A 51,623-nucleotide genomic window follows, 5' to 3' on the forward strand; every position below is an offset into this window, starting at 1 on the left:
AACACACGTCATAGTTTGTGCAGGAAACCAGCTACAACGCTTTCAGCCAATGAAAAATGGAGAAACATATATATAGATTAGAGCATGCTAAGCATGACCTTTATCTACAAGATCAAGAGAGAAAAACAAAATCCAGATCATAGTAAATATGTCTGTAAATGACAAAAAAGGAAAACGGATCCTAAAATAGCCTTTATTAAAGGTTGTTCATAACCTTCTCTGACATTTTAATTACACTGGAAAGATCTCGGTGGGGGAAGGTTTGTATGATTTATTTGTGTTATTTTTCCTTTGGGATTGAGAAGTTATTGAATTAAAGTAAATATAAAAACAAAACTCCTTTTTTATCAGTTTCATGGGGAAGAACAGTCTAATCCATATCTATAAATCTTAATAACCTCCATGTGTCGTGTCTTCCCTACAGCATGCAGACAATACAGCCAAATAAGGAAACTTAACACAAGGGGAGGTTTGCATTATGAAAGGGAAATAAAGTTATATTTTTATCAACATTGTTTTGTTAGAAGACAGGGTTAAATAGCAAAGTTTTAGACCCTGCTAATAATGTTTATCATCCTTGGTAAAAATGGGCAAGACAACATGACACATCATACTCCAAAGAAATACAAACATTCAGGGGAAACAAACTGATTTCATCTCAATGAAGAAATGGTTACAAACCTTTATTTTAGGCTTTAAGATCCTGGGAAACCACAGTTGGAGCCATTTACACAAAATGAAGAACCCAAAAGATTGGTCTTCAAGGAGGTTATGAAATAACCCAGAACATGACCCATCTGCTAACACCAGATTTCATTATCCCCTTCATGATAATGAAGTTTGGTTTTAGCAAATGGGTCCATTGCTAAACAAAAAAACAGAAAACAAAGTTCTCACATTTGCAAAAAATTGGCAAGACAGAAAAATAAAAAAAAGATGAAGTTGGATGTTTTTTTTCTGCTATAAAAGCTGAATTTATCTTATGCTTTTTTGTGCCAGCTAATGTAAAATGATATAATCTGTATTTTATTGTTAGGTTTATGTTTTTGAAAGATCAGATTTTTTTTTTTATGTACCGGTATGTGTGTACCAAAGTGGATAAAAAGTGAAGCCATTACCAATTGGTTGGTGCAACATGTTTAAAGTATCCTTAGCAATGACAGAAAGAACAGGTACATAGCCAAGTCAATAAAAACCTAGCTACTCTGGTTATTATCAATAAAAACACTTATATATAAACACATATATATATAAACTTACTTAAACTAACATATATATAAAACTTAGTGAAAGACTTTTACATCCTCTCTGTAAAAAGGAGCACTACCGCTGGTAATTATCCCTGCTGCAACCAGACTGTGCAATGCGACACTACAACGGCAATAACTTGTGCAATGTATATGCAACTTGTGCAATGTTTCTCTATATTTGACAACCAGTACAATAACTATATATATATATATATATATATATATATATATATATATATATATATATATATATATATATATATATATATATATATATATATATATATATATATATATATATATATATATATATATATATATACATAAAATATAAATATCCATCTCTATAAATACCCATGTAATGTAAAAACAAAAAAAACCTGTCATATGTGGATGTACTGTTTATACTGTATATATCCCATGCATGCAGCTTTTTCTTCCTTTGGCACATTCTTCTTCTCCTTTGACTATTTGAGCTTATGAAATGAGTAAATATCTTCAGTGTGAGATCAATAAAGTCAATCAACCAATCAAAATATATAAAACGTATATTTAAAGTGCTTGGTTTCTCCCATCAGGGACACTGTGGTGTTTTGCAATTATTCTTAATTACTTATAAATATTATTATTAATTATAGCTCAACTAACTCAATATTTTATTTTATTTTTACTATACTTTCATTTTCAGATGGCAAATGTAAAATTTTCAACCAAAGGCTGGAAAAATATGTGTTGTAAAAACTTTGTCTCATAGCTTATGTGCCAATGTGTGTTGGTCTGTCTGATACAATCCATGTAGGGTCTATTGAATTACAAGGTTGTTACATCACAAAATGGGAAAAAGTTGGTTTTATATTTTGCAAGGCTCTGCATCCAGCCACCTCCAACTGCTGCAGGCTGAAGGCAGGGATGTGAAAAGACACTGCAGTTGCTTTGTGCACAACAGCACTTGTTTTAAGATGCGCCGGAATGAGACAAGAGACCAGCTGCTGAGTGTAAGTCCTTGATTACAAAGCCAGTTTAAGTGCTTTCTTTTGACTGACCATTGTCTTTTTCTAAAACGACAAATTGTTCAAGCATCCTCCATGTCAAGTGGCGGGACCCTGTAACCCAGGCAACAGGAACGGCGCTATTTTAAGCAATGGGCTCCATGCCACCCCTTGAGGAGCCATAGCTTCATGGCCACTTTCAGAAGGGCAGCATTTATCTGCGAAGTGTCTGGCTTCTGCCTAAATATTTTTGAGATATGTAATTAGAAAAAATGAAACAATTGGATTATTTAAAACCGCAGGGAAAAAAGTTAAGACCGTGATAATGAGTGGTTGGTCATAAAGTTGAAATACAAATGTTTGTGTCCTTTAGCTTTTAGCAGTGTGTGCTTGCCTAGTCATCAAAAGCTGCAAAAAAGCAAAAGCCCAAGGACTGAAATGCCACAACATGTGAATGGGGATGTGCCCTTTGACGCGTTAGTACCCCAAACAGCACAACACGTTTGAGGACAGTAATGTCAACAATGCTTTAAAAGCAGCAGAATCAACATTTCGCAAAAAAAATGTGTTTATCTATAGACACGGAGAAATAGGAGGGAAAAAATGTATTTCTATTTACATTTTACTCCTCCCTATTCTGAGGTCAGAGAGTAGATTTAACCAGAGAGACCCCTCTGGAGTTGGCAGGAAGTCCATGTGAAGCTCAAGGACTCTTAAATGGAGAATATGAAAGACGAGAGAACGACCTCATCTTCCAACTAATCTCTGTGCCGTTTTAAACGCAAACTATTCAACACCTACTTTTAAGTCTTGTCCATATGCAGATGAGAACACTTCCTTGGTGTTCGTTAGAAAACCCTCATCTTTTTTTGTAAAAAAAAAAAACAGTTAATCACTCCGAGTCACACTTTCATTGAGACTGCTGCAACCAGCTGAGAGAGGTCAGGCTACCCCATCACGCGAACAAACAGACATGTCAACGGCGTCTGTTTACAATGAGCAACAACCTCCCCGAGGGGGCATAAAAGGTACAAAACAAGAGCAGCAAGCCAGGCAGAAATGACAATGCTGCCTAATGGCTGCAATGACTGCTCTGGAGCTGAATGTGTAAAACCGATGAGGACATAGTAGGAAAGGGTGATATTATGCTCTTTTCTGGCTGTAAAAGTACAATAAATATATTTTTCCCACTACAGAAAAAAAAGCTTATGTAGCTTTAATCAGTCAATTTGTTTAGGAGCATTTTGTGCACATTGAAACTGTTAAAAAGCAGGACAAATTAATATTAGGCAAAAAAAAAAAAAGTTTCAGTTAGCCTTTTAAATCCTGTCCCACAGAATGACTTGTGCACCTTAAATATTTTCACATTTATACATGTCATGGCTATGTGATAGAACAACACAGACCAGTGCATATAAGGGAAGTAGATGGAAATGTTTAAAATAAAATAAAAATGTAAATGCAAAGTGCAGGCTGTGGGGATCAACCCAGGTACTTGCAACCTTCTCAGAGCACAAGTGCACTGCTCAGTACTTTTGAACTTCTATTTCAAAAGTTTATAGAAAATGTACATTTCGATTCTAATATTCCAAAACAACATCTATTACCGGTACCTAATTATTAAGTAGACCAAAAATGCACTTTTTCACCTAATAATTTTTAGACTTTGTTTGGCAAAATCCAATCTAATCCAATTTTATTTGTAAGCACTTAAAAAACAGCCACAGCTGACCAAAATGCTGTACAGAATAAAATAAATAAAATAAAACATGAAAAGTACAGGTTAAAAAACACCGGAAACGAGAGAAAAAAACATTTGCACAACCAAAACAGTAAAATTGGGTAAAAGATAAAAACGATAAAAAAATAAAATAAAGCCTACTGTCCTGTTAGATGTTAAAAGCCAAAGACAAAAGGTGGATTTTGACAAGAGATTTAAAAACAATTAGCGAAGAGGCCTGTCTAATGTTCTGAGGCAGGTCATTCCAGAGCTTTAAAGCTGCAAAGGCAAAAGAACTAACAGTCCAATTCTACATGAAATCAACATCCAAAAGTTATGCCTAACAGTGGCTGCATGATTTGTAATTAATAGGAAATCTGGAAAGAGATGATTTGAATGGTGCTTGATAAAAAGGCAATCGAAGGAAAGACAAATAGTATTTGATGAGAGGTCCCAGAAAAGATGAATTACACTGAACTTTACTGAGAAGTTAGGAAAGGGTGTTATTTCTTTTTTTGAGAGCAGTTTTAATGCTGACCTGTGTTTATGACATGTCTTTAAAAGTTCTGTGTGTGTGTTTACTGTACTTACGGGTGCCATCAAAGCGTGTGGCGATGTTGTCCAAAAATGTGTTCTGCGGGGCCAGGAGGCCCTTCATCACAGGCATCTTCACCCAGATGTGGGGCAGCCAGCAGCTGGCTGGACGTCACACCATCCCAGAAGCTTGGCAGGGTGGCTTTCTGTGCTGTGTCTCAGCAGGTGTAGGTGGTGCTGAGGAGGACAATCCAGTGCTGGATGTGGGGATCCATTTCTACAGTTAATGCGAGCAGCTTCGTCCCCGGTGATGTCTTCTAGTGAGACAAAAGTACATCCTGCTATAGACAATAACAGCTTAGTCAAACAATGCAGGTATTCAGGAAGTGAAGGCTGCTCAGGTAAATAAACATAAAGTCCAGGTGATGCTCAGATCCAAAGTCCCTTAGATCAGTCCGTTTCAGTCATGGAGATAAAGTTATCCCTCAAACCTGCAGCCCTTTCTGTTCATTACAGCCCCACAAATGTGTCTCTACTCCTCTATCATCCTTCAGCGCGCGAATCTGTAGGGATGCTGTGGCAGAGTAGTTGCATCTTCTTGAGCTCTCTCCCCCATCCACTCCTGTGCAAAACCAACCAATAAGAAGCAGCCCTGCTCAGTGGGGACCTGTTCTCATCGGATCAGGGAGCGAGACGAGGGAGGGAGGTGGATGGAAGGAGAGGAGGAAGATCCTTTTTTGGGAGCATCTGACAGCACCATTACACCCCACATTGCTACTATCAGTGCATGGCTATTGTGTGGTTGGACTGCAGATCAGGAAAAGATGGATTACCAGTATGTCTGTCAGTGAATGCTATTGTACCTGCTGGACTGCGAGCCATTGTGCTGCTTTGCCCCAGCAGTTCAACTAAAGGAACATCGTCATGATAGTTAAAGAATGTTACTCAGTTAATTTTTTTCTATTTTGTAGTGTGACTGTGAGACAGCAAGTGTACTATCAGGGTCCGGATAAGAGAATTAAAGCATGGGATGTACTGCGCAAAAGGAAGATTTAAAAGTGAACCCTAAAAATGTTTCCATGAGAGCCCAATCCATAAAAACAACACATTACTTTAACACATATAACCAGTAGAATAAATACAATTAAAAAGTCCAATATTTTTTGCTTCAGACAGTTTGGTTTAAAGCTCTCATCAAGGTTTACTTAGCAGCGAAAGATGACCCCCTAAGGATAAGGTCAATTAATTTAATTGTCATTAAATATTAAATTTTGTAAGTGGCATAAGGAAACCTGATAAAGATTATTTTCAATGAAACAGAGCAGTACTGTATAGCAAGATCTTTCAAAAATTATGTCATTACAGTAAACAGGAAAAGAGAAGTAAAAAAAAAAAAGTAAAAAATAGTTTTAAAGCAAATGATGTATGAAAAGAAAACAGAAACATGAAATAAAGCAGACCACACAGGGTTACATTAGGGAAAATTAACAGCTGAGCTCACATTTATACATACCTCTAGCAAATTTAGGTCTTATTTGATCTCACAAAGGGTAATAAAACAATGTTAAATACGTTTCAATTAAAAAAAAAAAAAGGATTGTCTTTTTTCACTGTTAGAAATTACATTTTGGACACTCCTATAAAAAGAAAATATGGGGAAAGTTTTTGACCATTACAATATCAAACGTCTTACGGTTCTTGACCAGATTTTTGCATGTTTAACAATTTCTATTTTTAATTCAATTCAATAATACTCTATTAATCCTAAAATGCAGTTTCAGACCAGCCATTTGAATAACTGGGGGGACGCGATGTTTGAGAATTCAATTATTTGCACAATTTTCTATTAGATGAAAGCAATCATTTGGGCCTAACTTTACATCAGATGTTCAGTCTGACCAGCAAATAGAAGTAATATTCTCATTGCATTTGGTGGTAGATAGCACTAAATATTGCTGCATCCAATCAGCTCAGAAGGCTCTGCGAATGTTCCTCCTTCCCCTTAACACATTTCATTGGACTACTCCTTGATTACTAAATTGCAGAATAAGACCTGAGTGCTTCAAAATATCAAGCTGGCTTGTAAGGTTAAGCCGTTTCAGTTGGATGTATACATTTCATAAATCTTTTTTATTTATCTGTTGAGTTATTCCAATGGAATGCTTTAGAATGATTGTAATTTTTTTCTGATCCATTTTTCAAAAATAATATTATAATATATATAATATTTAATAAAACTGCTAAGAAAACACCGCCAACCAAAAACATGACACAGTGAAAGTAAAAAGCCAGTTTCCAGACTGTTAGGGCATTGATCCATCTTTTAGGGATCCTGTTCGGGACTTGGCAGCAATTGCAGCTTTGTATATGTATATTTAATGATCTCTCATTGTGCTGTCAGCTTGTAGCTCATCCATCTCTCATTGTTTCTAATAAAGTGTCTAATCCATTAAATATGTTCACTATCAGCTCTGAGGTCTTGCATGACTTAGAGCTGCAAAAAAGACTTATTTAATCTGACTTTAATCTTATTTTAACCCTCAAGACCAGCTTGTCTTAAATTGCATTAAACCATTTTGCGATGGACACTTTGGATTAGCTGAAAACTCTTAATATGGTCCTGAGGTGTTGACATCAAAATAAGACCTCACCTGGATGTCACCTTTAATTTAGTTTTGATTTTTTTTTTTAAAAAGCTTTTCAAATAATCAAACATGAGTCAATAAAATAACAAAAATTGGAATAGAATAAAGAATAGAAAATTTGGTGTTTAAAGCAGCACAGGTTAAAGTAGAACTGGCCACACCATGTGCACATTAAAAAAGTGTATAAAAATACCCGACAGGAAAATAAAACAGATAGAATAATGTACTGTACTGTGTTTTTACCATATACATACTCTGTATCTGGAGGATAAAAAAAATCAATTACAGCTGTGGACATTTTTACAGTTATGGATATGGGAAAATCGCAGAAACACCAAAGAGATGCAAAAAATGACAACAGTATGTTATTTAAATGACTGAGATTGTGCAAAAATCTGTATCAATGTAACAACTTACTGAGGTTGTTGGGAACGCTGATGGTTAAAGTCTTACAGCTGCTGGGAGGGAGGATCTGTGATAACGCTCCCTGGTGCATTTATGGTGCAGCAGTCAGTCACTGAAAGAGCTTAAACTAACAATACAATAAACATTCAAATGAAATTATACAAATTGAACCTGAAAGTTGTATTTTATAAACTGTATTAGATAGTAAAACTTTGGCCTTTTTAGTAAACGAAAATTTGAAAAAAAAAAAAAGAATAATTCTATGTTTTATTGACTAACTGAAGCAAACCTACAGTCTGCTTTTCATTGACTAACGAGACTCTTTTCCTCAAAAGACTTCAGCTCCCGGGACATCTTAAGGGAAATACTCTTAAACCATCATTTATCCATTTGATTTCAAACCGAACTGATCAGTTAGCCAGATTTGATTGTAATGAATTTATTTATTTTAGTTTAAGTTTTGTTTGAAGAATTGAAAACTGGTTCTATTACCAAACATTCTGGCTTTTTTTTTTTTTTTTTGTGACTTACTGGTTGTCTCCTCCAAACTTTCATGCCCAAATTAAGTATTAGAACATAAGGTTTGGCCACAAACCCCTTATATATACCAGGAGCACTTGATGTCTGTTAACGTGAAACAGCTTTGATAACATTAAATGCAATTTTTCTGCTTTTTGAGAAAATTTCAATTTCTCTTTATAGAAAGAGATCCTGGAGTAAATGTTAATGTTTTTCTATTGCATTTTGGTTTATGCTATTGTACATACTAATTTGGAAATCGACATTGTGATTATTGATAAGTATAACTCTGTATCTCACACAAATCTCTACAGAAATGTAGATATAATTTTTCTTATTTAAATACAGGATAATCACTGTTGAAACCAGGTTTTATTTTAAAAAGACCAATCTGTAATCTTTTTTTTTTTTTTCCAAAACTGACTGCACTAAGCCAGGATGCAGATTCATTTAGTAAGGCTGCCTTTTTTTCTCTTTTAAACATGCTTTCCCTCCCTCAGCACCAGGCCCATTGAGAAACCAGGCCTGTCATTCTAAGATCTTGGCTGTTTGCACTGAATTAACGAGCAAGTGAGCAGATGCTTGCACACATGCTCAAAAATGTTTCTAAGGCTGTAAATCCTCTAGGAAGCTGAGATGTCAGGCTGAAACACTTTTACATTTCAACTAGACACAAACCAGAATAAGAAACAAAAAAAGTATTTACCACTTATGAATATTAATCTTTTAGGTGTTGGTTAACAGCTCTTAGTGGGAATGAACTGTAAAGCATAAAGTATCCCTGAAGCAAAAATAAACTAAGAACAATGTCAAATCTCTGCTAAAATAGGACACTACTAAAAATATTAGCCCAGTTTATGAATACTTGCAGGAGAAAGTTTTCATGCAACAGCACACCCCAGAAACAGAGAGCTCACTCTGCTTTTAGATGAGTCTTTTATTCACATCAAAATTGATTGAATTGAATGTAAAGGGGATATTTTTTCTATGTGAATTCTTCTCTGGATAAGATATATTTCTAGCAGGACTATGACAGTTTAGATGACAGCATCTAAACCACTGCTAGTTCTTTTTTTCTGGAATTCATCCTACAGGAACCAGAAAAGTCCTTAATGTTTGACTAGTGCCCCCAAGTGGTAGCAAAAAAAGACAGATAAGTGAACAAGGAGCTTCAGTGTGGCACAAACTATATAATCATTTTACACAACTTTATAATATCCATAGCCAGCCTGAGACTTAAGCAGCTGTTTAGGAAAAAGATAATAAAATATGTTAAGTAATTATGACTTTATGAATTAGTAATGCATATTTTGTAAAGTCCCAATTTTACATTATCAGACAAATGGCAACACCAAAATTCATAGGACTAGGCAAGCTGTTTTTATTTTCCATCCTTTCCTCATTGCACAATCATCTTTGCTGCAGAACGCTGTTATAATCCAATCCTAATGTATTAAAGGTATAGTGGAGGATGTTCTTTTTCCAGGTGGATCATCAAAATAAGTGGCCCTCCTAATTGTCAATAATTCTGGTGACCTTTTTACGTAAAGCCTTCCTATGTGTTCGTCCCCTAGTTTCACTTACTGGTGGTGAGTCTGATATAGTGGAAAAAATTGCAAATCTTCTTTTGGAAGTAAGCTTGCATGAGCGATGCAAAGAGCAACTTTTAAACAGAGCGTGAACGAGGAGAAATAGGTTTGTGCACGCTCTCAAACATGTTTAATAGGCGTTCAGGGAGTGGATACAGGGTTGTGCATGCACGATTTTTTTTTTTTTTTCCAGTGTCTTTTCAAACATTCACAAAAAACTTCCACTATACCTTTAAGAAATAACTTTCAGCTGGAAATGTATATTTATTCTAATTGAACAAGATAAAGGTACTCCATCTTCCACTTAGCCAGAAGTCACCTTATCATTGCAAAATTTCTTAAATATCTTCTCTTGGTACAGATTATTCCAACCACTTGAAGTCAATGGGGCTAAAGCAACAAATGTATTTGCTTGTAAACTTGACCTTTGCACATCATGAAGCTTTCCTGAAGGGGTCTATAATAACTGTTAGATGGACAGTGTCCTGTTTAATATTTTTCATGTTATTTAACTACTTTTTATTAGGACTTTATAAGATTTTCCATAACAAAGACACCTTTTTTTTTTTTTACAAAAATAGATTAAAGTGTATAAAGAATATTTCTGCAAAGAATACTTTGCAGAAATATTTTTTTTATTGAGCTCCACCAGCTCCACTCGTTCAGACTGAAACTTTTGTCAGAGTATTGGATTCCCAGTCAGATAGCATGTCTGTTAGAATAATTGATGCAGCATTTACTGCATATTGTTTACCTGTAGCAAAATGAATCAAAGATTTCCTGAAGACAGAAATAAGGCAGTAAAAAAAATCCAATGATCAAATATTGACTCCTTGGAATTCTTTTCCAAAGAATGTTTTTTTTTTAATAAATACATAGTTGTAATTTTGTATTTAAACCATGCCAAATGCACAGTGTATTAATCCTGGGATCAATCCCTGGCCAGTGCATCTATACAGCTTCTTTTTCATGTCTATCTTTAGGAAACTGTTTTTCCCAACAGGAACTGTGCGTATTCTTTCCGCCGCAGCACACGATGCATTTTGAAAGTGTTGGCTGATGTGTTCGTGTAGGCCATCATCTGCTTCCGAAGCTCCTTGAACGCCCCCTCTGACACCAGCTGCACCCGCATTGGGCCAATACTGCCTTTTATCCGAAATGACTTGTAGACAGCAGAGTCCTTCTGGAGACAGATGTCCAGCTAGAGGGAATGAGGAATAACAGAGAACAGATTAAGAGATTTTTCTTTTTTTAAAGAATAAATCACAAAAACCACTGGAATTAGTCTCACCTTATATCTCTGTTCCTCTGTTAGATTCCTCACCCCTTTAAGCTCAATAAACACTTGATAATGAGGGTCTGAGCCTCCTATTGAATCACCTGTAGTGCAACAGTAAATTAATACATAGTTTTAAAACTATTACATGAAAAAATAAAGAATAAAAACCTAGCAGCTTTACCCAAGATGCCACTCTCTGCACAAGAGTAGTCCACCAGCTGAGCTCCGGGCCACTGAGCAACGGCTTTCTTCAACGCCCCGAGGAACAACGCCTCAGAGACTTTCTCACCTCGAACGTTCAGCATCTGACCCCGTCTGACAGCAAGCAGAAGCAAAGAATGAAAATAAAGTGGTCTTTTTATAAACAGGGCATTAAATCAAGGGTTAAGCTTTCAAACCTGTACTGAAACTCCACAATGGGACAATGGTTATGAAATCCAGTGACTTTCACAATATCTCCAATACGATATCTGAAACACAGAAATGATCCGTTAAAACAGATGATTATTTATTGCATTTTAATAGATCATAACATTTCCTGATAAACTCCATGATTAAATTATCCTTATAGTGATTTATTTTCAGTAGAGTGAAACCGTATTTCAATGTGACTTATGCCTAAAAAGCAATAAGAAATCATGATATCTTCTCATTTATTGCAGACAGATAAATTATGACATTTAAAATGTATTATTTACACCAAAAGTTCTCAACCTTCTTTGAGTCAATGCCCTGCTTACGTTGCATGATCCCCATAATCCCCCTGTTACAAAAATACCCTCAAAAAATTATAGCTGTATTTTTCCCTAGAAAACTTTTTTTTTACCGGTGAGCAAATCTGACTATTAAACAGCAAATTAAAAGATTGGTTTTAAGCAATGCCTCCAAAATGTATGTTTTGAGACATATAATAGGTCATGTTTGTACATTACTTAACTAGAGAAACCAGTGACCAACTCTGAAATTTTATTTTAGATGTAACGTGACCCTGAGCCCTTGAGTTGCAACCAAGATTTTTCTGGAAAGAGCTGTGAAATAGAATTTAAGTCTGTGTTTCTACTGATAGAGTTCTATCAGGAATAGAAACGGTTCATATATTTTTATATGAACGTGCCTTTAGCTGACAGATCGACCCACTCAGAGCAGTAATTATACCAAAATTGTTGAAAAAAAATATATATATATATTAGGGATGCACGATTTTGGGATTTTGGCTGATATCAGTTATGCCGATATTTTAAAACTCATGTAGCCGATAACCGATATCGATACCTATGTTAAAGCTGGACAAAAATAAGTAGTCATTGAAAATAGCAGTTTTGTTATCCATTTCTGACACTTTGAAAAATAATATACTCAAATATATTTTCATATGCTGATATCAAATAGATTTTTAAAATCATGGTATCGATCTATTTTACTTTCAAAATCTCGTGAAATTTCATCGTTCTGTTACAAACTCTGGAGATATTTTGCAAATTCTTGAGAGATTTTTTTAGTAAAATAGATCGATACTGCGTCAATATATCAACATATACAAATTTTGTGAATTTTCGGGGGATTTCGTAGCATAATGATGACATATAGCAATATTTCATTAGTAAAAGAGATTGACATGGTGTTTTTAAATGGCAATATATCAGCATATGAAGATATTGTGATATTTTAATGTATCAATATTTTTTCCCTCGTCTTTAGAAGTTTTTAAATCTGTAAAAAATACGTTTTTGAGGAGGAAGAAGAAGTAGTATTTTTTTTTTTTTTAGACTTTAGAAACTCAGAAGCTGATCAAATATCGGGTAAAATATTGGTGGGGTGGCCGATGTCCGATATTCAGTTTTAAGGCCGATACAGGCCGATACCGATAGGGGGCCGATTATATTGTGCATCCCTAATATATATATATATATATATATATACATTTTGCATTTAAGATGATAATCTTTTTTGTCTGTCAATACACTCCATCCAGAAGTTTTAGTTTCACTTGGTTTAATTTCGCTAAAAGTCTTCTTTAAGGAACCTTTGGCTATCTGATTATTAATCGATTAATCGAAAAGATAATAAACAGCAGATTAATTGATTTAGCTAAATAGTCGTTAGCTACAGCCCTACATATAGCATAAAAGTTGTTGTGTCCCCCATTTTTTTGTTTGTTAGTAAAGTAAAATCTAACCTGAAAAGCCCTGAAGCGTTGGTGATAACAAGCTCGTAGCTTTCACCTTCCTTCACCTCCTCCATCAGTAATGTTTGAGGATTCTCCTCATCTAGGCTGTTTTCTGGCAGGAACTCGCAGAACATGGAGCGTGGACAAAGCAGGTAACGTCTGCTCTCCTCCTGAGGCCACAGGTTTACTCCTATCAGACCTGCAGGAGGCCACAGAGAGATGAATGCTGGCCTCACTTTGAACTGCTGTCAGTTGCAATGACGATTGCTAATCAATAAATTGCTATATTATAATAAAACTGTTGGTACCTTCTGTAGCAGCATAGAAGGGGGAATAGAAAGGGACTCCTTTGCAGTAATGCTCCCTCAACATTTCACCATAGATTTGATTGGAGCCTGAATCCACTGCCAGAACCAGGTTAAGGTGAGGCCACAGCCGCAGGGCGATCCCCTCAAAGCCCTCCTGGAAATGAGCCCGAAGCTGACCAGCCCTCTCTGCATCTGCCTTCATGAGACCTTCGAGTCTTGTCCTCACTTTGGGCTCCAGAGACAAGGCGCTGCTGATTGTCCCACGCTCAATATCCTCTACCAGCTCCTGCCAGCGATCCTGTTAGGATGAATGCAATATAAATAAAATCCTGATTATTTTACTAATGGTTATATTTAGATTTATAGCAGTTTAATTAGTTAACAAAAAAGGTTATGTGCCAAAGTGGAGGTTTACCTTAATGTACAGGCAGAGCTAATCTGACTGACTTCTACATCAAAGATAAACTAGCAAACTTTAACATGTCTGAATGTCCAAAACTGTAACAAAAGTGGATGTAACTTCACAAATTGTACAAAGAGCTGTGAAAACCTCTGCAAGACGATGTACAAATAGCCAGTTGAGCCAATGAAGCTCAATATAGATTCTAATAAATATTTAACATGCACCTGAAGGGCGGTGAAAGCATAGAAGACTGTAGAAGCAAAGTTGGACTCCAAGGTTCCCACACTTGGGTCTTTCAGTGCAAACAGAAGATGCAGATATAAAGTGTCCCTCTCACTGGGAACCTGATAGGGCAAAGAATATTTTCATTAAAACAACAAAAAAAGAGGCTTCAGCACCTGTTTTAGCCTGTGATTTTACCTCAAAGGCAGGAGCAGGAGTGGTGTAGAGGTTGAGCATGTGTCGTGAAGAGGCTGGAGTGGAAGAGTTTGGTCCGATGGGAATGCCGGCCTCTGACTGACGAAATGTGGGGGTGTAGAAGAATTTGGTGGTGCGCTGAAGGCTGTCAGACTCAGGGAAAGCCTTCCGCATGGCTTCTAAACAAACAGCCACCCCCTAACACAAAACGACATATTTAAGTTTACATACAAAAGACACAAGATGAGAACAGAGAAAGACGCTGGTTTGAAAAAGCCTGACCTGCAGGAAGAACTCTGTGTTTGTGTCCTTGGTGCTCAACAGCATGGCGCTGGGTCCTGATGTCCCAGATGTCATGGCCAGAATAAGGGGCTTCTCAGCAATAATGACCCTCTCTTCTCCAGCTGCAATGCGTTCAATAAGCTCTCGATAGTGGCTGTACGTGGTGAGGGGGTGACGCGCTCGGAAGCCAGCAGCGTCTAACAAAGGAGCAATAAATCCAAATCACTTGAAAAACAACTAATAAAAAAATATTTCTGTTAAAATCTTTAATCTAAACATTACCAGGTTACTTTATTGACAAATTTGGTGTCAAAAAAGTCAGAAAAGACAATTAAATCAGTGCCTTACACATTTTTGAAACACTCAAACTTTTTCTTTTCAATGCATTTTGTTTTGTTATAATGATAACACATGTAAAAAACAAAAAGGAGAACAATATCAAGTGAAAAAGTATATCGTTTAAATAAGATTAAAAAAAACTCCATTATTAAATCAAACATATATCATCTTTTGTACTTAGATCTACTTAGACAAAATTTATTGTCATTTTGTACATTTTGTATTCTCAATGCTAAAATGTAAAACACCATATTTACCTCTAATTACAGCTACAAGTGTTTTTTTTTTGTTCTTTTCTCATTGGTGTTTGTAGACCAAGGCCAGCTCTGTGATTAGATCTCCTCTGGACTCAGTGCAGGTGGTGGGAAACAAAAAGATCTTAACTAAATTAACATCTCTGCTGGATAATGTTTCCCACCTCATGCATGAAGCTGTGCAGAACTGGAGAGCTCCTTCAGGGACAGACTGCTGCTCCTTAAATGCACCAGGGAGCATTATCACAGATCCTTCCTCCAAGCAGCTGTAAGAATCTATATCCGCCACTGCTCCCAATAACCTCAATAAGTTGTTACATTCATGCTGATTTTTGCACAGTTTCTACCTTAGTCAGTTTAATAACATCCTGCTGTCATTTTGCACATTGCTGATGTTGCTGCTATTTTCAAATATCCATTACTGTAAAAATGTCCATAGCTGGATATTGGTTATTTATTCTCCTGGTGCACAATATTTATATTATAAAAACACTTTACAGTACAGTATTTGATGGTTTATCTTATAAATCTAACTCTTCACTTCACTACTATGTTATTCTTATACATTTTTCTAAAATCTTTTTGCTGCTGTAAACACCAGAATATCCCCATTGTGGGACAATATAGGGATTTTTTTTTCTATTCTAAATCTACCAAGGGTCCGTTTCACTAAGCAGGTTAAACAAACTCAGATTTAAATCTTAAAACTCTGAATTGATCTAGCCTAGCTTTTGAAACTGTGAATTTTCAGTTTCCTAAAGGCTGTTGTGAGTTTGTTCAATCAACTCTGAGTATGTGCACTCAGACTTAAGCAAGTGCGTGACAAGTATGAAAGTTCATAATCAGTGGAGCCCTGATTCGATGAGTCACCATGACAACAGGCAAAAGCGAGTAAAAAGTGAAAAAACCTAATTGGAGAATGTCTTTAAAAGACAGAGCTACAGTTCTAGAGCTGCAAAGGAGAGGAAGATGGTGAAGGAGAAGATTGCTGCTATGGTTCTAATTGAAGTACAGGCCGGTATTTATTTATTTTTTTGCCAGGCCATTTTAACATTTATTAGAAGCACCCTCCTCTCTTTTGTAGATCACTAAAATAAGATTCTTCCTGGTCAAAAATCCCACACCTAGACTGAACTATAATAATAGATTTTCTAAATGACATTTTTGCAGAAAAAGCAAAATTGTACTAGTAAGAATTACCTAGAAAGGTTTACACATTCTAAGGGGTCAGTTTCATATTTATCAGCTTGACTGAATTTATGACATGTGGAAAAAAAAATTTTATCGTCAAAATAATAAAAATAATGACCTGTAATAAAATAAATAAATGCCATTCGAGCTTAATGGCAATCTCTACAGTCACCTCAACAAATGCAAACCCATTCCTATATAACTATAAATAGCTATTTCTAAGGCAAGAAAAACAGAAAGATTTAGACTTTCAGTTCACAGGTGATAATAAATAACACCTATAGTTAATTAATTACATTGATGTCTAGCCTGATAAACCAGACTAAATGTGTAGTCTGGCCCCTATAAATGAGACATTGGAAGATTGTTGATGAGAACATCCTGTTGTTTTTCAAACAATGTCTGTGCCCATTGGCCAACGCTCTGACCAATGAGCGCCACTGACTGTGACGTAGTAAGTGCGACAGGAAGCTGGTGGGGGAGTGTGAACAAACAGCCTGTTGGTAAACCGGCGAATACGTCCTTCTCAAAAAAATGAATGAGGGTAGAGCCTCTTACTGCTCATGTTTCAACGAAAAACCCAAGTTCAATCCTTCCAAAACTGATTCCAAAATGGAGTCAAAAATCCCCATCAGAGCCGGCCGCTGGAGGCGGGCTGCGGTTAGCCCTGGCAGCCGTTAGCCTTGGAGCTCCACTGGTTGCCGCGGCCCTCTCAACTTCGGAAATGTTTTTATTTTTATTTTTTTTTATTATGCATTAATTCTGTAAATGACCATATAATGATGCTTTAAAGTAAAATATTCTCGCCTCAAATGATCCTAAAACTTACTTTTATTGAACAACAGCAACAGAAAAGAGAAGTTTTAACTTTCAATGGAGCGCTCCATTGAAAGCTGTTGCTGCCGCAGTGCGTGCTGCTGTTCAATAGCTATGGCCATCTTCCTTGTTGTGCTTTTTCCAGCATCGCACAGCTTTGTCGTCACGCCCTCAAAACTCCGCCCGCTTTGCATCCAGAAATTCAAAATCTGTGTTGTGATTGGCCCGCCATATTTAGGGCCTGGGGCATTGATTGTGGCTTACAGAAGAGGATTAGGGACACTGAAAAAATAAAAAAAGTTGACTGATTTTTACATTTTATTTCAGTTTAATATGGGAAAAAAGTCAGAATTTTGAGTTTGATCTCAGAATTCTGACTTTTTTTCTCAGAATTCTGACTTTAATCTCAGAATTGTGGATCTTAGTGTAGATGGGCACCATGAAGGAAATGATGTGGGAGAGCTCAGCTTCACTGACAAAGATGTGAGTTGATTGGGAGGAACAGAAATACATTGGTGGAAAATGACGGAATTAGGCAACTTTTACGTGCCCGAGGGGTCCCCGGTGATGCTACTTCATTAATGGAAGAGCAGAAGGTGATTAAAACAAGAGAGTTTATCTCTAAAACAGATATGGCTACAGCTTGATGCTAACATGTTGGTTAGCTGTCAGAAATCAGTCAGAATTCTGAGATTAAATTCCGAATTCTGAAAAAAGTCAGAGTTCTGAGATTAAAATTAGAATTCTGACTTTTTCATCATATTATACTGAAATAAAATTTAAAAATCAGTTAACTTTTTTTATTTTTTTCAGTGGCCCTAGTTTACTAGGCTAATTGCCCTATTACACACTGAACCTTTAAAATTTTTGTCAACATAAAATACTAGAAAATGTCAATATTGTGTCACTCAGGTCCACTTTTAACACAAATTGTCAAGTATTATAATACATTTTGATTTAATTAGCACCCTGTCATGCAGAGGGACTGTTTGCTCAGGGAGATGTTATTATCTTTCTATACCCTATGCTCATCTAACCCAACTTTAAACATAGTCCCTGCCCTGTCAGCTCCCTTTGTCTTTTGATGCTGTTTGTTCAAAAATATTGTAAAGCAACCCTCTAAAGCTTCTAACAGGTGTAATAACACAGAGGGCAACTCTTTTTAGGTGACTAATAAAGACAGCTGGATGCAAAGCATTGTATTTAGGGGTATCTGGAAAGAACCCGATTTATGTCAATCTATCACATAAAATCCCAATAAAATAAATAAACATAGAAGTTTGTACGTGTTGTATAATATAACTGTGGCTTATATGTTTGATTTTGGAAAGGCACTGCATGCACAGCCTTTGCAGCCTCAACCATAACGTTACCAAAAACTACTGGTAAAACATCCAGAAGATCTCTGTTATCCCACTTTTTTGCGTTTACCGTTTATTGAGCGGAAGTCGTACTTTCTTCCATAGAAAGTATCCGCATTTTTACGCAGTCTCTTCAGTAGAGTCTCCTCCTGGACCTCCGTCACCTTCAGCGTATCTGCTTCCAGATTCTTTCGCTGTCGCCTGCCGAGCCAACCCACAGCCTTCACCGCCACATATTGGCTTAACAGACTGCCAAACGTCCGCTTGTCTCCCTTCACCTTGGAGCTAATGTCCCTCCAAAGGAGCGCCATCCCGGCCAGAGAGAGGACGCCGACCGCAGCGGGTAAAGGCGGCGGCATGGCTGTGAAACAAAAACCGGAGTTACAAAAGAAACACTGGTGTTATACAAGTATACGCCAGCAAGGGGCGCTGTTGGTCCACTTTACACCGCAACATGTTTCCCTTGCGTTTTAGGAGAAAGCTGGAATTCAGTTATAATGGCTCCATAGCCACGAATCGACATTATCATCATTATTTTCATAATTTACTACCGCCTGGTAGAGGAAACTCACCCAACGTTTGTCTGTTAATGCTGACAGCTATGGATAAAACCGCAAAACAAAGCGGAACTGCGACGCCAATCCACGAACAACCCATTTATAACAGGAAAAAAGGCTCCGAAACTCTTATTTTTTTTCACGATGTAAACAAAAACAACGTTTATTTTGCATCTGTTTGCAGGAAGTGAGAACTTTGACGTCCACTAGAAGCAATGAACAGCTTCCGTGTTTGGCTGATGTTCGCCTCGCTGACTGGTTAACGCTTTAACTCAATCGTTTCGCACAGCCAATGAAAAATATCAATAGGAACTAATAAAAATGTGCTGTGGTTTGTGATCGAAATCTGTTTACTGCTCAAATAAACACATTACATTACAATTGGTTCTAATTCAAATGTAGATACATTTATGGTACTATTGGAATAAAAGATGTTGTCAGAAGTGGGATTCGAACCCACGCCTCCAGGGGAGACTACGACCTGAACGTAGCGCCTTAGACCGCTCGGCCATCCTGACGACATGAGCAAATAGACGTGATATTTGACAGCTGTCTTAAAAGCCCCCTGAGGTATGTTTAAATGTCTTTATATAATTAATATAACAACAAGTAGCTCCGTTGGTCATATTACAATCCGTTTTCCTGGTCGATATGCAGTTGTACAGAGCGAGGCGCGCTCCCGCGACTGGGGATGCATATCTCGTCAGGCCTGCACCTTTCGGCATAACACCTGCCATAAGCACGAGAAGAATGATGGAATTGAATTATAACAGGGTTTATACAGGAGGGAGTACGGGTGGAACGGTTCACAAAATCCACGGTTCAGTTCACGGTTTCGTGGTCACGGTTTTCGGTTCGGTTTGGTATATGTTGATTGTTACACCGAAATCCCATAAAAATTAATGAAAAAATCCAAAAGTAATTATTTTTAATGATCCGCAGAAACCCTGGATCATTTCTGCATGTTTTGCTGCTTGGAATTTAATCATCTCGCGCATGCCCTCTACGATCTCCAAGGAACTGGAGATCACAAGGAACTGGAGCCACAGCGGAGGCTGTAGGCTTTGCTTTGAGCAGGAGGTCTGGAGCGCAGCGGAGCGGAGCGCTGACGGAGTATGTGGGATTTCGGGGTTAGCATGACATGTTGGTCATGTTGCTGTTAGCATAAACAAAACGTGTTGCACAATGCTTGCACACTGTTGCACTATTATCCACAACTTTTTTTCCGCCGTCATCGTAGGTCACTCTAAATGCAAAGTGGGCCCATACAGCAGACCTATAAAGTGCTGCTGGCACGTCTTCCAACTCCTGTTCTTTCCCACTCGCCATACCCACACAATTCTCCACAACTGATTTTTTTCTGCTACACCCGGCTACGCTGCTTCGCTTCTTCTTCTTGCTTACTACTGGTGGTTGGCTTTGGTCGCAGTACCGCCACCTTCTGCTCTAGAGTGTACACGCTTTGCCTATAAGAAAAAGGAGCTGCGCATGAACCGAACGCAACACACGTGAACCGAACCGAGACAGTCGAACCGAACGGTTTGGACGGTTTTCATAAACCGTTCCATCCCTAGGAAGGAGTAACTCTAATTTAATGCTTTTAAAAGCTCTTTTAATGCGCTTAAGTATATATATATATATATATATATATATATATATATATATATATATATATTTCTATATTCTACACGTCAAAAAACAGGCTACAGCCATTTCCCGAATTCCTTGTTGAAAATTAGCATTTTCCCATTCTCTAGCATTTTCTCTGCCTCAAGCTCCTTCTTTTCTAAACACACAGCTTTACAGTCAACAGAAGCATTTCCACGCAAATATATCGCAATATAATATATCTGGTGAAATTGTTTTTATAAAGTCAATACAAAAAACTGAAGCATTTTAAATTATACAATAATCACATTTAATGAATTTGAATGCCAATTAAGGTGTAATGGGTTTTGCTGTCATACTGAAGTATGATGTACGTTTTAGGACCTCCTCAGTTTACTGGAAAAAATTGTATAAAAGATGTTGTCAGAAGTGGGATTCGAACCCACGCCTCCAGGGGAGACTACGACCTGAACGTAGCGCCTTAGACCGCTCGGCCATCCTGACGATACGACACGTCATCAGACACATTTTAAAAATCCGAAAGCCCCCTGCGGTCACGACGGCCTCCATTTCTAAAGCAGAAAAATAGTCAACAGTCCATCGCATTCGTTATTTTAGTGCGTACTTTACCCTGCCTCTTGCCCATAGACTGCCAAAGATAGGCACCGGTGTTATGATGTTATGCATGCCTGCCGAGATATGCATGCCAAGTCGCGGGAGAGCGCCTCGCTCTGTACAACTGCAAATTGATGAGGAAAACGGATTAAAATATAAACAATGGAGCTACTTGTTGTTATATTAATGATAGAAAAACGTTTAAATATACCTCTCTTTGGAAAAAAAATGTGGCAAATTCATTCAAAAATACGGGTGTTATGGACAACATTAAATCCAAAGATTTTGTCCGAAGTACGGCTGATTTATCTGCTGTAGTGTCTTGTTATTCACACGCAACAATTAGCAGTGATAGCCGACGTCAGTTTTGAAACTGCAAAGCTTTGCGTTCACACCGGGGGCAGCTGGCGCGACAGAAGCAGCGAGTTTACTGAAGCAGCGCGTCGGGCGCGTTTTGGCATCTGACGCGCGTGACGCGCCGCAAACGCGTTGCTGCTCGAGATGGAAAAATTGAATTTTTGCTGCTCGACGCGCCGCGTCAACCAATCAGAGAAGCTGATCTGGGAGCTGGCTGGGAGAGAGACACAGCGCTGATGACACAGACTGCTCTGATCACTTCTCTTAAACAGTTTATTAAAGCATAATTAATTTAAAATATATACATCTGCCGGCAGAATATGTTCGCTTTTATTATTCTGGTGCCTGCAGATCGGATTATTTAGATGAAAAACACCTACCAGCCACCGCGGTAAACCGCGAGGAGGCGACCCGACCAGAGGCTGCTGATTAATGGATTCCTTCTGTCGGCGCACCGCCGGTATGTGGGGGTCTGAGCGGCTCCGACAGAAATAACAGTGGGAGGCAGGATTGTAATCTGGATGAACTGACTCCACTGATGAAGTTTTCAGGTGTATTTTCTCACTTAAAAACATATTAAAACTACTTTATTCCCACTGATCACAGCAAATATAGCTGCAAGGCAGAGAAAGGATAGTGAAGCTCCGCCCAACGCGCGTCAGAGCCACTTTTGGACCGCGCAGCGAGAGCAGCAAAGCTGCTTCAGACGCGCGTCAGAATTCACTGGTACAAGCAGCAAAAATGAAGCAGCAGACGCGATTTTGCTGCTTTTGCTGCCCCCGGTGTGAACGCAGCATACGTTAAGCGGAAAATCGAACGCGTATCTACACATCAGAGAGTTCAGTGTGATGCATTCACGGGCGTCAGATAGCTATGGTGCATTCAGGAGCATGGGACATTTCACACTTACAAGGAAAGAGGCATAAAATACTAAAACTTAAACATAATTTAATTTAAGTTCCTGTAAATTATTATTTCTTTACACTGTTCCAAGTTTAAATATTTATTCCGCTTTGTTTAGAACGACCCATGGGAAATTAAGTTTCATGTTGGATACTCAGTGCTGGAGCAAAGGTTCCAACAGGTTGCATCGCTGGATCAGAAGTATCTTGCCATAAATCACCCATTAATTATGGGCCATCATTGTTTACTATTTATTGAGATTTTTTTTGTGAGCTGAAACACAAAGGAAAAAATAAACTCAGAAACAGAATGTTACCATCATAACACATCAACTAAACAGTGAAGATTTTTCTTCACACGTTTACAAAATAAACTTGACAGTCTTTTTAGATCTAAAGCTTTCATTTCAACCATGTAAGATATTTGAATTAATCGATGTAGAAACAGTTGAATACAAACAAACATTTTAATGTTATACCTTTTAGAATCTTGTTTATAAAATTCTTTAAAATACATAAAATATGCACTCGTTTATGTTGATATATCATAACAAAATCATTAAAAGCATAAAGAGATTGTGCTTTTGGCCTCAAAAAAATTTGGAAAAATTCACAGGATGTAAATACTTCGACAAAACCTTAAACCTCAAGTTTCTACACAACCAGCACTTTTTGGAAGTGTTTTAAGGATAATAAAAACAGCATAGAAATCATATCAGGGAGCATTACCCCAAACTAATCTGAAATCTGCAGTGAGATCTGACATGTTATTTTAAAGAGCAAACCCAACTGCAGCTTCAGTAGGGAGGCCCAGACTACCCTCGCCCCAGCCACTTGGTCCAGCTCCTCCAGGGGAATCCCAAGGCGTTTTCAGGCCAGTCATTGAGAAATACTGATGCTACTTTAAGTAGGATCATTCTTTATATGCACACAATGAAAAGGAGACGGAACGGAAATGGAATGGGGCTGTAGAGGGAGAAATCAATCAGATCTTCTAGAATGTGATGACCTCCCTCACTGATTAGCTGCAGAGTTAGAAAAGCTTTCCTGGATTATTTAAAAATTAACTTGGAATGCAAACTTTCTCGCAGTGTTATCAAATGAGTCTTCTAGTCAATGAAGGCTGAAATAATACTATTGCCACCATCTGGATAAAATTATTCCCTTTTTTACAATAAAATATCATGTTACAATATAATGATTATGTAATGTCGTGAAGGGGTTTAAAAAAATTTTTGTGTGACAGCTATGCGATTCTGTATGAAGCAATGCTAAGTTAAATCTTAAGATTGTTAGAATATACTCAGTATTATTGAGTTTTGGTGATATAATTTTTTGAAATTGACATTCTTAAATATTTTTTCTTGATTTTTTTTTTTTATCAACATCATGTGTTGTCATCCTTTGGAATTATCTTGTCCTGAGCTGCAGAACATGTGATTCACTCCCATCGCCTTTCTCTGTAAATCAGTCCACAGACTGCGCTTCGCCCACTCTCTGGCACAGAACCTGATCAACCGAACAAACAGAGTTACGGTTAAACAAAGGTCACATGGATCATTCTCAGAGAAATATTTGCTGTTTTGCTCACCTGCTTCATTTCCATTGTCACAACTGCTGAGCAAAAACACATCAAGTTACATGATGCATAAAAATGAAACGACAAACAACAATTTGGTACTGATTTCAGTACCAACCTGCCCAGTAGGACGAGGGGAACTCTAATGGTCCATCCACAGACACCCCATATAGGAGCTCAGCCAGCCAGGAGACCTCAGCTGGATCATCTACAAAAACCTCTTCAGGATCTTCCTCTGCCACAAGGGTTAACATAAAATTTGCTTTATTTTGAATGAATTTAATACAAGTTTATCACTGATTTTCTTTAACTAAAACATAGTCCAAGGTAAACGTACAGGCCCTAAAAATACACTCATACTCCCTTAAAACTGAATTAGTCTTAAAGGTAAGGCATCAAAATAGGTGTTCCTCCTAATTGTCAATCATTCTGGTGATATGTTTACATAAAGCCTTCCTTTGTGCTCATCCCCATTTTCACTTACTGATGGTGAGTCTGACATAGTGGAGAAATTGCAAATCTTGTTTTAGGAAAGTAAGCTTGTAGGAGCGTTGCAAACAGCAACTTTTAAACAGAGTGTTCATGAGGATAAATGGGCTTGTGCATGTTCTTGGGTGTGGGAAATAGGTGTACCCTCGTTGGAGCTGGTACAGGGTTGTACATGTGCATTTTATTTAAAAAGGGGAGTGGGCAGGTCTTTTCCAAAATTCACAAAAATCCTCCACTATACCTTTATTGGACCACATTCTTATAGAATCCACCTGACATATTTCTGCCCACATACAGTATTTGACTTCATGTTTTCAAAGTGGTAGCTGAGTTAAAATGTTAAGTGTCAAGGCCAACCCTTTAAGGCATAGATCATCTGCACTATGGTTGAGGTTAGGGACATTTCAAATCATTATTCAATGCTAGTCTGCTTTATCTATTCCAAAACCAGTTTTGATGTGAATTTAAAGTCCATGGTAGTGTTACCTGCCTTTATTGTAGACCTTCCAGTTCACTGAAGACTTGGTGCTTCATTGGTATTAAGGACATGTTTAAAAGTTGGGCCCAATACCAAAAAATGCACCAGTTTAAATCAATGCAATTATTTTTGTTAGCGAGAGAATTACTTGGGTTATATCCGGACTGATTAGAGCTACAAAGAGTTAAATTCTCTAAGGCTCATCCATCTAAATAATAGATATAAAGAATATATATATGAGCCTGTATGCATAATGTTGACCGTGTTTTGATTAGAGAAAAAACACAATCAATTAAAGCTTATAGAAACCTTTAAATGAATGACCTATGAAATAGAAAATGACATGAAAGCAGGGATAACTTGATCAGAATGACCTGATTGGGGGCTTTGATCCTCCTCTGTTTCATCTCTGGTCCAGGCTGCTTCAATTACCTCCATGTTGCTACATTCAGAAGCAGTGAGGCTGTGACAGCAGAGTCTCTGTCTTAAGCACGCCATGTCACAGATATAAGCTTCTTTGTGGAGTTGGCTCGCTGAACAGGCATAAACATCCAAACACTGTAAATCAGGGAATTTGAAGCCCTTTTAAGAGCGCAGGTAAGGAAGTTTTAAAAAAAATAACAAAATCGGCTAACTCTGAAATGCTTCCAGTTGCTGGACGTAGCTGGCTGCATCCTTGATGTTCATGTAGAAGCGATGGCTGTCGCTCAGGTGTCTCAGAATGTGTTTAGAGTGGAAAGCTGAGTGCGTGTAATAAACAAGCTTTGATAAGCCCAGAGAGCTCATAGCAGCAATTTCAAACCTGCAGCCCTGCAGAGAAAAGAAGAAGAGTGAATAAAGAGTAGGAGCTTCTGCTGTGTAAGATTATGTAAGATCTGTAAGAGGGTGAGCGTGACACTTCTTATATTTACCTGGAAGGTAAAGTGGTTGATATCAACCCAAGTGAAAACAAACAATGCAGACTGCTTCCCTTTCACCTCCTTTGGAGAAAAAACGAAAGAAAGAAAAAAGATTGCTGAAAAAAAAAAACATAACTAAACTATTGATGTTAATCTAAATAAAAACCTTAAATCCTATAAAACAAGCTTTATAGTTTATTTCAGCTTCAATATCTGTACAAAATGTAAATACATTTATTATGGCTGTGAATGTTAAATTAATTTGTGCCCATTTATGATAAAGAGATCACACAAACAATTTTACCGTTTCACAATTATTTAGGGGCTCTCTATAATTCCCACGGGTTAAATGTAGTACAGGCACAAATAAACACATACATTACATCTAATCTTTGAATATGTGTCCCTTCATTATATATATATATATATATATATATATATATATATATATATATATATATATATATATATATATATATATATATATATATATGTATGTATAATGATGAAGAGACTATCTTTATATTACTATAAAGATACATTTTCTGGCATGATCCTGGTCTGGTATTAGATGACTGTACCAGTCAGAAATAATAGAAATTATTTAAATTTCTGTGTTTCTGGTAGAAACTAAGCACTTTAACATATTCTGTCATCCCAGAAGTTCAATGTAACCTGGCTTATACATTCAAAAGCATTTTGTTGTCGCTCCAGGAATACTGTACAGCTAAAATAGATTATGCCCACATTTTAAAGGCACAGCACAGAATTTGCAACCTAAAGGGTTTGATGCTTATGAGTTATTTTAAATGATTCCTCAGGCCAATATGCAGCACTTGACACTATCAATGCTACAAGTGGGGCTCCACTTTTGAAATACTGACAATGTAAGTTGGGGGATGACGGACCATCATTGGCCGCTTTATGGCTGCAGGCTCTTATATTGTCATGGAGCTAAGGCTTTTGTTCTAGTATTTTTTCCGCCTGCTCCACTACTGGTCATGGCTGAGGCAAGGAAAAAATGTAAACCTTCTGAGGAGGATAAAAACAGAAAATGTGAAAGGAATAATGTGCAAAGAAAAACGAGAGTCGGTCTTGGAAAGTAGTTTATAGATATCGTATAACCTATGGACAACCCACCTGATATATATGGACTCCAGTCAAGGCCACACCAAGAAGGATTGAACTTCTCGCTTCGTTTTTCTCCTGCACATTTGAGGGAATTGGAAAAACGACAGCTGAGTTCATGTGACTAATTTATGGGCAGTTTACTCTCATGATGAATTAGTAACAAAGATAGAAAAATAAATGCAGCAGCTTGTCATAGGAAACTCATATCAAAGTAAAGCTTTGCTCAGTAAGTTTCTTTGCAGCAATCATTTATGGGTAAAAACCTTTATTCATGACCTAAAAGTAATGTCAAAATCAGACCTGTTTCATCCTGTAGAAAGTCATTCCTCCATCCTGCAGGCTGCTGGCCCCTTTAATGAACTGAAGAATGGCCTGGCTGCGTGATACCCCCCTTAGCTCGCTGTGTAACACTGGACAGTGTTGGAGAATGAAGTCTCTCCCTCTGTGATTAACTAGCTAATAAACACAGAGATAATGTTAGCACAGATGTAAATGGTCAGAAGGTAATACACTAATTCTAAGTGCAGCTTTGGCTTTGGATGTTGCTTTCAAACCTCGTTTGACGCAAGATGTTTTGGACTGTCCATAAATCAATTTCTGCCTACTCTTCATGAATCTACTCTTCATATATCTACAATCTTTATGACAACATTTCTGTATAATATGTATGACCAGGATGGCCGAGTGGTTAAGGCGTTGGACTTAAGATCTAATGGACAAATGTCCTCGTGGGTTCAAACCCCACTCCTGGTAACACAGTACTTCCTTATTAGAGCATGTGGTAACTCCAGTTATGTAAGGGAGAACGGCAGCCTGGTGGTTAGAGCTTGGAGTTCTGAGTTTGAACCCCAATCCTACAGACTGCCGCTCTCTGAGCAAGACCCTTAACCCCAGGCACCCTATGATGGCAGCCCACTGCTCCCAACAAGAGGGGTTAGTTAAATAAGATTTTCCTCTAAATGCAGAGGTACATTTCTCCAATGGAGATCTATAAAGTTTAATTGAAAAAAAAGCCTCTTACAATTACTCTCTGTTTTAAAAATACTATTTATAGTCCACATGTACATGGTCTATGTGCACATGTAAAGAAATATTTATATCCTTTATAGAACTTCTGGATAGATTCAAACTGCATTACTTAACATGTTGCTTTTATGAAAGTGTAATGACAATAAAGTTGAATTCTATTATATTCCATTCTATTCTATTCTACTCAGTCAACAGTTGTAGTTTTATGAGAATTTAGATCCAGACATGAATCACAGCCACAATTCATGACAAAAGGATGTTAGATCCTCAGAAAACAATTTTTAGTTTACAAAATTATATGAGGAATCAGTGGCTTTATAAGAATTAACTCCTAAAGTCAAGAAAATTGAGAACCACGTGCAGAAACAAATTCATACATAACGATTCAGTTCAACGGTACATGGGATTGTATAATACAGGCTGGTTGGATTAAAAGCATGGATGCGGGGTATATTGACCCGAAGCTTAAAGAAGAAAAAACTAAGGCTTTAATAAAAATAGCGGATTCTTCGACAGAAAGCAAATGAGCAGACATAAATAATCAGCATTTTTTAAATCTTTAAAAAAGATTAATATAATCCTTTTGTTAATCTATTTAAAGATCTATGAAACATTTCTTTTATTTTTGAAAGAGCACAAAAAGTGCTCATGATTTGGTTTTGTTATAGGCATGTTAACAGTCAGTAAGGGTTTTTCATGCAGTCTACCTGATGTCATTACCTTATAAGCTTATCATCAGTTGTTTAAAAGGGAGAAAAGACAGAAAACATCCAAAAACAATACTTCATCCCAGCCGGTGCACTAGTTATTAATCCCCCATGTTGGATCCTTGAGATTATTTTTCCCCCTTACCCAGGCTGGAAAGTAAACCTCTGGACGAAAATATTGGGTTCTTTCTTGTTTCTCCTCCCCTTCTCCTTCTTTCTTAATCCCCTCCTGATGCTCCACATCTCCAACTTCTATCTGAAGCGCGGAAGCTGCCAGCTGGAAGAAAAGAGCTTCCTGTTTGCAGCTTTGGGAATGCAGCACTTTCTGTCTCAGCTCCCAGTAGTAAAGTTGCTGCACCTTACTGCTCCTGGAACGTGATGAGAGAGAAAGACGTCTTTCCTCGTTGACTCGAGCATCAAACAAAAATCTATAACCGAGGGGAATCCAAACTTACAATATCAGGAGCCCACTTTCCAAATAAAACTTCACTCTCAAAAATAAGATGAATGGAACCTGGAAGTACAGAATGAATAATTCAGATTTTTATTTAAAATATCGAAATATTTTAAATTATGCATAGAGAAACTAACCGTTATGGAGTCCCTGTTCCATATTTTACCAAAATATTTGCTCAGCTTTTGCTTCAAATCCAGAAACAGATATTCATTATCTTGGAACACAGAATAAAGATTATAAATGCAGGAATAGATAGAGGGGTGCTTTTTTAAACAAGATATAGTTTATATATAACCTCCTCTCATCCCAGCATTCCACAGTAAATGAAATGAACACATTTCTCCCCCCCACACACACATGAAACAACATGCCTCTGAGAACCGCCAAACCAAACACTTGGAGATCACCGACAGCAATCAGACGCAGCACAGTGTTCATCACCTCCTGGCCTCTGGCTCCCATCTGGAAATAAAAAAAATTATAATTACCCTACAGGTTTTCACCAAAAATTAGTCATTCATATTTACTCTCAATGCATTACTGTATTTGAAATCAAACAAGACGTTCTGTAATTCAAAAAAGGAGATGCTTAAAATTATTTTCATGCAGTGAGGAATTATAACCAGAGCTGTCTTACCCTGACAAAACAGTCCAGGTGTTCTTTGTTGGGCAGAAGAACGCACACGTGTCTCTTTTGTTTTGTCCTCATTGTCACAAAAGCTGCAGTTAGTCGAAGTCCTCCTTATATCCTCCTCCTGTCCTAACACCAAAGCTGGTCCTGCCTCCTCTGATTTAATTACATGCTACGTGAAAATGAGAAAACCAGTTATTGTTGGTTAATGGTTAGTTTTTACCTATAAAAGTTGGAAGAATCAGTTATGCATTAATCCATTCAAGTAATTCCAGTGTTTTTGTATAGCGCCAATTTACACTTCAACTAAAGGCACTTTACAGACACAATTTGGTTAAAGGATTTCTATCTATGGAAACCCAGCTGATTGGATCCAGTCATGTTATTTGGTTTAATAATCATCCTCCATGCGTGTATTCTTTATTGAACCACCTTTCACCATTTTGGCCAATATGTAAATTCTTATAAAACAGCCCAGATTAAATGGAGATTATCTGGATGTGAAATTTCAATTCTTGGATCCTCATTACAGTTCAGATCGTTTTTATAGTCTAACAGCTGATGTAAACTGGGCTGTAGTTTGTCCTGCTGGATCTCCACTTCAGTCTTGAATCCGGTTATCCTGCTGGATTGGAAATCAATTCTGTCCATTTTAAATCTACAATCCCAGGTTGCAGATTGGCTGGATGAACGAGTCTTGACAGGTTTATATTCTTCATTTTGAGAGAATTCTTTATAGACATGCCTCCATAAGAGCCTGTTTAATCTAATTAAAACTTCTCCACTGGCCTGTCTAGTAGGTTGCTTGATCTTAAGATTTTTGCTCATTACTTTCACAGAATATCGTCATACCACTTTTTTAGGGGTATCAGAATAAAGCGATTGAATGAAGGGGAATGCAACCCTTTTTTTTTAAGTTTATTTTCATTTATTTTTGTTAAACTATCATGAAAAATCCAAATTAAATACACTGTTGAAAATAAAAGGGATTTGAATACTTTTGCAGACATCTTTAGGTCTTCTATTCGGTATTGGGCAGCTGAAAAAAGCCTGAGTTTACTTTCTTTTTTTTTGCATGGAGAGCAAATATAATAGCAATAGCTTGTAGACGGAATAAAAATAACTATTATATGTAGTAAAAGAAAGCAAATACACTCATCTTTGTTCTATTGTTAATTTATTTAAAACATAATCCAATAATGCCATTTGTGCTTTGCTCAAAGCAACATCAAATAAAGACTGTAGTAGCTGGTGATTATCACAAAGAAACTTCCGATTTTCACCTCCTACTCCGCTTAAGGTACAATCTACAGTTTGGTTTAACTCCTACGTGAAAAATGTTCACATGCACAAAATAAAAAAAGAAGACTAGAGTTAAAAAGGCATCTGCTCTTCATATACAGGGATGTTTGACATTGAAGAATTACAGTGAGGTGTTAATTTCAGTAGCATCAAGTCCCACAACACAAAAACCAAACTGAGCTTTTCACCTACTCAGATACAGATTCACACATTCACAAACTTTACTCTAATAAATAAATGTTCTTTCTCACTTTAACTTGTTCATTTTAAGGGAACATATCACTTATAGGTGAAGCAGGGTTCAATTTGAAGAGTAACCAAAGGAATTGTACAGTGCATCCTGGACAGGGGTTTGATCTCAGTCCAGGGGGTTTGGAACAGCCTGCAGGCTCAGAAACGGCGTTTTAAACATGATCACAGATTCACTGGCTGCGTCACATCTCAGTGACGTTACATACTGGTCCGTCCTTCAACATGCTGTCCATTTCTTTTAGATAGTATACAGCTATTTGATTTTAACATAGTTGTTCTCTGTTTATACAGTAGAACTGTTTAAAATAAGCAACAAAAATTAATGTGTAGCTTCACATACACACAAAACAAAATTTAAAAAGACAATTACCGGCCAAAATGAAGCCTGCTTTCACAAAGATTCAGTCTTTATACACTTTAAACCAAGTACCACAAAACGATTTCCACTTTTTCACCCCTTTAGAAAACTCCTTCCCGCTCCGCCTTTGAACATGCTAACACACATGATGGATATTTCACACTGATGTTCAATTTCAAATGAAAAAAATATCTGAATTATTCAAGAACAAAAGCAAAAATACACACCTTTTCATCTTAAGAAAAATCTTGTTTTGTCATTTGCATGCAGCAGTTTAGCACAGCATAACTTCAAACTGAATTGTCGTATTTTCATCACCTTATTAATAGAAAGGAAATGCTCTGTATTTAACAGACAATTTGATCTGGGTTTGTGGAAAGTTCAAATTTCTAAATATTTGTTCACTTAACAACCAAAAATAGTAACACGGACATTGTAATTGTTATTATCTTTGTTCCACACTCTTGTTCAACATTATTCTCTCCTTAAAAAAAAAAAAAGCAGACAGATATTCTTTTCAACAAGCTTTAAGTCTCAAATGCCCACCAGATGAGGAAATTTCCCCTTTTTTAGCAATGGTTTCATTGAACATGTGGATAAAAAAAAAACTGAATTAAAATACCCCTCTTCGAGAAGTTTCTGAGGTGACGTGGGTGGATGTGATGGCTGGTGTTGATTATTTCAAGAGCTGCGTGACCCTACATTCATTGAAAAGTTCTTGCAAAAAACTATTAGTGATTACAAGTCTCCATAAAAGTGTAGCTGAATGCACTTAAGAGAACAGTTGTTAAATGCACTTAACAAACCACCTCCATTCAGTCCACTGCTGAATAAATTTGAAGAGATGCGTCCCCGTAAATCAGAAAATCACTGAAAAGGTGTTTTATGTAAGGAACTTATATACATAAATAAAACATATATATTAAGTGTTTATTTCTGGTCTATTTGATGGAAAATCTGTAATTAAAAACAATGATTTTTAAGTACATTCCATAAGTTGAGTTGTTCTATAACCTTTTTGAAAAATGACTATCATCTTTTTAGATGAGAGAAAGAGTGAAAAGAAAGATTACGAGCCGTTTGTGGTTCAGCTTCCAGTCAGTGATGATTTAGGAAGCCCTTTCAACATCAGAATTACTATTATTTATTTTCCAGCAGGATTTGGTACCTGCCTACTATGCCAAAGGCAATCTGAGCTAAAACCAATAGAGTATCTATGAAGTACTGTCCAGCCAAAGATTAGAGACAGTAGATCAAACAACAGAGATGAACTAAAGGTCAAGATTAAACTAACCTGGCCTCGTCTCCAGGTAACATTGCATTGGTTAAGTACTGGTTGAAAAGTACAGTCTACTGTACAGGGACATCCTCTACAGTAGGTTGCCATCACCGTGTAACATTTCATTAAGGATCTTAGCAAACATTTAATTTTCTTCTGAGAATGTTTAGGGTTTTCATTCATCTAAGCCATAAAAATTCTAACAGACAGAAATAAACACTGAAAATATGGCAGTGGGAAATGAATCTAAATTGGAATTCTAATTAAAACCCCTAAATTACTGAAAGTAAAAGAATTGACAAACATACTGTGATATATTGAGACGCCCTTTCTGTATTTCACTACAGCTTGCAGCAGATTGCTTTCAGAACTTGAACTGTACAGAACTCTTGACACATTTTTTTTGTTTGTGTTGAAATATCTGAATATTTACATGTAGCTGGGACGCCATCTCTCAGCCAAGAAAAATTCAACTGCTATTGAGCCTCAGATTGTGCGCATTTATAAGCACTACAGCTGAGTTACTGTCCTTTTGACCTATGTACAAGATTTAAAAAAACGAACAAAACAAAAACACTTTGCATGAAACTACATTATTTTCTGTACCTAAAGAGCACTAAAGTCATTTTAGCAGCTTTTACATACAAGCAGAAAGAATCCATATATGATTCTCCTGTTTGTTATTTCCTATGCATATTTTACTTGTTTACTTGAATGAAAGGCAGCTTCCTTTGTTCAGATTGCTTTTTTTCTTCTTTTGTTTACACTTCAAATATTTGACCACATCAAAATGTTTTGACTGCGTGGTTAACGTTGCTAAAGATTCCTAGAGGTACCTCTGCAGATATTTGTACATGCCTGTTATCGGCTGGCTGGAAAGAAAAACAGGAAGACTGGCTTCAAGTCTCTTTCAGCTGTCAGCGAATAGTTAGCGGCCGAAGCGTGAAGGCACTTCCTGGTAAAGCTTTCCACAGATAGCACCTGGGACTTTTTTGAAGTATCCAGTAGAAGCCCTTTATTACGTGAGGACGCTGGGGTTTTAGAAGTGCCCCAGTCACAGAAGGGTGAAGCTTAAGATGTACTGAAGGAGTTTGTTCCTGTTGGCCTGAGGTTGAAAGGTGCTGCTGAGCTCCACAACTGTTACTCTGTTCTCTCTTCTTTCCTTTAGGACCTAAAGAATCATCCAAACATAGAAGATGAAAGTTAAAACAAGATCGGCAGAAATCTTACACTTTATATGAATGAACAGCGCTTATCAAATATGCATACCCCGAGCTCTTTGAATGTCTTTACTGTGTTCTTCACCAGATAATGAGTCGCACTTTCACCTGGAAAAGGAAAACAAAAGTGAGCCAAAAAAAACAAAAAACAAGAACATATTTTAATCCCTTTGGTTTATAACATTTTAGGAATTCAAACTGCAATGAGCTGCTTAAACCAAGAACTCTATGAAACTGATTTAAACTTTCAAACAAAGTGAACACATTCTTTAACCTAAAGAGCATAAAACCCATAAAGACTTTCATTGAAATAAGTAAAAGTGACTTGGGTTCATTTAAAATGTTAAAAGAGATTTTAATGTAAAATTTAAATCTCTAGAAATGTATATCACATTGCATTAAATGGGACATAGGGCTACAGAGTCTCTCTGAGGACTTTTGATAATGGAGTTTAAGAAAACAGGAGCTATTCTTAATTCATTTCCTTTATAAAGCCGATTTCCCATCCAGTTTTTTTTTTTTTAAACCGAATTGATCTGCTAACAATGGGCTCTTGACTTTTTTCCCATTTGACAGAAAAGCTGGATATGACCCCCTGCTGGGAAACTGCGTGGTCACTTCCCCACACCACTGCGTGTCTGATGACTGCATCACGCTGGGTGAGCATTGATGATGCGCGACAGAAATCAGGGAAGTAAATAATGGAGAGCAACATGGATGGGAGCCAGAGCGTAGTGAGTATTCTTTAATACTTCGCTCTTTTATTTGTCCAAATCCCTCTCACCAGTTCTGCGCCATGTTTACTGAATGTAGTAGTTTCGGCTTGTTAGATCAGATGCGACTGGCGCGGTGTGTTGATGTCCGTAGTGTGCACTCAATGGTGTCACATATTTAGCAGGTAAACCCGGTTCTTATGTTCCCACAGCATGCCAACCAGAGTTGAGGCGATTTTAAAGCGGGTCATCAGCCGAGTCGTTTTAACCCGGTTAGACAAGCATCAGTGAGTTGTTCCCACTGCCACTAAAACCTGATTGTTCCCGGGTTTAAACATGTTCCTAACATGGTTTTTTTTTTGTGGTTAAAGAAACAAAAACCCACAGAGGGTTGACTTCCCTCCTTATAAACCCAGCCCTTTGATCTGCACTGTGGATATAAATGAGTCAGCATCATGTCTCATCACACAAACAGGCTCAGAGAGAAGCAGTATAAATTCTCCTTCACTGACCTTTTTTATGTGAATCCTGAACTAAAGGCTACACTCACAAGACACCTATTTTTAGAGGACTTTAAATTTGTTAGATTAAAAGCTTAAAATGCCAAATCTGTGGTTATAAGAGTCTCTTTACGCTCAGCTCAGCTATTTAGCCTGTATGGTCTTGCACTGCGACCTGGATTCAGATCAACTTCCTGTTTGGTCCAGACCAGACTTTGAAAGGACGATCTTTATAACTGTTCCCTGTTCAAAGATTCTCTAACAAAAATTCGATTAAATAAGTCTCTAGATCAGCTTTTTCGATCAGAATTATGTTGTCTCAGAATTACTTTTCAAAAACACTTGAATATTTATACAATTTCAGTTTCATTACCAATATCTATATATTACAATGTGCAATGCAATTAACTAAGGAGGTAACATTTATCATTTCCTGTTAAGTGGCAAATCTTCTTTTCAAAATGGAGATGGAGAGGCTAAGATATGCATGCACTAACTGACAGATGGGCAAACAGATGTGTTGGTGGATGATTAAACCAATATCTATGATTGCAATGAAGACTATGGCCTTTTTTTTTTTTTTGTTTCCAGGAAGTGTAGTATGTGTGAAGTATTACCATAAGCAGCCACTTCTCTCTCTGTCCGCGTGAGCAGGTATCTGAAGAGCCTCAGAGTGTAGTCAGACTCAGGCACAGGTTGACTCAAACTGTGAACAAAAACTGCAGCCCCGCTGTAGGCCTCCAGCACTGGACTGAGCAGTCGCTGCAGGAAAATGAAGAACTCCTGGTGCTCAGCTGACAGGCTCACCTAATTTATAAAAGGAAAGCTCATGTAGATGATGCTCGACAGTCAGTTCAAAAGTTGTGAACAGAAACCTGAGCCACAACATCCAAGCGACAAAATCCAAGCGGACCTTTAAGTAGCGATCTCGCTGCTCCTCTCCAAAGTCGCTGTCTTCATCCTCTTCATCACTCCTCCAGGAGAGGGGCTCAGAAAACTTTTTAGGCCATGGCTCTTCTGTTGGACTGGAGCTCAGCTCCTCCTGGTCCTCCTGAAGCACAAGGACAAATAAGAATCCCTGTACAGTAAACACCTTCGCTCCTCGGAGAGGTTTATCATTATTTTTCTCTGGAATTATCACTTTTTGTCCAACAGATGAACAATCAAGTGTTTAAACTTACATCTGCCACATAGAGGACTCCATACTGGATCAGTCGGGTCACTGCATCGCTCAGAACTTGATAAATAGTCTGACAGGGCTACAGGAAGGAGAAGAGAAAAGGTTTTTTTTTTATTATGAAACCCCAGTATAAGAAATTTGTAAACTTAATTTAAAAAGTAAAGCTGAACAAATTGAAACAGATGTAATTTAAAGAACACAATGCAACTTTTTGAGAAATGCTACCCATTGTTTGGACTTACAGGTGCCACAGCCACCTCATTGGTTAGGAACTGGGAGAGACCTGCAGCCTTGTGGATGAGTCGCTCCTGGCTCAGTAGAAGGCTGCTGCGATCTTTGGGTCGGTGAGCAGACTCTGTCATCAGCTCTCGCTGCAGTGACAGGATGCTGCAGGCTGCAAACCAAACAAGTTATTGAATAATCAAAAGATAAGGCAGCTTCACGACACAAACAAAAAACAATTGCTAATCATACCAATGATTGCATCAGGAATAAAGACGTGGAAAAGGCCGTTGCTGTAAAAGTTGAGCTCGAAAAGCGCAGGTACGGTTTGGCAGGGAGCGATGGTAAACTCTCCGTTGCGGTTGGCGCTGCTGGTCACGTTGACACATTTTTCCAGAAGGTGGAGGGCACGCATGACCACGTCCTCAGAGTTACCTGAAAAACCCAGGTCAAAGTCCCGGGACAGGATCTCTTCCTTCATGTTGAAGAAATCCTCAACAAGCTTGGACAAAACTACCCCCTAAAAAAAAAAAAAGAAAGAAAGAAAAAAAGAGATTGACAAACTGATTTATGAGGATTTTAAAAAAACACGATAAAACTGTGTACCAGCAGAGGGCAGCCATGTGCCACTAATGTGTAGGAATGGTGCAAACCGATTAAACCAATTAAGGGAGGATTTATGTTTTCTGCTATAAAGTATTCATACCTCTATAACTTTTCACATTTTCCCATGGAACAACTATAACTCAAAATCAATTTTAAGGAGTGTAACCTGATAGACCAGCACAAAGTCGCTAAAAATCATGAGGGGAATTTTATATCTAGAGACAAACCTATCAGCTGAATGCCTTTATGAGTGGCCTAAGGACCAAACAGAGTCTGCCTGTTGATAATATTACCTCAGTATTAATGTATCTGGTCTGTGAAGGCCTAAAATAAAATAAAAAATGTATAAAATAATATCACCTTGAACAATCGGGATAAGGCCAATAAGTCAGAGATAAATGTGAAATTTAAAGTATAGCAGTTTAAAATCTCTCTTTAATCTATCTTAAATCTCACAAGACAGAGCTCAGATGTTCCCTCTACCAATGTGGCCTGTATGAATGTGCAGAACAAATGTGAAATCTAAAAATTTGATGAAAGAAGATGGTTGAGTTTATGGTGGTAGTGATGTTTGAGGGAAAAAAACACATGACAATACAGAGAGAAACCCTTTTACAGGCTGCAGAAGATTTAAGTGATCCAATTGGATGAATTAACCATATATCTCGCCATGTGAGTGAATAGCTTTAGCCTTGACAAAGGCATTGTTAAATAAAGGTAACAAATTAACACAGATATATTTGATCTTTTCTCCATATTAGGAGGAGATGTTCATATTGCTGCTAAATATGCAAATTATTAGATTGATCCAGCAACAGCGTGCTGATCCAGATGCAGCCTCAGGGTGGTAGGGGGGGTCACACTTGCAGCAATGAAGCTGCATTTTAATGTGTAAAAAAAATAAATAAACTGATTATCAGCTGGTTTGGCTTGCCATACCAGCTGTTTGGAAATCATTCCAAACCTTGACACTCCACCCCTGAACTCAATGCTTTCTCTGTCTGTTAGCGGGGCGGGAGCGCATGCGTTCACCTGCCTGCAGGTTCTTATTCACTTAGGGTGAGTTTGAGTCGATGAAAGTCTGAAGGGCGTGGGGCGGGCATGTTGTCTTAACACCGCTTTTTCATGTAGGTGTGCACATAAGGAAGTAAATACATTTTAAAACGCAGTTTCTCAAGCCGTTACACTCATTTAGCATATCTGCCTAATCTTAGGGTGATTTAGTTTACTTTCAGTGTAACCAGCTGCTGGCTGATATACACTGGACAAATCCCTGAGAGAGAGAGGCATAGATGTGAGTCAACAGGCCAAATACACTTATAAATAATGAGCCTATCTGCCCATTTTTCTCTGAATAGGGATGATAACTTTCAGTGTATCCCCTTGTTACACGGAACTGCTGCTAGTGAGATCCCTGCATAAAAGTTAGCAGCTATGGAAAAGTTCAAAAGGGATGAATACTGAAGAGAACATGATCCTTACCAGGAAAAAGGAATGAAGAAAAACTGATAGAAGCTCGAAGGAACACAACCAGAAAGAGAGATAAGGAGACAAAAAATAAAAAAGCCAGACTTACCTGCCTGTGTCGGTACAGAAGCAGGCAGGCCACAATGTGGGTCGACATGATCGCTGATGATTTGTTAGCCGCTGTGAGAGAAGAGAACACATTGCCATGACCAATGACAGGGAGAAGATAGAGCCATTTAATTTTCTTATATCATCAACAAAAGGCCTTTATACATTTTAAGGAGAAACAAATAATACTATAAAACGTCATGAAAAGGATTCTAAAAAGTTAAATTTTAGTGGCTTTGTTTAATTCAATGAAGTCTAATTATGATAATCCATTATTCAGCATTTTTAAAGCCCTACAGAGTCAATATCTACTGTGAAAAGGGCTTTGTAAGACACATTGAAAATGAAATTCTCCAGTGAGAAGTTAGAGGATTGATAACCCTCTGGTAGAAGCAGAATCACAGCTGGAGAAAACCTGCTTCAACTGGTTTGGCGGAGAGGTGTATCTGCAAAGCGTTAGTACAGATAACCTTGAATCTTTGCTCTGAATATCAGGATGTCAAACTGATCCGATTTTTTCCCTGCAAACATATTAAAGAGATAAAAGCTCATGTGTTTTAGCAAGGTACGTGTTACTAGAGTTTATCTCCAGCATAGTGAACACAAAATCTGGCATTGCATTCTTCTGGTTTCTCTCCTCCCCTTCTCCCTATTGGCTAAAAACAACACACCATCCAGCTGACTGCTGTGCAATTGGATGAACAATAAATGACAAAAAAAAAAAAGCTGGCGCCTAAGCATGCATCTGAATGAGAAGAGGAGAACCAGTCACTGCAATGTTACCCCAGGGCAAAGCACCCTGAGTGATGTGATCCTGATGGGCTGATGCTGTACTATGCAGTGCTGGATTTCAATTAGGATGAAAGGTCGTATTTCATGAGGGTTTCCTTTGTAGACAGGTGCAGCTTTAAAGAGGGATGAAAAGGAGACTTGTGTATTCACAGAAGAGTGAATAAAAACTAAACATGCCACCCAATAGCTTTTACAAATCAGATGGGACTCTATTTGAGGGTATAATAGGTTCCTCCAAAGGCTGCAGCAAAAGAACTAATATTAGTTGATAAAGTTCTTACTGAAGAGGACATGCTTGGCCAGGTTGTTGATGACATGTCGTCTAAAGAGCTCGTCAGGGACCTCTCTGTCCATCTCCTCCTCCTCCTGCTCTTCAAACTGACCATCAGGCCTGAAGAACAACAAAGTTTGGTGCATGTCAACAACTTAGGATCATTTATCGCTAGAATTCAATTCAAACACTAATTGGGGCTATATAGTCATTACAGATAAGATTGATATATTTTCAGAATTTAAAATGAAAAGCAGGATCCTGGATGGCTGGACATGAAATACACAACAACAGAGAAAAAACGTTTGTATTCAGTGAGGAGGCACCATATATCAGCAGTCACACTCTGCAAACATGATCCTGAGTTTCACCTTTCTTTATTTCCTTTCTCTGGCCTGTCTCAACCTGTCCAGACCAGCCATATCACTCACAGAATGGCTGAGTGATCGGAATGGCATGTGAATGCTAACTTGTACTCGATGCAATTTCTTATAGTGGTATAAACTGAAACAAATCCAAAGACTGAGTATGAGACTTCAGACTCAAGGAACATTCTGTTCAGCCGTTTCTGTTCTACTAAGACTGGACTACTCTGAACTAGAATAACCTCTCCCAGTGGAAAGTTGAGGGCTGATCTCACATGTCGAATGACAGAGACCGCTGTGAAGCAGCAGGAGGGAGAAATTAGCTTTGGATATAAAGGTTGTCGCGCACAAGACGAAGGGACATCTGGTTTCTGAATAAACAAGGGGCGGATTAAAAACACCACCGTCGCTCTGAAAGACTCTGTGCCAAATATGGAAAGTGCCTTACTGTGCAGAAATGATGTATGGCATCAAGGCATTTTCGAGAGACACTGGTGGGGGAATATGACGGCTCCTCTGGGTGTCCAAGTACTCCTAAACTCACCAAGAAGCAGATAGGCATAAGTCTTTGGAATACACATTATACGCTATAATCTTGAATTTGATGATTAGAAAGAAAAAAAAAATAATCAGACATTGTATTTGAAGCAAGCTCCTTAACAAATTTGTTACAAAACCCTTAATTAAAAAAAGGCTACTAATCAAAGCGTTCATTATGCCATGCAGCTTTGGAAACAAAACAAATCTGTAGCATTGTAATTCCTCCACCACACAAAATACTCACAAAGATTTGTTTTCTTTATTAACCCTTTATTTTAAGCCTGAAGGGTTTGTTGCTCAAAACCAATCTTAGTCTCACAAAGCAAAGCCCACATTTCCAGTCGAAATTTCAGCTGAGTTTGTTTCTTACATCCCTTGCATTTGTGATGTAAGAAACAAAAGATTTTGTTCTATCGCTGCATGCATTTCAAACAATGTCTATAGAGGCACATCACTACAAAAGCATCTACAAAAATTAATATATGAATAATCTAAAACCCATTATCGCTTGATCATTGTTAAAATAATTGTTAATTATAAAAAGAACTTGTTTTATTCATTTTAAGGAAACTACAAGGAGGTTAAAAAAATTTCACATCTATTCTGTCATATATAGAAATTTGTGTATAGAACAAATTGTGATTGCACTGCTGGCAATAAGGTTGGTACAAATCTAAAAGTAATCACCTTTAGGGAGAAGGGCTGGTTGAAATCCACTCGAACACAACCATAGTTCTTCCTTAGCATCCTAAATACCCCACAGGCTATCCCCCACCAACTCTCATTCTTCTTGGGTTTCCCCTGAGGAACAGAAAGGATAACACAATTAAAATCTGGATTTGGCAATTATAGCGGTAGTTATATCTTAATAAATATCTAAATAAAGTATCTGGATAAAACCTGTCGTTGTCAAAGCAAGAAGCACAGAGATCATCCAAGAGCTTACCAGCTGCTCACTATTGTAGTTGCCTTCAATAATTCGGTCATATGAGATGCCAACTGGCACGACCAGCACGTCTCCGATTGCCCCTGTGTACAGCGTGTCGACCACGATGGAGAGCATGCCTGCACGTGCTGAAAGGGGCTTACCGCTGCGGGACCGGGTACCCTCCAGAAAGACCTCCAAAAACTGCTGCTGCCTTAATAACTCCTCTGTGTACTGCAGGAGGATTGAAACAAAGGGCACATGGGAGAGGAGTGAGCCAAAGGTGAATGAAACAAAGCATCCATATAAAGTACTGTTAAAAGCTTATGTTTATTTATTTAAAGTAGCAAATTAACCCCATGCTAATGTGGAAGCTGAGTGTAAAGAGTAAATTTATGTGATATAGTTTAGTGTTTGAATATAAGAAAAATAAACACTAAACGGAACGATTTCACTCTTTGCAGTGACTCCAGCACGTTCAGGAAGCAGCTAGACAGCATAAAAATATCCCTCTGGGTTTAGTATAGACACAGCTGTCTTCAAAGAAGGGAATTTGCTTCCTGGAATATAACGCATATAAGGTCATCAAGTTCAAATTGCAAACAGAAAGAACATCCAGGCTCTAAGTTAGCCATTTTTTCTCCTCACTGCCTATATTTCACCCCTTCAAAGAAAATGCTTAAATGCTTACATTTCAACATGCCTTAAACCAAAAACGTATCTGCCTGATAACATTTCAAATGATGACCTGCTGAAACATTGCATAAAAAAATAGTAATGTAACAGAAAAAAAAGAAAAGAAAAAAAAACTGGAGCTCATCATTTTCTGCAGCTGCTTATGTGTCTTATAGATAACTCTTATCTAAGAGATAACATGTACCATTAGCGCGGCTGGCCTTTTTAAACATAACCATTTGCCAGTTCAGCTACGATTAACTCAAACAATTGAGTGAATCAGCTCTATATCGGGATCTTACAATGTACCATCAAAGTACTTAGACCCCTTGAATGTATTGATTTTCTTCCCCTTGCAATGATGAAAAGATGATGAAAAGGATTTTATTTTAGACAATTTGAATAATAAATAAATCAACTAAAAAAAATACTTCAAACAAAAAACAACCAAATACACACAAAAAGAGATTGGTTAACATTTAATTAATTAATTAATTTTCATATAAATTAAAAATAATTTGAACATAATTAGAAACAACATTTTCCACTAAATAAACTAGTCAGTATATATAGTCAGAGAACTGATACTGATTAATGTAAATTATAAATAGTAAATATCAATTCCAGTGTATTTCATTTGGTAAACAAACAAAAAGCAGAACTTAATTGCAAAGTTCAGGCAATGGACTTATTTTAGCTAATTATTTGTAAAATAGCTTCAGTTGTTTCCGGTTAAAGAGGGAGAATCTAAAAATCCCAAGTTTTTAAGTCTTGTCACAGTTCTCTTCAATAAATATAGGCCTGGACTTTGACTAGGTCACTTTGCTACATGAATGTTTGAATCTAAGTCTTATATTCCGGGATTTTCTTGGAGTTAGTTCAATTCATATTCTCATCCGCTTTCAACAGATCTTATATCCCTGTAGAGAAGAATCCCCAAAGCATGATGCACCTACCACCGTGGGTTACCATGGGAATGATGTGTTCATGCCAGTATGTAATGCAGTGACCTTAGAACCTTTATCCATACCACTAATATTCATCATGCATCTCGGATGCTTGTTTCTGTTCTCAGATTGAGGCTTTATCTACTCTTTACTGCATTGAAAACATTGCAGAATTTTTTATTAACAATTAAGCAATAATTTGTGTCTGGATGATGCATAAATTCCTGCTCAGATTAGGGCCGGGCAGTCAATCTAAATCAGCATATATCAGGTGTGTATAGGACAGACATCTGATCAATAACAAATAAAATATGTCGGATAAAGTGTTTCAAAACAATTTCAATGAACTTCGATCCAGAACCACATGTTACCCTCAGGGATAGAGGGATTAGCCTCTCACAGCCAAACTAAGCCAGGCTAGTAGTAGGGCCAACCTATTTTAAAGGTTAAAGGTCATGTTGTAATATGGTAAGGGTTGCAATCTAAACTCAGGCCTCTTTCCTCAGGTCCTTATTCCAAATAAGTGAACAAATAAAAGCAAAATCAATAATTATGAACATGACAGGCTTACGTCCTTTTTCAGCCATATTACACAGCTCTAACTTAAATACAGCAATGCTTTTAGACACTGAAGTTTGTAGTTGGAATGTGAATAAAATGCAAAAAAAATGTTTACTCAACTTTGAGCCACACTTGTTTGAAGCTACTTAAAGCACTAAAAAAGTTTTTTTTTTCACATTGCTGTCCTTTACTATAGTACTCAAACTGGTTTTCTGAGCAGCAGAAACCTGCTAATCAGTACTATCTGACTGAACAAAAATTCTTCCCCTTCAGGCTCTGGTTTAACTGGTCTCTCTTATTTCTTAGAAACCTTATTGATCCTGAAGGCACAAATCCAGACACTGAAAAGCTGAAACCTTTAAATGTTTCAAACATTTAAAGGTTAAACTTAAGGATGCTGATACAACTAAACATACAATAGATAAAAAAGTGCTAGATAAAAAATGTCAGAAGATGCAAAACTCCTCCCTTGATTGGTCAAAAACCAGGATCAAGTTTACTAAAATAAAGATCAGAGACATTTTCAGATGTCAGAGGTGTTGCTCATACTGCAAATGTAAAAAAATATATATATTTTTTATAAGATTTAAATATGAATAAACTAAAAGTGCAGGTTGTGTGTTGAGATAATATCAAATGTTTAATCTCTCATTAATGCATACTAAAAAGTGCTCCATGCACAGAAGCATAAACAACAGCTTTCATGTGTGAAAAGAAAAAGGACTTACGGCATGGAGGAGCGACCTGTACAAAATGTCTTTCTTTCCATCCCTCGTCTCCTCCATTCTCCGCCGTATGAAAAATCCACCAAGTTTACGGATCACAGTGCTGGAAACAAAGGGACATTTTGCTAATTACTCCAACTTAATCTTTTTACTCACCAAGAGTCTTTCTAATACAGGTGCTGGTCATAAAATTAGAATATCATGAAAAAGTAGATTGATTTCAGTAATTCCATTTAAAAAGTGAAACTTGTATATTATATTCATACATTACATACAAACTCATATATTTCAGATGTTTATTTTGTTTAATTTTGATGATTACAAATGACAACAAATGAAAATCTCAAATTCATCATATCAGAAAATTAGAATATTGTGAAAAGGTTCAAAATTGATGGCCCCTGGTGCCACACTCTAATCAGCTAATTATCTCAAACCACCTGCAAAAGCCTTTAAATGGTCTTTCAGTCTAGTTCTATAGGCTACACAATCATGGGGAAGACTGCTGACTTGACAGTTGTCCAAAAGACGACCATCGACACCTTGCACAAGGAGGGCAAGACACAAAAGGTCATCGCTAAAGAGGCTGGCTGTTCACAGAGCTCAGTGTCCAAGCACATTAATAGAGAGGCGAAGGGAAGGAAAAGATGTGGTCGAAAAAAGTGTACAAGCAAGAGAGATAACCGCACCCTGGAGAGGATTGTGAAACAAAACCCATTCAAAAATGTGGGGGAGATTCACAAAGAGTGGACTGCAGCTGGAGTGAGTGCTTCAAGAACCACCACACACAGACGTATGAAAGACATGGGTTTCTGCTGTCGCATTCCTTGTGTCAAGCCACTCTTGAACCACAGACAGCGTCAGAAGCGTCTTGCCTGGGCTAAAGAGAAACAGGACTGGACTGCTGGTGAGTGGTCCAAAGTCATGTTCTCTGATGAAAGTAAATTTTGCATTTCCTTTGGAAATCAAGGTCCCAGAGTCTGGAGGAAAAGAAGAGAGGCACTTCATCCACGTTGCTTGAAGTCCAGTGTAAAGTTTCCACAGTCAGTGATGGTTTGGGGTGCCATGTCATCTGCTGGTGTTGGTCCATTGTGTTTTCTGAGGTCCAGGGTCAACGCAGCCACATACCAGGAAGTTTTAGAGCACTTCATGCTTCCTGCAGCTGACCAACTTTTTGGAGATGCAGATTTCATTTTCCAACAGGACTTGGCACCTGCACACAGTGCCAAAGCTACCAGTACCTGGTTGAAGGACCATGGTATCCCTGTTCTTAATTGGCCAGCAAACTCTCCTGACCTTAACCCCATAGAAAATCTATGGGGTATTGTGAAGAAGAAGATGCAATACACAAGACCCAACAATTCAGAAGAGCTAAAAGCCACTATTAGAGCAACCTGGGCTATCATAACACCTGAGCAGTGCCACAGACTGATCGACTCCATGCCACGCCGCATTGCTGCAGTAATACAGGCCAAAGGAGGCCCAACTAAATACTGAGTGCTGTACATGCTCATACTTTTCATGTTCATACTTTTCAGTTGGCCAACATTTCTATAAATCCTTTGTTTTTATTGGTCTTCAGTAATATTCTAATTTTCTGATATGATGAATTTGAGATTTTCATTTGTTGTCATTTGTAATCATCAAAATTAAACAAAATAAACATCTGAAATATATGAGTTTGTATGTAATGTATGAATATAATATACAAGTTTCACTTTTTAAATGGAATTACTGAAATCAATCTACTTTTTCATGATATTCTAATTTTATGACCAGCACCTGTAGATCAAACTGGGTGTGAGGCTCTGCAGCCATTCACCTGAGGATTGGGATGCTGAGATTGTTTCCCGCTGCGATGTGGGGGGCTTTGATGTTATGACAGAACAGAATCAGTGTGATGAGTAGGTAATCAATGTGGGATTTGTGCACCGGCAGAAAGACCATGGGTATTTTTTTCTGCAAAGAAAAGAACAGATTCTCTGTAGACAAAACAATATGAAGACGTTTTAATCTGTTTCCATTGAATCTTGAGCAGTTACCACAAATAAAGAATGAAAAAAAGAAGTCGAAGGAAAATTACACAGATAAGACGCAATTGAAGCAGTCGCATTAGTGAGACACTGGTTGCTATATAAGTCTGGACGCAAAATGCACACTTCTGCAGAGATTTCTGAGTTCACCGTGTGGGTGGATAATAGACAGGCAGATTAAACGAGATGTAGAAACAAAGGGACAAATGAAAGCATATTCAAACATGGATTAGTCCAAGTTAACTCATAGATATGGATGAATATAGACAGGGTTAGACAGCTGGAAGAACTGATGAATGAAAAACCAGGTGAAAGATGAAAGGAGATAATTTATCGTCTCTCTAAGGACACTTGTTTTTCTTGCACATTATGTGCCCGTTCTGAGATGGCTGTCTCAATGGATTTATAATGATAATAAAAGCTTCATAAGGAAGAGTAAATCTACACATCAGCAACTAAGTCAATGAAGCAATTCTTGTCTTTTTGTTAAGTCATAAACCATAATGATTTTAATGACATGTCTGTGGTAATAATGCTAACCTCTGAGGCAGCTTTCTTGACCATTTCAAGCTGTCCTTTGTGGATCTGGATGCTCCAAAAGAAACCATTAAACAACCTCAGAAGAACCCACCCTGTCAGCCTGAAAGAAGAAAAACAAAAAATAGTTTTATATCCATGGTGAAACCAATCAACAAAATGAAGATATTGAATCCTTGGATAGTGAGGATTTCTTTTTTTTTCTTTTAAACTGAATGATCCAGGAACCTAATAAATGCTGGGGAAACATTGGCCACCATCTCTTGGAGGAAGGCTCTGGCTTTCTGCTTCACTTTACTGACAGCCTTATGGTCATGGCCAGGCTGTCCTACCACAGCATCTGCCTCAGTTGCAACCTTCAAAATAGCAGCTTCCACCCTGCAGATAACAATAACAAATATAATTATTAAAAAAAACATGCTAAAAGCAGTTATTATTACTCTCCTTTCTCTACACATAACAGTTAACTGTTACACAACTAGATGGCTCATTTGACTTTCCCTATGCAGCGTTCGCAAAAACAAAGGTTACCATCCCAGTAAAGGGTTACATTGACTCCTACCTGCTGCTGTTGAGCACATTGTCGACCACGTTCCTGGTAAACATGTCCTTGTTGACGTCTCTCTCCGTAACAAACAGCACATAACTGAGCCTACGTGCCAACCAGCCCCGCTGCCTACAACATCAGACCAAAAAACAAGAAAAACGCTTCATCTTCATCATGTTGAAAATGCACACAGAAATATCAGTGTTTACATTAGCTGAAGCAATCAATAACTAGAATACAGTGATGTCAGAAAATGCACTAGCTTTACTGATATCCTCTTATTTTCAGGTTACTGTGTGTGCCACCACCATATACAGTCAAAACTAACACTACCAACATTTTTGTTTAAGACTGACTGAAGTCTATCTTCATCTGATAAATCTAACAGCACACCCATACCTACTGACATTAAATTACAGCTATTATTTACTTGAATAGAATGTAAATTTTTTTGGTATTCTGAAAAAAAAGGAAAGCTAGTTTTTTTTCAGAACTGTTTGTCATTCAAATATATATTTAAATTAAAAGAGAAACTGTCCTAGCTGCTGTTGCTCCCTCAATGTTGGAGATAGAACCCTCAAAATGTGAGCCATTTAAAGCATAGCATAAACTTTAGGATGCAGGGAGACTTTTTGACTCTGTTGATTAACCTGAACCAGTACGTTTATTTCTGTATGAGCCAAACAATGAATAAGTCATATAAAATGCTACACTTCATCAAACTTCAATGTAGCAGAGGTTTATTGAAGAATGCAGCTTGCGTTTCTCAAATTAAATGTACCTTTAGAATTAAAATGATAAACATGCATCCTAAGTGAAGAGTTATCAGAGCAATATGGTTGTTTTTTTAACAAAGCTAACTCTGAGTTGAAGCAGCTTATGTATAGAGTATGCTACAAGGGAGCTTCTAATGTTGCATAAGTGTAAATATAAATCAAAATAATAAAAGATGCATAGACCTGTGTTAGGTTTTCGTTTCTTTGCAGTTTACATAACGATAAAAAAAATATCTTATAGATGTAAAATAGTAAATTTTTATTTTACTGTATTTACACTAACCATTATCCTGTTTAAGATTATGTTTGTCTCAATTTTCAACGTGGATGCATGTACAGTGTCAACTGACAAACACTTTAAATTATTAATCAAACCGCCTTTCCGTTGCGGCACAGATCAGGCCGTTCGACATAAAGCCATTCATTATATACATTGCTTAGAAGCAAAGTGTTTGCCTGACTTTATAATTCAAAGGAGAAACAAGGCCTAAAGACATCAAAAGTCCCCAGTTTCATCTCTTATATCGCAGTTAGTTTGTTCTTCTTTCTGCAGTTTAGGGCTGTTATAAATAGAGGTTTGTGTAGATGTGACTTTGCATACTAATAAAGGGGAAGATCCTCTTCTGTTTACCTAGTGTGGGTCTCATTGATGTAGATGACGTTACGTAGGCCCAGAGATGGGATGCTGGGGTTGAACAACTGTTCCTACAGGAGGAAAAAACATGGATATGATTTGAATTATTATAACTTTAATTGGTTATATTGGTCTCATATCCTAAAGTCAGACTGAAAATAAACATGCTAAAATTTCTGTGGCCTTTATGTTATGTAACACAACCAAAAACATACAAGTATCTTGTTTTTTAATTTAGAGTAGACACTTACTGTGAAGGGGGGAAAAAATGTAATACCTGTTAATCTACATTTTTTACCAGTGAGGCAGGCTCTACCATTCCAATGTAGCTGTGATTAAATTTTTAATTGACCTGCTTCAATCACAACCTCTGCACCATCCTTTAAGTTTTCGCTTTTTCTTCTCATGTGTGATTTTTCCTCAATAAGTTTGCAGCAAACCTCAAACATCTTAGCAATTTTCTTGCAACTCTTCCATAAAATAAATGCAAACCTGTAAGATTTTGCTCCCTATTAAATCTTTTATTGGTGTAATTTTAAGGTATCTTTTGCTTTAGAAATAATAAAAACAGCTGATTGAATAAAAATAGTCCCCAAAAAACTGATCCCTTTTTGACACAGCAAGAAAAAAAAAAGAATTGCTTTGAATTAAAATTTCATTTTTTATATTATAGAACAAAATGGCCACATGATTTTATATTTAATAAAAACAGGATGTGGGTACTTTTACCACATACTGGCTGCCCCTTAGGTTCTGTTAAGTCTTCCGCATGTCTGACTTACAGTTGCAGCAGGAAACACACATTTCTTTGCAAATATCCAACATAACACATTAAAGAAACATGAAAAAAGTCAAGTTAAGTGAGTAACTACTGTTGGTACTAATCCGTCACTTAAGAATTTCTTTTTTACCTCTAGGAAAGACCAAAGAATTTTTAACAATACTAAAATATGTTTCATTTTCAAAGGCAACTGGCCACTTTCTGTCTTAAATGTGATTAATTTGAGGTAATGGAGGAATAGGCAGCTGTCGAGGATCTTTACCCAGCTCTGAGGAGTACAGGAGTGACAGCACCGGCCGACAAATGGCCTCTTTCTGTTCAGCAGGCCCTCCTTCCACGTCCTGGCAACAGAGCGCAGAACTGATGGACTGGTGCTGCGGTCCTTGGAAAAACAGCCACACAGAAATCTTTGTTAGGATGAACGCAGAACACATAAAAAGACTCTTTGAAGGATCACATTACAAAAGTTTGGTCTGACTAATCTGTGATTCTATTCAAAGGTATGATAAGAGCTTACGACATCTTCATTGGGATGTTTCCAGCGGTTGCACCACTGCTCTCCGTTGCCGACCTGCAGCAACAAGCCGTCAGAGAGCTCCATCCTCGCCGCTGCCCCTCTCACTCCTTATGGATCACGCACGCAGCAGATGCTGGCAGGCTGGGGAGATTCCACAAAAATTTTATAACTCTGATCAAATTATATTTAAGCCACTTTAGATCAGTCTTTACTAAATAAATTCTTCTTCGATCCAATAACGATACGATTGCTCATAATTCTGATTTTTTCTACATTGCCTTTTAAAATATATTTTTTACCACTTTAAATTTTTCACACTTTATTACATTACAACTAAAGATTTTTTATAATGTTTGCAGGAATTTTACCAAAAGATTCATAAAAATAAAAAATAATAATAACTAGAAAAAGCTGTTTCGGAGAAACATCAAAGTGGGAATGCTTTTGCTGAATGAAAAAAGCTGAAATTAACTGCAGAACATATAAAAATGTGATAGGAAGTCATTAGAAACTTCAAACTGCAGAAAACAATTGAATCATCTGAAGATTTTATAGGGTAGAAACATCTGGCAGTAAAATGGCAGAAACAAACTCATCTTAAAAGCTGCACAGTCAAACCATACATGATATCAAAAAATGTTGATCAGCATAAAGAAAACAGTGTCATCATTTGAGGATTGAAAATTAACAAACCTATGTGCAAGACTAACCAGGAGAAGCAGAGGAAGGACAGAGAGAGAAGCTTACAGAAAGAGAGCTAATACCACTTAAGGAGCTGAATTTATAAAAAAAAAAAAAACTAACCTGCATGATACGAGCTGCTGTGGTGATGAAAGCACCGTTGGCAGGCTTAGGCTGCATGTTACTAGGTTAGCAGATGCTT

General features: G+C 37.4%; 3 protein-coding genes and 3 non-coding genes across 10 annotated transcripts; 1 reads left to right on the forward strand and 5 right to left on the reverse strand.

The window, feature by feature from the left end:
• Positions 1–9,924: 9,924 nt before the first annotated feature.
• On the reverse strand, positions 9,925–21,628 carry ghdc (GH3 domain containing). 5 transcript variants are annotated; one of them, XM_038279087.1, is made up of 12 exons: positions 21,460–21,628; positions 21,269–21,372; positions 18,539–18,829; positions 14,508–14,704; positions 14,229–14,423; positions 14,033–14,152; positions 13,406–13,703; positions 13,107–13,296; positions 11,329–11,400; positions 11,112–11,245; positions 10,943–11,031; positions 9,925–10,852 (listed from the first exon to the last, which is right to left on the reverse strand). In XM_038279087.1, the coding sequence occupies exons 1-12, from the start codon at positions 21,489–21,491 to the stop codon at positions 10,631–10,633; spliced, it is 1,944 nt and encodes a 647-aa protein (XP_038135015.1). In that variant the 5' UTR covers positions 21,492–21,628; the 3' UTR covers positions 9,925–10,630. The 5 variants fall into 5 exon arrangements, with proteins under 5 accessions (XP_038135015.1, XP_038135018.1, XP_038135017.1 ...); XM_038279090.1 differs by lacking the exon at positions 21,269–21,372 and having other exon boundaries at positions 21,460–21,599; XM_038279089.1 differs by lacking the exon at positions 21,460–21,628 and having other exon boundaries at positions 21,264–21,359.
• Positions 19,461–19,543, reverse strand: trnal-cag. The gene has a single exon. It is a non-coding gene; the product is annotated as a tRNA-Leu (tRNA).
• On the reverse strand, positions 21,055–21,137 carry trnal-cag. The gene has a single exon. It is a non-coding gene; the product is annotated as a tRNA-Leu (tRNA).
• Positions 21,629–23,409: 1,781 nt separating the features above from the next.
• LOC119779438 (FERM domain-containing protein 6-like) lies at positions 23,410–30,064 on the reverse strand. Its single transcript, XM_038279093.1, has 13 exons — positions 29,914–30,064; positions 29,648–29,738; positions 29,411–29,490; positions 29,275–29,333; positions 28,965–29,187; positions 27,384–27,539; positions 27,093–27,158; positions 25,965–26,033; positions 25,689–25,863; positions 25,428–25,586; positions 24,205–24,321; positions 24,099–24,124; positions 23,410–24,016 (listed from the first exon to the last, which is right to left on the reverse strand). Exons 1-13 carry the CDS (start codon positions 29,983–29,985, stop codon positions 23,975–23,977), a joined length of 1,335 nt encoding a protein of 444 aa, XP_038135021.1. The 5' UTR covers positions 29,986–30,064; the 3' UTR covers positions 23,410–23,974.
• Positions 27,754–27,836, forward strand: trnal-uaa. The gene has a single exon. It is a non-coding gene; the product is annotated as a tRNA-Leu (tRNA).
• Positions 30,065–31,067: 1,003 nt separating the features above from the next.
• gpam (glycerol-3-phosphate acyltransferase, mitochondrial) lies at positions 31,068–50,889 on the reverse strand. The gene is made up of 20 exons (XM_038279092.1): positions 50,741–50,889; positions 50,486–50,605; positions 49,440–49,513; positions 48,048–48,161; positions 47,714–47,863; positions 47,489–47,588; positions 46,738–46,874; positions 44,919–45,018; positions 42,029–42,241; positions 41,770–41,883; positions 40,991–41,076; positions 40,188–40,297; positions 39,116–39,186; positions 37,186–37,453; positions 36,954–37,105; positions 36,713–36,790; positions 36,445–36,582; positions 36,149–36,338; positions 34,368–34,426; positions 31,068–34,269 (listed from the first exon to the last, which is right to left on the reverse strand). The coding sequence occupies exons 1-20, from the start codon at positions 50,822–50,824 to the stop codon at positions 34,153–34,155; spliced, it is 2,475 nt and encodes an 824-aa protein (XP_038135020.1). The 5' UTR covers positions 50,825–50,889; the 3' UTR covers positions 31,068–34,152.
• Between the last annotated feature and the right edge of the window lie 734 nt (positions 50,890–51,623).

The sequence above is a fragment of the Cyprinodon tularosa genome, unplaced genomic scaffold (assembly GCF_016077235.1).
Source record: "Cyprinodon tularosa strain WSP-4 unplaced genomic scaffold, ASM1607723v1 ctg1477, whole genome shotgun sequence".
NCBI classification, from domain to species: Eukaryota; Metazoa; Chordata; class Actinopteri; order Cyprinodontiformes; family Cyprinodontidae; genus Cyprinodon; species Cyprinodon tularosa.

Coding starts and splice junctions, on each gene's coding strand:
- ghdc (XM_038279087.1), bottom strand. CDS start 21,491: ATGAATTTGCCACATTTTTTTTCCAAAGAGAG. Junction 14,424..14,507: donor ACACAGAGTTCTTCCTGCAG/GTCAGGCTTTTT, acceptor GTTTTGTGTTAG/GGGGTGGCTGTTTGTTTAGA. Junction 13,297..13,405: donor CTTCTATGCTGCTACAGAAG/GTACCAACAGTT, acceptor GGCCTCCTGCAG/GTCTGATAGGAGTAAACCTG.
- LOC119779438 (XM_038279093.1), bottom strand. CDS start 29,985: ATGAGGACAAAACAAAAGAGACACGTGTGCGTTCTTCTGCCCAACAAA. Junction 27,540..28,964: donor AGGTTTACTTTCCAGCCTGG/GTAAGGGGGAAA, acceptor TGTGTTTATTAG/CTAGTTAATCACAGAGGGAG. Junction 24,017..24,098: donor TGACAATGGAAATGAAGCAG/GTGAGCAAAACA, acceptor TCGGTTGATCAG/GTTCTGTGCCAGAGAGTGGG.
- gpam (XM_038279092.1), bottom strand. CDS start 50,824: ATGGAGCTCTCTGACGGCTTGTTGCTGCAGGTCGGCAACGGAGAGCAG. Junction 45,019..46,737: donor CTCAGCATCCCAATCCTCAG/GTGAATGGCTGC, acceptor CTTTGTTTCCAG/CACTGTGATCCGTAAACTTG. Junction 36,791..36,953: donor ATGAGGTGGCTGTGGCACCT/GTAAGTCCAAAC, acceptor TCCTTCCTGTAG/CCCTGTCAGACTATTTATCA.